Below are 72089 nucleotides of genomic sequence, written 5' to 3'. Positions count from 1 at the left end.
ACAAGTGCAGAGGTCTACGCACACGCCTTCGAGACGCAGCCGCCATTGCCCGCCTGCAGCCAGACTTCACCGCCGTCGGTAGAGCCGAGACGCCGACGCCGCCCTTCCGCCCGCAGAGCGCGGGGCCTCGATGAGGGCGACCTGGGTCCAGCGGTGAGCAGTGACGAAAGAGTGTTAGACATTGCCAGAACCGCACTGCGCAAAGTACTTACAGACCTTTTAAAGAAAATATAATTTATTTCAATGTAATATCATTTATGCGTAATACCATTTATACGTTATATTGATTTCAATGTAACTTTTAATTTATACGTAAATATTACTTTCAATGTAATATCTTTATACGTAAATTGTTTTCAATGTAACTTTTATTTTATACGTCAACATTGTCTTCAGTGTAATAACTTGTATATATAAAAATTGTTTGTACATAAAAATTGTTTATACGTAAATTGTCTTCGGTGTAATATCTTTATACGTAAAATTGTTTATATATAAAAATTGTTTATATGTATTATTGTCTTCAGTGTAACTTTTATTAATTTCAATGTAACTTTTATACGTAACAAGTTTGTAACTCTATTCCAACGGGTGTGGGCTATTAAAAAAATTAAAAAAATGTCTCGATGTATTTTTCTTTCTACTTGACCCTGACAACAACACTTGACCTTGCAAACACACTAATGTGTTCACACTTAACCTTGCAAACCACATAAATATTTTTTGAAAATGTCTTCACACTTGACCTTGCAAACCACACTAATGTGTTCACTCGTGACCTTGCAAACCACATAAATATTTTTTGAAAATGTGTTTACTCGTGACCTTGCAAACCACATAAATAACTAATGTGTTCACACTAAAGTTTGTCTTAAGACGGAAAACGTCCGTGTGACGTACATGTTTACGGACGTGTGGTGAAAGTGTGTCCGACCCGGACTGACCTAGCTGGGCATGTATAAATACCGCCGGCAGGAGGTGATTGCTTGCATTTGATGTCGGCGCATGATACGTGAGGTAAGTCTCATCCGCTAGTGTTAATTGTATTACACATTTTCTGTTAATCACGTCTCTACGTCTCTACGCATGGCGTAACCCCTCCCGCTGGCTGGACGGACTCCCTCCCCGACTGCCAGCTGGGCGGACTCCCCTCCCCAACTGCGGGGCGGGGAAAGGCTCGTTGCCATGACAACACGGAGCAGAGGGGTGTGCGCTCAGTCGCGTTTACGGCGCGCGCAGAGTAACAAGTTCACAGTCGCTCTGTCATGTTTACAGCGACACATAGTTTGCGCTCACGTAGCTTGGGCTTCACTCAAGACACTTTCCTTTAATATTAACAAATGTTGTTTATGTTTCCAGAACATTATTTGTACCGCTGAACGTAACTTCCCGTCTATCCTCTCCTCGCCATGTCTACTCCCCCCGAGGCGAAGCGACCCCGTCCCAGTGAGGCTTCCACGTCGGGCACTCGCGACAGCGCGCGGGCGTCCGGGGTGGAGCCGCCTGAAGCTGGCGACTTGCCTCCCCTGGAGAGTGTTATCTTGGACTCTGCTTTTGCTAACCGGATAGTGGACTTTCGGATCGGAAATGATGTTGAGCCTATTGATCCCGATTTGGACCGGTTTCTACAGAGATGTAGGGTTCCCTTTCTGGCCTTAACTTCCGTCTTGGTACGCCCTTTTAAAGTCTACATTTCACTCTCGGCTTCATTTGTTAAGGAATCTGTGGAGGGAGGCGAGAGTGAGACATTTCATTTTACAACCCACTCAGCCACGGTAATGCTCTCTGATGAGGTAGGGGAAATCTACGATTCAGTATTCATTCCGGAAGTCAATAGGAACGTTAGCGAATTCGCTGCTCGTGGCAGTGGGTGGGCTCTACAGCGATTGATTAACATGGATGTACATGTTTCAAGCTATAGGGCTTTCACCGTTGGCGCGCCGCACACGAAATTACCAACGTTTTTATCCAATAGGAAAGCTTGTGTCAATATTGAATGTCCCGAGCAGCATTGCTTTCTGTATGCCGTTATGGCAGGTGTGATGACTGCGGAAGGCAATGTTAGCCGAGCCAGTTCGTATCCGGATCCACTTGTGGCTTTCAATACGTCTGGTTTGAGTTTCCCGTCTACTCTCCATCAGATTAAGACATTCGAGAGGAACAATAATATTTCCGTTAACGTTTATGCTTGCGTAGACAGTAAGGGGAATATTGTTGATGAATGTTTTAGTGGCAAGTCTGTATCCTCTATCCAGCCTCTTCGCGTATCCTCTGAGCGAAGAGCGAGACATGTAAATATTTTAGCGATTCGTTCTAGTGGCGCGGCAGAGCACCTACACTTTGTAACAATTAAGAGTCTGTCCAGATTATTGCATTCACAAATATCCCGAGGTAATGGTAAGAAATGGATTTGCGAGCGCTGTCTTCAATACTTCCCAAGTGAAGACAGGTTAACTTCACACACTATTCTCTGCAGCCAGCATCAAGCAGTGCGTTCCTGTTTCCCTACAGAGGAGAACAAATATTTACAGTTTACAAATATTGCAAAACAGGATCGCCTCGGCTTTATTGCGTACTGTGACACCGAGTCATACCTTAAGCCGATATCCACCTGTTTACCCGGTGATGAGACATCTAATACCACACGGGTAAACGAACATGTACCATACGCATGCAGCATTTTGTTAGTGTGTGGATACGATAGCTCTTTGACCAGGTATGTGCAATTCGAGGGTGATAATTGTATTGCTGAAATGATCGCCGAATTAATTTCAATGACAAAGTGGGTATGTGATATTTATTCAAAGACCGTTCATATTAAGATGCCGACTCCAGCCGTCTCTGCAAGGCTTGCGAGTCAAACACATTGCCATATCTGTAAGAAGGTATTGGCTGGGCAGAAGGTGCTCGATCACTGCCATTTGACTGGTGAAATACGTGGTTATGCCCATTCGAAATGCAACCTGGCTTTCAGGATGCAAAAGAAACAGCTTGTCGCGGTATTCCATAATTTGCAAAATTATGATGCCCACTTTTTAATGAAGCATTTAGTTTCGCGGCGGATTGCACAGCCGGACGGCTCCTTTGTTGTGGAGAATCCCGGCGAGGTCAAAGTATTAGGCGTAACTCTAGAGAGTTACAAATGTATTACTAAATACATACCTGTTAAGATAATGCGCAAGGAGGCGTGCGCGCTGTGCGTCTTCGATTTATTGATTCACTTAACTTTTTAAATTCATCTCTGGAAACTCTCGCTGGCAATCTCACGCCGGATCAGTTGAAACTCACCCGTTCAATGTTTCCGGATGACACACAGTTTCAGTTAGCTACGCGTAAAGGTGTGTTTCCCTATGACTTTGTTACGTCTAGTGAACGTTTGCAGACTGCCTCGCTACCACCAAAGGATGCGTTCCATAACGTATTGAGTGGCACGGACGTTAGTGATCTGGACTATACTCACGCTCAAAAGGCTTGGGACGTCTTCCATTGTGCCACATTGAAAGAGTACGCACTTAGTTACCTTAGGGTGGATACTTGTTTGCTGGCCGATATATTCGAATCTTTTTGTTTCGTTTGCCTACAGCATTATTCGCTTGATCCCGCTCATTACATCACCGCTCCCTCGCTCGCATGGGATGCACTTTTAATTAAAACCGGTGTGCGTCTTGAACTTGTGACCGACCCGGACATATACCTCTTCCTAGAGTCTGCCGTTCGTGGAGGTATTACAAACGTAAGTCGACGTCACGCGAAAGCTAACAATGTGTACATGTCCAGTCACGACCCGAGCCTTCTGTCTTCATACATTTGTTATTTCGATGTTAACGCACTGTATGCTCACACAATGTTGGATAAGCTTCCTGTGGGTAATTTCCAATGGGTTCCCAGGGATGAGTATACCAGTTGGGATTTCAACACCGTTGACATCGATGGTGATACATCATTTTTCGCGGAAGTAGATTTGACCTTTCCCGATGATTGTCACGATCGCCTATCAGATCTGCCTCTGGCCCCTGTGAATGGCGTACCGCCAAACGGGCGTATGAGTAAATTACTTTTAACTCTCGCGCCGCGTACTAAATATATTGTCCATGCTACATCACTGCGGCACTACGTTCGGTATGGGGCGGTCATCGGCCAGGTTCACCGCGTGCTGCGGTTTGCGCAGGCGGCCTGGATGAGGGACTATATAGCCTTTAATGCTGAGCGTCGTGCCCAGGCTGCGAACCCCTTTGAGAAATCGTTTTTAAAATTACTGTCGAACTCGGTTTACGGAAAAAGTTTGGAAAATACGCGAAAGCATAAGGATATATGCATCGCTTCCCGATACGATTCCATTTATGGGGCGGCTGAGCTGATTGGTCGTCCGACATTCAAGGCTCGGCGAATCATCGATGAGAGTTTAGTCCTCATAGAGATGCTTAAAGGGACGATTACCTTTGATAGACCATTGTACACAGGTGTCGCCATTTTAGATTTATCAAAATTAGTCCTCTACGATTTCCATTATAATTACATGCAAAAGAAATTCCCTCCACAGTCTCTGCATCTCCTGTACACGGATACGGATTCTTTAATTTACCATGTTGTGTGTGACAACATTTACGATTCGATTCGCCCCGATTGAGCTTCCCGTTTCGATACTTCAAATTATGCTCCAGGTAATGAGCAACGCTTCCCCTTGGTTAATAAGGGTGTAACGGGGGTGATGAAGGATGAGACCGCTGGCAATGTCATCACGGAGTTTGTTGGTCTTCGCCCGAAGCTTTACGCGTTTAAGATGGAGGACGGTTCTTCTACGCGTAAGGCGAAGGGAATCAAGGCCAGCGCACTGCGTTCACTCCTGTTTCCTCAATACCTGGAATGCTTGCTTCAAAATTCACGGGTTCTCGCGACCCAACACCATTTCCGATCGCGAGGCCACACTGTGTTTACGGAGCGTGTGACCAAGGTAGCATTGTCTTCAGGAGATGATAAGTGTTGGCTTTCTGAAGACGGTGTCAGCACTCTGCCTTGGGGACATAAGGACCTACGCCTTTCCCCGGACCATGATTAGCCCTTTCCCACGGTTACGTTCAGCTATGCTGTCGTCTCCGAGTGATGGGGTGGCCTAGCGCTTCGATCCTCCCACCATTGCACGTGGAGAATAACCTATTGGTATGTCACAGTACACAAGTAATTTAATTTCCTCTTTAAAAAAAGTTATCTCTTTTACACAAGTAATTTATTTAACAAAAAGAAATGTTAACATATTTTATATAATTATATTTAAAAGCTAGAATGATTTTAACGTAATTTTTTATCTGTTTATATATTTTAATTTACACAAGTAATTATTTTATATACACGTTTAAAGTTAGAGTGATTTTAACGTAATTTATATAATGTTTTTTTAAAGTTAGAATGGTCTTAACGTAATCTCTTTTACACAAGTAATTTATTTAACAAAAATAAATGTTAATATAATTTATATAATTATTTTTTACAAAGGCTAATGTAATTTAATTTTTTCTTTACAAGTCTTAACATAGTTTATTCTACACATGTTTATATATTTTAATTTACACAAGTAATTATTTTTTCTTTACAACTCTTAACGTAAATGTTTTACACGCTTGGGGTATGCTGTAGGTACTGCGTATGTATTGTTCTGCAGATCTCCCCAACACGAGATGGCTGTAACAACTTGCGCTGATATGTCGGCCCTTATACCCAAAGAAATCGCCGAGATGTTTTTTACGGAGGAAGTGTTGGAGGGTGAGCCACAGCCACCATCCTCTGCGGGATTACCCGCGGGTGCTGTGTTGTTGGCGGGGCCTTCGGGGACGTGTCCCTGGAGTCGTCTGCCAACCGTGGATGAGCGACGTGGCTATTATATACATACCAAAAGTTAAATAAAACCAACATTCTTTTTTACCCGTGTGTTGTCTACATTATTCCTTTTTTCCGCCTCTGTATATTCCTTGTGCTTGCTCCTTTCCAGTACGCAGCGATGGCCTGACCTTGCTCCTCTGTGGTAAACACTTTCACTGTCACCCAGCAGGTAAACACATTCCTGGTCGCCGGCGCACGAGCGGGGCTTCCAGCACGGCGTTTGAACACATTGGCCGAGAGCCAGTTACTACACAGAGTTTTTAAATATGCTTAATATTATTTATTTTAAATATGATTACACAATATTTTGAATTTTAAAAATGCTTAACACATTGGCCTGTAAAAATATTATAGATTTTAACTTTGCTTAACACATTACTATGCTTATTACTTAAAGCATTTTTTTAAACATATTATTATTATGCTTATAATATGATGTGGGGATTATAATTGCGCAGTTTACGAGTGTCGCTCCAGCAGGCAACATCTCGCTCTCTCTGCGCAGGATTTTGAGGTTATGTTTCTTTAGTCATAGCTAATATGGCGGGTGGGGCTTTTAAGCATACTGCAACATGGCGGGTTGTAAATTTAATTATGACTGTTGGAAATTTAATTATAGCATATTTTTTTAATTTAAATATAGCGTTATTTTATTTCTTTTCGTAATTTAAATATGGCGATTAAGCATACTTGTAGTGGAGGGGTTTAGTCATATAGCTAATATGGCGGGGCCTTTAAGCATGTATTTGTTAAAGACATATTGGTTAAGCATAATTGCGGTTGGCATACTTGGGGTGGGGGTTTATAGACATATTTTTTTTTTCGAAATTTAAATATGGCGGCAGTTGTGGAGTGGTGGGGGTCTATAGGCATAGCTATTATTTTATTTATTTTCTAATTTAAGCATAGCTATTATTTCTTTTTCGAAATTTAAACATGGCGGCGATTGTGGAGTGGTGGGGTCTATAGGCATACTTTTTTAAAGACATGGCGGTTAAGCATAATGGCGGTTGTGGGGTGGGGGGTTTGCTTTTCGAAATTTTAAAGACATAGCTTCTTTTAGGCATAGCTTCTTTAAAGCATATGTTCGTTATTTTATTCCCCATACTTCATCAGGTCCCGTGGTCTAGTGGTCAAGGCGCACGCCTCGTAACCACGACGTTGGTGTGTCCCCGGGATCGAATCCACCCAGTGCCCAGGTTTTTTTGTATACAATTCCCGCCTTCGGAGCGACGGTGGCGCGCTCCGGTAACTAAAGGCTGAACTAAGATGGCGGCCTACCGGCGCGCCCTGGTAACCAATGTCAACAACAATGGCGGCCCCCACGTGACAAGATGGCGGCGCCCATGGGGGTACTGGCGCTGTGTTTACATTTCCATGTTTACATCGTCCCAGTACTCCTTACCTCCCCCTACTTATATAAAGTGGTTTTCCTTTTAAAAAAAAGACAGGAAAGATTATTAAATGTTGAATATTATGGAATTGCGATTTTGCTATGCAAGTTGTGATAGGCTAAATCATGAAAGTTGAGTAAGTCAAAATATCCATATTTTCTCACTGTGTCTATAAATGATTAAATGAACACATGGGCATACAACACTGCATTTACATTTTGTGTGATAGATATTTTTCAACATATAATTTGTAATAACGTCAAATTATGACGTAAAAATAAATAAACAATTGACATTTGTCGTTTTTTACAAATTGAAAAACGATATTTTTTTTTTTAGTGAAAGTAGACTTTGTCATTTAAGATAATTATTTGTGCTGCAAAATAAAATCACTAGTTAATCAAGTCATCTGTAACTAAGTAGTCTCTGATTTTTAAGATGATATGCTACACAATTTAACTTAACCGGACTCACATAATTTTTAAAAAATTCTTGTTAAAACTAATGAGGACTAAGAAATGTTTTTGAATAATAGGTATTGAAATGCATGTTGGCAACACTTAATCAGTGTGATCTACACAAACATGAATTATTATTCAGGTGTATTGTTTGTACATTTTGGATGTTCTAATGAATATTTATCCTTTTGTAGAGTAAATAATTACAATTTATGTGGAAAGACATTGGCCTGGCTTATATTGGTGTTTATAAAATTTTAAAATATTTGTTTGGTCTTTTGTTTGATGTGTCAAAGTGATTGCTAAAATATTTAAAATTAATTTTGCTTCAGTTTCCATTGACAAGAATAAGATCTGTGGTGTTTCTGTAAGTTTAGTTAAACATACAGAAATAAATAAATAAATAAATATATATATATAATAATTGTAATCACATCTAAATAGTTCAGGCTAGGGGGAAATATGTCACACTAACTTATGGGTGTCAGTTAACTTCACATTGCCCTCAGCTGGGTCAAGCCCCCCCCCCCAAACTAAAATCCTGGATCCGCCACTGTATACAACAAAAACTGAAACAATATAGCAAAAAACGGAAACTATACAACACAAATGGAAACTATAAAACAAAAAACGGAAACTATACAACAAAAACGGAAACTATACAGCAAAAAATGGAAACTATAAAACAAAAAACGGAAAATATACAACAAAAACTGAAACCTATACAATAGAAAATGGAAACTATACAATGAACACTGCAAGTATGCAACAAAAAACTGAAACTATACAACAAATGAAAACAACAACCAAACTGCCAAACTATATACAGAAAAAAAATTTATTCGTCTTCTCCGATATAGCCGTGGGGGCTCGTGCGGATGCCGTCTTCGCAGATTAACCGTTTGTCGTCCTCCCACGTTATGGCCAGCTTATTGCTGTATTCACTGTACAGCACATGCTTCCTCGACTGTATGGCTCTAACACCTGCCCTCCTTGTGCGGTGGTCCTGCAGAGCATCCAGGTAGTCACCGAATGTTATACAATTTTTGACCACATTGTGCTGGATGCCCTTGGCCTTCTTCTCAACTTTGTCACCACACTTGTTGGCATAGAGTTTGGCCCGCAGACTGACAAACTCCTGCATTACTTCCCCCCGCACTCATCCTTAAACTTTCCAACAACCTTTTTGTTGATGGGGGAGAAGCAAGGGTGGTGTCGAATTCAGACATGAACTTAGTGTCGGCTTTGAGATCATGGTAGAAGTCCTGTGTCTGGATCTCGTAGACGAAACTGTCTGTATCCATGTATGCCAGATGAATATTGTCATGGTATCTTGGTTTCATGGTATTGTAGTGGAAGTCCTACATGAGAGTCTTTGAAATACCTAGTACGGCCAGACGGCATAGATTGGCTTATCGAAGATTATGGTCTCATGGTTCAGGTGGACTAGAGACAATTTCGGTTCGTACATTGTGCGGTCCTTGAAGGATGGACGACACACCAGTTTCTTGAACCGCTTTTCGGAACACACCAACTCCATTTTGAGCCTCCGCCTTATGTTCTCCATCAATTTACCGAAGGTAGAGTTCACAGACAACTTAAAGAACTCCTTCTCAAATTCGTTGGCTACTGCTTTGCGCTTATTCGTGTTGAGCTGAATATATGGCTCTAACCATGCCGACTGCTCAAACTGGAGGACTCTATGTATTATTGTGACTTTAAGTCCATGCCATACTGCTTGCTAGAGGTTTTTGTAATGTACAATGTAGTGCTCTTTATTTTCCAGCATTGTCATGAGTTTTTATTGCTTTGAGCCGGGCGGACACTGATTGACAGGGAGAAATGACAGGTCGTTCTGACTTTCATGGAGCTCGTGAGGATACTCCACATCACACTCGATAATGTAGCCTGTAGGAGAATCTTCTGGAATAGATATAACATCAATACATGTGTCTGACCATTTGAAATGACGAATATGAAGTGGTAGAGACATTGTCCACCCATACATGTTATTCGCATCAATATACTCCAAGAATGTAGATGACTTGGATGCATCGTATGTCTCGGGAACATAGGTGTTGTTGGCAGCACAATGACGCTTGATACTTTGCGCTACGCCCCCTCGAATACCTGCTTCCACAAACATATACATATCGTAATCAGTTAGGAGCTCTAGCTGTACTCCTGTGGTACGAAGCATCGCATCAAAAGCGAACCCAGGACAAGAAATATAGTGTGAGGGGTCTAGACTGTATGTATCCAAGCAAAGACTACGAAAATTCTCGAATACATCCTCCAGGATCAGGACACCTGTCTTTAGGTACAAGTCAGCGAAGTCAGCGTACTCCCCCAAAGTACTACACTGAAACGTGTCCCAGACTTTATGTGCATTTGTGTAATCAGCCTCGGAAATCCCAGAATCAGTAAGAATATTGTAGAAATCTTCGATGGGTGGAAGACTAGTATCATCTCGCCGAGCAAAATAATCCACAAAATCGTAGGGGAAGACTCCCTTGGGAGTAACCAACTCTAGCTCATCAGGTGCGAAAAATTCAGCAGTACTTATAAATTTGTCAGCAGGCAAAAACTCGGCGAGCGAAGCGAGACCACGACTCATGAAACGAAATGTATCAACAAACTGGATACTGAACTTATCATGTAACTTTTTGGAAAATGTTATCAGCTTCTCTTCTGAATTCGGAATGATGAAGATGTCTTTACAATAATATCCCAACTTCCTGATAATGAAGTTCTGACCGTACACCAGGTTGTGGAAGAACACAATCAACTTTTTTGGTCTGCACCTGATAAGGTTGCAGTCATTACATGCAGGTCAAATAAATTGGCCGGTGAAGTGATTGTGGTCACGAACTTTCTTTACAGCCCCTCCGAACTTTCCACCGCAGTAGCAACAACACCTTGCTTGCAGAAAAGCTGTGTCTGAGCATGTGTGAGCGGAGTCATAGGAACGAAGTAGAAAATATTTTCTGTATGTCATGTCCAATCTCTACAATGCGGGAATGAATTTGTCCTCTGCATCACATCCCCTGTATACTTCAGGCTCTGATGGAAGTGAAGAAGTGAGGTGTGCAGGAATGATGGTATTATCTACATTCACATAAATGCAGTAGCTTTATGCTTCGTGCTTTTTGGTACTGCAGTGTGTATGCTTCATTGGGGTTTGGGTGGCATGTATGGATTTTCTCGAGAATTGCTTCAAAATCACAATATACTACGATAGGCATCTTATCTGAATGGTAAAAGTTTTTAAACTGAAGTACAGGAGGCTGACCATTTTCATCGGGTGATGGAATTTCCATCCGAACAGCAGCATGCTGCTTACAGAGCTCATGGTGGTTTTCCAAACACTGAAGACCAGTGAGCCCGCCAACCCTTTTCCGATCATCGTAATGCTTGAAGCATCTTTAACAGACATGAATAGCCTCAGTGTGTGCAGTGAGTTGGGACCGAATAAATGCTGAAAAATGATAAATGTAGGTGAAATGGGAAGAATTGTCATTGACTAGAAGCAGAAGATCGAAATGATGTTCTTTCTCTTCTGTAGCAACTCGTGCAGGTACAGTCCTCTGGTTCTCATCTATACCTTAGATGTTTATGGAGTCACCAGGATTCTGTTTTTCGAACAGTGGTATTTGGCGGATTGGAGTAGGAAACTCGATGTTCGTGAAGTTAAAATTCCCTTCCAGATCATGGTAGTGCTGGTTGATACATTCAGGATGCTCGCCTTCCACGTACTTGATAAGAATAGACTACTTTGTTATGTACTCAAATAAGTATATTTCTTCATATATAAACCACTTTAATCACATGTTTATAACCCTAACGATACATGCTGCTTCATTACTCAACATAACAACATCCGTCCATAGATATCATAGATCTTTACAGACATCACACTCTACATTAATACACTACAGATATCTCCCCCCTTAAGCGGGGGAATAAGCCAACATCCCGACACACAACTCACAATTTATAACCTTACACTTGCCCATTTACAAATGTTCACACCATAGAGACAAGAGCTGTCCTTACAAATTCAGCTTTGAGGGTGGCTTCCTTACTCTACTAGAGGGGGGGTCTTGCCCGCTGTGTATCTCCACTCCCCCCCGGAAGCGGAATGCGTGGTGTAGGGCTCTCGTCTGACCTTTTACCAGCCCGAACGGTTTGGTTATAATGTCTTTTCCACACCATTGCAGATTCAAGCATTTCAACATACAAAATTCTGTTACCCTGAATCCGCTGCACTCGACCCCTTTTCCACACTCTACCCTGTGTTCGGTAGTCCCGCACCCATACCTCCTCTCCTACCAGAAACTGTACCTTTCTGCTGGTCGCTCGTATTTCCGACCTGTCCCTTCGCACGAACGGCTGGGGTTTAATGAGATCCAGTCTTGACCTCATCTGTCTACCAAACACCATTTGCGCCGGGCTACTTTGAGTGGTGCAATGAGGTGCACATCTATAGGACATGAGGCAATGGCTCACAAGCATCTCGATTGGGATCTGGTTACTGACCCCATCGTTTAAAGCTTTCAGTAGCCCAGCCTTGAAGGTTTTCACTGAATTTTCAGCCGCCCCGTTACTAGCAGGGTGGTATGGCAGGGATGTCAAATGTTCAATCCCGTTCAAGGCACACAATTCCTCAAACTCTTCTGACACAAAATTGGATATGTTATCAGTTACTATAGTTCTAGGCAACCCAAACCTAGCGAACGTCTCCCTTAATTTCTGCAGACATGATGTAGTTGCCAAATATTTCATTGGGTAAACCTCCACCCATTTAGAAAACACATCAATGATAACCAAATAGCAAGTTCCCCTAACAGGGCCACAAAAATCTATGTGGACTCGCTCGAAAACTTCCTTACACTCGGGCCACTTTACATCTGCCACCTTCGGTGGCTCAGCCCTAGCTGACGTACACACTTCACAAGCCCGCACATAATCTTCGAGGTCTGCATTTAAACCAGGCCACCAAAAATATGACCTAAACCAGTTCTTAAGTTTAACCATCCCTAGATGGGTTGAGTGCACCTCCTTCAGAAGTCTCTTGCGGCAGGTCTGGGGAACAACAACCCTGTAACCCCACATTACCAAACCTTGCTCCACTGACAACTCATCCTTCTTGCGGAAATACGGCTTTAAGGCATCCGGCACCAAGCGCGGCCATCCCGTCTGAATATACCTGCATACTGCACTCAAAACCTTATCGCTTTTTGTTTCACCCCTTAATGTCTCAGCATCAAGAGCAAATGCCTGCTCCACAAAATGTAAGTACTAACCCTCTACTGTCACTACCTGTTCAGCCTTACCTGCCACAGGAAAAGGCAGCCTAGAGAGCCCATCTGCAACATTACATGTCCCCTTCACATGCCTCAATGTGTAATCTAACCCCGACAAAAACAGGGCCCAGCACTGCAGTCTTCCCGCTGCCATAGCTGGAACGCCTTTCTGCTCGCTATATTGTTCACACTTGTCATAATAGGTATTTTCAATGCCTTCATCAAATCCCTACCTAATAACGGTTTGCTGCTAGTTTTTATCACTACCAATCTACCAACCGTACTAGTTTTCCCATAGGTCACAGTGACATGCATTTCCCCTTCCGGGTACAAAAGTTCGTCACTATACAGTTTTAATTTAACAGAGGTAGGCCGCAAGGGGCACTCGCTCAATTAGTCATTATACATAGACAAGGGTATTACAGAGACTACTGCACCTGTATCTAGCTCCATTTCAATAGTTGCTGTATTGACCCTCACCACTACCATAATGGGGCTTGTTGCATCAGCCACCACATGGCCGAAAATTTCCTTTACATCCACGTCCACCAAATTAACAGCTTTAGTGGTACATACCTTGGCTGAGTGCCCTACCTTTAGGCACTTTTTACACTGCATTTGCTTATACTTGCACTTCCAAAACCAAAATTATGATTGGTTTCACCACATGCGTAGCACCGTCGTTCCTCTGTGCTGCGCCTCATGCTCCCGGACTCGGTATGTTGATAAACTGCTCCCCGCTGGTTCCGCTCGTTTCCCCGCTGCAAGGTCCTCGCCGTCTCGACGTGGTGCACTGAACTCTGCAACTGCAGTGCTGCCCCCTCCTTCTTAACCGCAACTGCCAGTAGCTCTGCAAGTGTCCTGCTGGGCTCCTCTTCGCATAACCGATCCACTACCGATCCCGGCAACATACCAACTACAAAACGATCTTTCACAAAGTCCTCCAACAACTTGCGAAAACCACATGACATTGCCGCGTTTTTCAATCTAGCATACCATTCCGTCACCTTCTCCCCGTGACATTGATTCAAGTTGTGAAATTCTATGCGTTTATGGAAAATGGAAACTGCCGGTGAGAACTGACGCTTCAAAATTGCCACTAGCTCATCATAGTTCTTTTCCTTAGGCAACAAAGGGTCACACAGATCCTGTAATAACTTATAAGCAGTAGTACCAATAACCGTCAACAGCACCGGCACTTTATCAACATCATGTATATGAATCGCAATAAAGTATTGCTCTAACCTCTCGCAATAAATGTCCCAATCTTGTGATAACTCATACGTCTCGGTAAATATGTAGTGTACGGATTAGCGTCAAAATTTTTTTTAAAAATCTGAAATAACTTTCATTATATGCTCTTTTACGTCCTCTTTTCATTACAGCCTGCGGAGATAAGAAATTCCAAATACTTTAGGAGATATCGAATTTTTTAATTTCCATTATTGGGCAATATTTGTTAAAAAAAAAAAATTAAAATTCCGAAAATACTTTTATTCTGTGCTCTTTAACTTCCTCTTTTCATTAAACCCGGCGGAGATAAGAAATTCCAAATACTTTAGGACATATGGAATTTTTTAATTTTCATCCTGTGCACTCATGCGGCATTAAACGGGAAGCCTACGATTCACTCATCCTTCTGGGTTCTGGACATACCCGAATACTCACGTTGGCTAGTCACAGACGAGAGAGCCAAACCCGACCCCAAATTCATGCTGGTTTTTATTTTCCGTACCACAACAGATGTATTTATTTGGGGGGGGGGGAATTCGTGGGCATTTATTCTCCAAATGCGCGGGTTTAACTTATAAGATGTCATTCTTAAAATTAGCAATAAATAATTATAAATACTTTAAAACATTGTGGATAGTTGGTTATATTAGGTAAGTATAGCTACATTAAAAAAACTGTAAAATCATTTTTATGGTTGCTTAGCAAATAACTTTTTAATATGTAGCTATCCAGCACTAGGAAACCGTTTACATGATTTCAAAGTATTTTTAATGTAGCTATCCTAACCAAATCAACCGTCCACAATGTTTTAAAGTATTTATAATGTAGCTAACATAACCTAATTGACCATTAGTTATCATGAGTTGTATATTTATTTACAATAAACAAAAAAAAACCCAAGATGCACGATCGGGCGTTTGCCTCTCTCGTCTGTTGAAAGAAGGCTTGCCAACGTGAGTATTCGGGTATGTCCAGAAGGATGAGTGAATCGTAGGCTTCCCGCGTTCACCAATGTTGCTTGTTTACAAGTATGATTTTTTTTTCGCGACGTAATTGAACGACTACATCATGTAAAAAGAAAATTACGTGAGTTCCTACTGTTCATCCTTTGTCCCTGTTTGTTAGGTCAGGTCAGCTACATTATAAATACTTTAAAACTAAACAACCATTAAAATTAATTTTATTATTTTTAATGTCCGTTCAGTTTCAAAGTATTTATAATGTAGCTGAGCTGACCTAATCTACCTTTGTCCCATTTTGTTAGGTCAGGTCAGTTACATTATAAATACTTAAAACTATACAAGTAAAATTAATTGATATTATTTTTAATTTCCGTTTATTTTGAAGTATTTATAATGTAACTGACATTACATAATGAAAAATTTCTGTTATTTAGGCATTCACGCAAACACGGCAAAATATAAAATGGCGACGGTCGAATGATTGATCTTGAATGATCTTGTATTGCAAAATAAGAACGGCGATATCTCCAAAAGTAATTGGAATTTCTTATCTCCGCAGAATGAAAAGGGCGTAAAAGACCATATAATGAAAGTTATTTCAGATTTTTAAAAAAAAATTTGACGCTAATCCGTACACTACATATTTACCTACGTCTCAATTGCTCCAAGATGACCAAAAACGCGAACAGCTTCTTCTTTAGCCGATAATGGCGATCCCGCCGAAGAAACTCCATCTTCGTTAACAGACATTCCATCGCGGCCGGTAGGATATCCAGGCACATAAAATTTATCTAAACATTCTTCCAACAATTATTTTCTTCGTTGCCATTTCTTATGTACTCAAATAAGTATATTTCTTCATATATAAACCACTTTAATCACACGTTTATAACCCTAACGATACATGCTGCTTCATTACTCAACATAACAACATCCGTCCATAGATATCGTAGATCTTTAGACATCACACTCTACATTAATACACTTAAAACACATGTGGTCATCTAGGTTTTGTGGATTTACCACTGCATGTTTTGAATCGATGCAGGTAAGTAGTTCGATGTATGAGCTGGCCGGAGTGGATCGAGCTTGTTAATTCACAGTTGTAGTCGCTTAACGGTCGACAAAGTCCATCCAGACCCCTTCACCATGTAGTCTTTCTCATCCTTGCAGATATTGGAGACGGATTCAGTAACTGCCTCCTCCACCTCGTGAACTGCGAAGAGGGGAACATTCATGGTTTTGAAGGCTCTCTTGTCTTCACTGGCATCAACTGGCTTTTCATAGTCGCACTCGAGCATGATATTGAACTACAGTGGCCCGTTCTCTTCTATCTCCTCTACAAGTTGGCTTATTATTTTGGCCTTGACAGAGTCCAAGTATGTGCAAATTTCCTTAGCAGAACTGGTGTTTTCTGCCACATATGTCTTCAAGTTACCCTTAAACCCGACTTCGGCAATGATGAAGCCGTGTGTATTAGCCAAACCTGCGCCGGTAACCACCTTTGCTCGACTGGTGCTTGGTTTTGACATTACTGCGGGCTTAAGTGCTGCCATCCTCTGCTTCTTTGTCCCTTCTTTGTCCCTTTGTCTCTGCTTCAGGTCCCTTGCACACTTTGGTATGTGCTTTGCGGTTAGGGTTTAGTCCGCAAGCCGTCTTCTCATGTCGTCTGGCATGGCTAGAGTTCTCAAAGGTCTTGTAGCAGAAACTGCACCTGGTGCCTGAAGCTGTAGGTACAACACTGGTACATGTAGCTAGATGCTGCTGCATATTGTCGGTGCATGCAACCATCTTTCCACACAGATGACACTGCTGGAGGTCACGCTGGTGGTTCTCGGCACACTGTTCATGACGGTAGCGGTTGTGGTCCAGCGAAAACACTGCTGAGCAGAAATGGCATTTCTGCATGGTAGAAGCCATCACAATATTCGATAGACTGGTCTCGACGTACGGAACACGCGAAGGAGGAATCTCGACGTATGGAGAACTATAACAAAAGAATTAAGAAAACAATGTAGCTAGCTGTTATACGAAAACGAAGATAACCTCAAACCTATACATCTGCACAAAAATATCTCATAGTCAATAAACTAATCCTCAAGCTAGCACAACACACCTGAAACTAGCCTATAGCAATGTAAAAATATTCAAAGTCCACATAAAAAATTTAATCTATCCAATAAGAATAATGTTAGGTAAAGATGTGAGAAAATTTGATTACTTAGGTAACCCCCAAACCTAAAACTTCTTAAAAATAATCCACAAGTTAGTAGCCCCTCATTGAAATAACCCTAAAAATCACTAAAGTGTTAGAATAGGTATTTAAATTATAAATAACTAAAAATTTTTATTAATGTAAAACATATTAAAAAAGACCACACAAAAATTTAACCTAGTCGAAAAAATAATGTTAACTAAAAATGTGGGAACAGTCGATTACATAGCCCCAATCCTACAATTTCATTAAAATAATCAAGGTAGTAGCCACATGTTTCAAACTAACCTAAAAAAATTACTAAAATGTTAAAAAAAACTGGTAACCTACACACAATTTAAAGCTAGATGAGAAACAACAAATCTACACAAAGTTTAAGTAGTCCTGATAACCTACACAAAAGTTTAAGCACAGAGCTAGCTAGCTGGGAAACCATAAACTATTAACGAAACATATCGCATACCTCAGAAAACAACGAAGTGGAGCTGTGGAAGGTGATGTAGCATTGGCGGTAGAAATCGTGGTAACAGCAAAACTCATGAACCAGCTCACTCAAACTCTAAGATCACACTGAAGCTCAGACAGCTAATCCTGGCCTTTTATAGCCTCGGAACTTCTTTTTTTCTTTTTTTTTAGAACAGTCAATAGGAACAGAATATTTCTAATGAATCCACCAATAGGAATGGAGTATGTGGTGTGGGTAGGTATAGTTGCACCATCATCTTCGGAAAAACCCACCATGACTCATGTGCAGGTCGTGTCATGTCTGTGAGGGGTGGGGGTCGGAATGTATTAACCTAACCACTCGCGAGTCGGGGGTCCGAGTGCAACCACTAATGACCTGGACGATTAGAGAGATAAGGTCGCGAGGCACTGCCTGCATCGTTACTCATCACTCAAGAATGCCTGAGAGTGTGAGCCTGTCACAGCAGGCTCGATAATTTCCGAGAATATGGCACCAAGAGGCGCTCAGGTAACAGACAGCTATGCTGCGTGAAAATAATTAACATGGTAAAGGTTATGTGAGAAAATGAATAAAATAGATCGGGTAAGTTTAATACATGTATTTAAAAGTCAGACTATATTACAGAACTAATATAACATTTTACAAACAAACAAAAATTATTCTCCATTAATTATGTCCAACATACTTTTTAAAATTTTTTGCAATTCATTGCGTACAATAGGGCGAACATCCACAGTATGCAGAGTCGTTGGTTCAAGACCGAATAAAGTACTTGTAGTTTTCAAATTGTTATTAGCAGGCTTGCATGATTTCTTTTCTTTCTGGTACATCTTTCGCCTGTTGGAAATTTGTTCTTTCGTGGTTTGAATACCCACTTCAGTCGTAGTTATGGAGTTTGTTGCAGGATTGTAGAACTGAATTGTAGCACATTCAGGCGAATGAAGAGGTAGTCTTTCTTGATTCCTGGCGAACTCAACTACTTGATCGATAGAACTCGGTAGCACTGTTTTTCCCTCATATATTAAACAGGGCACTGTCTGTAAACTTGACAGCTAACAATATTTTGACAATGTACGAATGAAGTTAGGTCATCACAACTCAAAGAATGAAATAGTCCGTCACACGTTTCCGTATAGCTTTTTAAATCACCGCCCCACTCCAATAAGAGTAGCATACCTGAGATGAAGCCTGTTTCACACTGACATACGGATTAGCTGGATGAAACGACTGCATGCTGAGGCTTCCAAACCCGTACTGACCAGCTTTTTACATATAACGGTGACTTTGACATATAACCGGTTAAAACCTGTCTGTATGACTCACTGCTTGAAAAAAAAATAGTCAAGCAGTCGCCGAATACATTCGCAGAATCCACAGAACATACACATACATGTGTGAAAGTGAGCATGGGACTTGAGCAAAAACATTAGCTGTTCACGAAACATTCGGAGTAAATAACATCATACCTACAAACCCACATTAAATCCACAAATCCTAGTGACAAATTATCAAACGAACCCACATCACCATCAAATTAATCCGCACATTAACATAGTGCAGCCACCCCCAAACCCCTTCGAAATCAATCTAACATAAAAATCACTCAAATACCACCAATGTAAGAATAAAAGTAGGAAAATATGCACGAGTTCAAGTATGGAGGTTATCTCATCCATACTAGTATACGTTCCTACACAAAAAGAAACAATTATATGTATCATCCTGGCCATCAAATCTTTTAGACCACCCCAAGACACATATAATACTTATCTCTTATGCTGCCATTATTCTGAAAATCACAATAATCTTTGTTTAACACCAGCCTTATAGTCATTATCCCCATCATATTCTCAGCTATCATCAGCACAGTTATCATCATGATCAACATACTCATCCAGATTACTTTAATAATTCGTAATATTAGGCATCGAAGCTTCTTCTTTGTCATGAAGCATTCTTTATAAGTGTTCATCAGTTTTCAAAGTTCGAAGGCTCTGGTAGAAATTGGCTGTAATATATTCTCATTTTTCACATTTATGATACTTCCATCGTCTTCAGTCTTCCTTAAATCTTCAACATCCTTAATTTCAAGTTCTTTGCCGAGATCAGAAGAGCTACGAACATTCATGGCAAGGAATAACATTCATCAGTGAGCATAACTTTACAAGTCTTGCAATGTCTTTTTAAGCTCTCTCTTAGAGCAAAATACCTGTCACACCGATCACAACTTAACATTTTATATAGTTTGCTTTTGACATGATCATTCTTTCACAAAGTAAAACCACTACCACAATAACTACACCAGTGACCTTTTCATGACGTTAATCGCATCGGTACGAAACCCATAGGTATTAGTTTCTACGACAAGTGTCAGAAACAACCTGAAAGTTTAAACGCAAATACTAAACTTAAATAGAACATTAAAATAAACCATCAGCGAAGTTTTATTTCCGAATTTTAAATAGTACATTGTTAAGAAGTTCCGCTTCTCACCAACATATTTTGCAACATGCTATTTAAAGTACTTAATTATTTATTTCTAATGAAGTAAACTTTATACAAAGTACATAATATAAGTCAAATATAATCAAATGTTACCCCCGTATGACTACAAATTAATGTAGTCAATTCGACAACAAATGTAGCCAATTTTCTCCATCTGGTTACAAATGTAATCCTGTAGCCTATGTATTCCGATCCTCAACCCACCTCGTTTCAGAGTATGATGGTTGTATTCATACTGTTTATGAAGCTATGTTATTATGTAGCATGCAGGATGTATACTTGGTGTTCGCAAGGGAAGTAAGGATTAGCTACGAAGAGAAATCATCCGAGCTACTTGGAAGAATAGGTCCTGAGATGTTTTACGTCGAAAGAAGTAACTGTTGTTTGACTCAGCGATGCACGTCATTGTTACAATCCTTGAGATTAAGGCTGATACAGTATTACACTATCCGCAGTTGACTCATGATAGCACATATGCTCTAACATCTGTTGTCCTTCAACGTCGCCATCCCTATATACTTACTTCGATTTTATTTTCTTGGCACATAAAGTTCTAACATATAGGTATAATTCTAAGTCTATCTGTATTCGCACCAATCCCTTGACATACACATTTATCAGAAGTTGTCTGAAATATATTACCTTACTTCATTAACACACATTGCTAGCACACATAATGCTGTTTAACAATTTTTCATTAATGGTGCACACTTGATTCAATGTTAGGTTGTATCCACTTGTGATTAGGTATATTAGGGATACAGATTAGCCAGTAACCTAAGCCAGTACATTGAATAAGAGAAACTGAATGACACTTTAAGTGGTGAAGTGATTCTTCGAGTAACTGTACAGCGATGAGTGACATTAGACACCCGAACAACGAAGATTCGAAAGTGAAACGACACTGCATCGAAGATTCATATATTGCTGTATAAACTCGAACACGAGAAGATAATTTTTTTTGAAGCCCTAACGACTTCGTTCAACACGAATATGTTTCTTCATACTTGTTCAAGTTAATGTATATGTATACTCACTATTGTAACTCAAGATCTCAATCAGTCCAAAAAGACATTGAACGTTTCGAATAAGAGAATCGACTGATCATTGTAATTGAGTGTATGAAATGTTTGTTAGTTCTATTCTTTCTTCTATTGTACATAATATGTCAAATCTTAACATCATGCATAATTTTCAGGCATAAGTCAGTGTTTTATGTACGTATGTGATTTGTGTTATGTTTTGTTGGAGTGATATTAATTTATAGTATTTCTATCACATGCACTATGAGTATCACATGGACTTGGAAAGACTTTGTTACACGACAACACTGTGATTGCATGAGAGGGATACCATTTTGTTAGTGTTATTTGTTATTAAGTTAAAAAGCTCATTATGATAATTAAGGATTAATTAGTCATAACAATCTTTTGGGGGGCTCTGTAAACTGTCAACCGTTTACAGGTTGATTTCATTATCTCATGTTTATTGTAAATTAATTATTATATTTAAATATGTAGGGGAGAAGGTGGGAATATGGACCGGGGTTGTAAAGTGGACCAGTATTGTTATTCTGTTGTATGTGCTGCGATTTGCCGGATTTTGGAATAAACACATCGGAGAGTGTCCTGAGAAGTCAACAGGTGGCGCTAGTGTGGATTTCACGTTTAGTTTAGCTAGCAAGTTGATGTGTTTGTTCTTGTCCATCTAAAACTTTTTGAAAGGTGAGATTAACTAATATTTTTCTTACCTTTTAAGACAATTGTAAAATATTATACATATATACATAATTAGTAGTAATGTTAAGCTTCAAACTGCACCTAATAGTATTTTCGCTATACCATTCATAGACCGACATTTTTAGGTTATTCTGTACAACATGGTATGGTGGTAATATGGACCTTCTTGGTCCAAGCTGGTCCATATTACCACCCCTTTTACAAAACACATGTAGGCCGAGCCAACTAGTAAATTTTGCTTAAAAATACTGTTGCTAGTCAGTTAATTCCACCAATCTAATGCACAACTATGTAACATTGCTGTAATAATTGTGGTCATTTAATGTATCACTCATTTACTTGGAATATTTTTAGTATAAAATCATTTTTTAAAGTTTTTTTAAATAAAAAATATTTAATAGTATCCATTAACCTTGATAGGCCTAATGTAAGCCAAATTAAATATTTCCTTATTTAATTGTAGCAAAAGCCATTTTATTAACATATTAATAGGCACTTGTAGGTACTAGACCTACATATTCTTTTTTTTAATTTTCGAACCTATCTTTTTCCAGGTGAGCCATTTAGGCTACTATGCCAAGGAAGAAGCTGGGAAGAGAAAATAGAGGATTAAGGCAGAAATGGCGCCCGGAAGATATGGTGAATGCCATAACAGCTTTTCGTTCAAAAAAGAAAAGTCTTAATGAAGCAGCTAGATATTTTAATGTCCATAAATCAATATTATTGAGGAAAGTAAAATCCTATTTTGATGCAGAGACTGTAGCAAATCAGAGGATGGGTAGGCATACTATTTTCCCTCCAGAAATTGAGCAAAAACTGGTTCAGTATTGTCTGCTAATGGAAAATACCTTCCATGGGCTTACTTGAAACGATATTAGGAAACTCGCCTATCAGCTTGCAGCCAAAAACAACATTTTGCACAAATTTAGACAAGATATGGCCGGTCGAGCATGGTTTGACCATTTCATACACCGTCACAGGGTCAAGCTCTCTGTTAGAAAACCTGAAGGAACATCATTCACTCGTGCAGTAGGTTTCAATAAAGAAAGTGTAATGAAGTTTTTTGATCTTTTGGAACAGGAATATTCCAGACATCAGTATTCTGCTAGTCGCGTTTACAATGTCGATGAAAGTGGTCTTAGTGTTGCGCAGTCTAAACAAGCTCACATTGTTGGTCTGAAAGGAAAGAAGCAGATAGGTTCTCTTACAGCTGCGGAGAGGGGAAGACTTGTCACCATTGTTGCCTGCATGAGTGCTGGAGGGGATTTCGTCCCTCCGATGATGATATTTCCCCTGAAAAACTGGACCCAGAGACTAATGAAAGGTGCTCCTCCAGCAACAATAGGAAAGTGCCACCCATTAGGCTGGTGATCTTTTCACTGAATGGTTAGAATATTTTATTAAACATGTGAAACCGTCGGCCGAGGATCCTGTTCTGCTCATACTGGACGGTCATAATTCTCATACCCGGAATTTGGACGTAATCCTGAAAGCAAGAGAGCATCACTTCACCCTTTTGTGCTTACCTTCTCACACAACCCACAGGCTCCAGCCTTTGGACCGAACCTTCATGGGTCCATTGAAAACTTTTTACAGTTACGAAATAAGACAAGCCCTCCGTTCAGGTGGTTTGGATGTATATGACATTGGGGAAATGTTTGGAAAAGCCTATCTGAAGGTTCAGAAAGGTGCTATTGCTGTGAGGGATTTTAAATGTACGGGAATATATCCCTTTGACAGACAAGTTTTTGACGATGCTGTCTTCGTTGCCTCTGCACTAGTAGCAGAAAATCCTGCGGACGAAAACAATGAACAATGTAGACCAGCTCAAGACACTGATAACAGAAACGTAGATGAAGTCAATCCTCCTCAGATCGAAGAAGCAGAAGCACATGGATGATGAAGTAGGTCGCGAGTGTGTCTCACCAAAGCCAGGTCCTTCGAAAGCTATGGATCCATCAACGCCTGGTCCATCAACACTTCGAGCCTTCATCACCCCAGAAGACATCTCCTGTTCCAGTTTTGAGCAAGAAGACGTCAAAGAGAGGCCGTAAATCACTTTCAGCAACTGTTCTTATAGCTTCTCCATATAAAGACGGGTTTCAGCTTTCAATGGATAGGATAAGGGCTACTAAGAAGGCGACTGCTGCAAAAGAACTTTGTAAACAAAAAACAAAACAAGAACACACAGAGAGCTAAGTCTTCAGTCAAGTTCAACTACGCATGAAACAGGCAAAGTAGCTTCACGTGTGAATCACAAACAGAAGAGAAGGAGAAGCGAATCTTCAGAAAGTTCTTGCCTAGATGTTCTCAAGTTATTGGTGAAGATGCTCCTGAAAAAGAAGATGCCGAGTGTATATTTTGTTCTGAGACCTTTACGATGTCTAAACCAGGAGAACTCTGGGTTCAGTGTGTAACATGTCACGAATGGGCCCACAACTTATGCAGTGGATGTGATAGTGAATTGTACATTTGTGATTTTTGTTCAAATACCCAAAACGCTTGAAGATCCAGTAAAATTAATTTTAGGTTTCATTAGAATTAAGCTGAGAGCTAATTATTTAACATCTAGGCACCTTTTTCTTAATTTTTAGTGCACATTTATTATAAGGCCTTCCAGAAATTTAAATGCCTGTGGCTTCTATATGATTAAAAATAATGTGAAAATTTTTGAGTGAATTGGCATTGCTTCATGATGTGTATGGGGTCAATCTGTAGGATAAAAACTACAATTTTGTGATGAGTTTTTCACATTTTCAGTTATGGTCCATATTACCACCCCACTTCTGCAGACTCAGTATTTGCAAACAATCGTTAAATGATGTATAGCTTCTCTATGATTGTAGATATAAAATTCAATCTTCTTCCTATGTTATCTTAGATCAATACATGACAATTTGCAACTTTCGCCAAACTTTTACTTTTAAACATACTTGTTCCTGAAAACCAAAAAAAAAAGTGGTCCATATTCCCACCTTCTCCCCTATTTGTATTATAAGTTGTACCAGCAATCACACTAATATGGATAGCTAAGGCCAGCCAGTATGTTTAGTCTTTGGAAATTGCAGCAGTTTAATAATTTATTGTCTTCATTTAATTATTCTTTGGACGCCTATTCCTTTTTCTGCAAGCTTTACATGAGTTAAACGCAGGTTTAATTACCGTACATTGGATTTTACTACAACTGCTGAGTATTTCTTCCTGCTAGTTGCGAGCTCGCTGGTTGCTACAACAATTCCTGGGAAGTTGAGGTAAAAAAAGGAAGGAATAGAGAGGATTCTAAGACGCCATGTTCGAGAGAAGACGTTTCCATTGCGATGTGTCGCCATAAACCTGGTGTCCGCAAAGGAAACAAGAAGATCGTGTCCGCTACGATAGTTAGATACTATAGTGTAAACGGAGTATTCAGATAGGAGAATTCTGAGTTCATCTACCTCAGAATACAGGGTATACGCCTTAAAACGACATACGAGGCGTTTCGCGAGTGCTTCCAGCATCGCGACTTCTACATCTGATTCCTGCCATCTCGGGGTGAGAACTTTCCTTGTACCACGTTTTTCAGGACCATTTTGGTGTCGTCGATCCAGTCAATGAGTCGTAGCCTTCGACAGTCGTAGTGGATTAGAACTCTATTGCAGCGTCCCTTTCTACAAGTTCCTGCGACCATCCACCGATCTACCCAGCAGTCCTGAATGGCCGAAGAACCTGCCCTACCACAAATTGAGCTAGTACCGGTAGTTGCAAACCTTGATAATTCAGAAATGACGGTGTAGTATCGAAACTGGACCCGAATCCATTCATGTCTGGCTATCTGTATTTGGTAGGTTATTTAAAAGCTGGTACAATGTTAGGATAATCTGTACCTAATCTTTCTAGTCAAACTTATTCAGATCAATAATTTTCAGTTCAAGTGTTGTACATATCTATGTGTTGCAATTATATCAATTATATACATTTAATAATTTATATTGCTTTAATTATTAAATGTTATCAGTTTTGGTATTAATCGTACACGAGTACAGCCAACCACCATACTTTGCCAGCCATTTAACATACATTACCCTTAACATACACTACACCGTAATATCATCTGTAATTACTCAAATATAAGTAACTGTGACGTGTTAGCTGTGTCAAACGCAGTTGTAATAGTCATAGACAGGCACACACGTTCGCGCCACAGTTAGGTCTGGCAAATTAATATTTTTCTTCAGGGTGAGACCAGTCCACTTACTGGAGCTCACAGTGGCTAGAAAAATAAAGGCGCTAATAACAGTTTTGTTCTTAACTTCGTCAATAGATAGAGTTGCCTTGAATTTTAAACGCACCATCGTTTGATGCGTTTGTCATGTCTTTAATTTTCGTTTGTTTGTGCCGTATGCGTTCCTATACCATTCATCAGATTACGATGAAATTTTGGTGATTTGTTATGCGCATGCCCATGAAGGTTACTGAGACGGTATTACTAATTTTCAATAGTTGGAGCACGAATCGTGTCAATAAATGTGTTTATTTCATTTTATATAGCGGCACTTCGTCTGTTTTTGTTGTATAAGTGCGCACGCATGACACAATTGATTTAAATACTAGCTGCAATACCCGGCGTGGCCCGGGCTGAACACAAGGTGAAGACCTTTTTCGAAATCAGATGTAGTTAGTAATGTCTTCTTAATTTGAATGTCAAGCGTGAAAATTAATTTATATCACTTTCAGATCCCGACAGACGTTGTTTTGCCAGTTTATAGTTATTTACCTGGTCTGTATGTAATTTAGACTTTATAAAGCAATATAGAAAAAAGCTGAAAAATAAGAGATTACTAATATTGAAAAAATTCCATTATCTAGCTAATGCTCGGCCTGCATTGCAATGCCTCATTTAGTTTTGTTTTATAATATGTTTGAAGTAGTTTCACATATAGAAATCATCTATCCATCTCTCTATATATATTTATCTCTATCTACATATATATACATCTATGTATCTCTCTATCTCTATTTATCTCTTTATATCTACATATATACTTCCCACTATCTCTATATCTTCTATATATAAGTCTCTATATAGCTTAATACAGCTATAGGTATATCTCTTTATCTAACCCATTTCATTCTCTATACCTAGCTCTATCTCAACTTATCTTTCCGTCTCTATCTCACTCTATATATATATATATCACTTTATCTCTGTCTCTTTTATATTTAAATAAATTTTGTAATGCGTGCGCACTTATAGGCTACAACAAAAACAGACGAAGTGCCGCTATATAATGAAATAAACACATTTTTTGACACTATTCGTGCCCCAACTATTGAAAAATAGTAATACCATCTCAGTAACCTTCATGGGCATGCGCATAGCAAATCACCAAAATTTCATCGTAATCGGATGAATGGTATAGAAACGCATACGGCACAAACAAACGAAAATTAAAGACATGACAAACGCATCAAACGATGGTGCGTTTAAAATTCAAGGCAACTCTATCTATTGACGAAGTTAAGAACAAAACTGTTATTAGCGCCTTTATTTTGCTAGCCACTGCGAGCTCCACTAAGTGGACTGGTCTCACCCAGGAGAAAAATATTAATTTGTCGGACCTTACTATGTGTATGCTCGTGTGTCAGACATAGAGAAAATACACTAACTCACTATTTGTATGTCTATGTCCTATGATTTTTTTTGTTATAAAATGAAATTATCACTTTTTCACTCCCTTAGGGATGGAATTTCATATTAATATGGGGTCTATGTGTTAATCCAGGTTATAAGCTAGCTGTAGGCCAAATTTCATTCAAATCCATTCAGTTGTTTTTACGTGAAAGAGTAACAAACATCCATCCATCCATACTGACAAACTTTCGCGTTTATATTATTAGTAGGATAAAATAGAGACAGAGATAGAGTAATAAGTATATATATATTTAGTGAGATAGCGACAGAGAGATAAGTTGAGATAGAGCTAGGTATAGAGAATGAAATGGGTTAGATAATGAGATATACCTATATATGTATAGAGCTATATAGAAACTTATGTATAGAAGATATAGAAATAGTGGGAAGCATATATGTAGATATAAAGAGATAAATAGAGATAGAGAGATACATAGGTGTATATTGATGTAGATAGAGATAAATATATATAGAGAGATGGATAGATGATTTCTATTTGTGAAACTACTTCAAACATATTATAAAACAAAACTAAATGAGGCATTGCAATGCAGGCCGAGCATTAGCTAGATAATGGAATTTTTTCAATATTAGTAATCTCTTATTTTTCAGCTTTTTTCTATATTGCTTTATAAAGTCTAAATTACATACAGACCAGGTAAATAACTATAAACTGGCAAAACAACGTCTGTCGGAATCTGAAAGTGATATAAATTAATTTTCACACTTGACATTCAAATTAAGAAGACAATTAATAACTACATCTGATTTCGAAAAAGGTCCCCTTCACCTTGTGTTCAGCCTGGGCAACGCCGGGTATTGCAGCTAGTTAATCATAAATTATTAATTTCATAAATCAGATCCAGCTGCGATTTTGGGCCTCGGGCCTTCCATCCGAAAGAGCTCTTGGCTTCACCGCCTAACCCTGGTGTGAACGGCCATGCAGAACTTCGATCTAAAACACGTGCATTGTCACAAGCGCATACACACTTCCGCGTATAGCATCTGCATCTATATCGACAACTTTCACTTTACCATGTCCATCTATTAAGCAGATTTTATGGGTTCGTTTAATTTTTACGGTTTTAAAAACTTTCTCTATCTTTGCAACTATATCACTTTCTATCCATCATACAATATTTCAGCAAACAGCAGAGCACGTATGGTTTTAAATACTAACTGATCTACTTAGCGTAAAAAAGACACTTTTATTTTATTTTTCTACTCGCATGATGTTTAAACAGAGAAAGAGCGATATTTTGAGGTAATTCACCTGCCCACCGCACAAAGGCGCTAACAGCTTGACGAGGCGATTACAATGCCATCTCTTGTCGGGCAGTCCAACTGTCTTCAAAAGCGCACAAAATATTTTTTTTTTATGGCTTGGCTACTTCTAAGTTATATTTATATTTAACAGCGGACCCAAGAGACGTTGTCCTGCCTGGACGTACTTTAAGCGAGATTGGTGGTAAGTATTTCTACGCTGTGGATCCACTGAACCATATGTACAACAAAAATTGACTGCGAGTAGCAGATGAATGTAACGCCTTACCAATAACATATGATGCAAACTTAGAAGATTTTCATTTTGATTGAATAATAGCAAACAAAGAAAAAACTCAATTAATTTCCTTGATAATCAAGTTTATATTAATGTAAAAAAAAGTTTTAAAATAAATGTTTTTTCTTAGTACTAAAAGAAATAATGATGTCTATCTTAATGTGAGTTGATGAACAAGGTTTTTCGTCAATCCCTCAGGTGTATAAATGAACAAACGTGATGGTTTGCCAACGCGAGAACATGCAACATATAATTTGCCATGTGAGAAGCACGGATTTTCTAGATCAAATCCACAAATGGACCTTATTTTGCCTTGTGACTTATTAATGGTCATTGCGAATTGTAAATTGCAGGTGTCTGAAGGGATCATTGAGATCCGTGGCAGGAGAACTAATTCACCTTGAAACTTGCCGTTATAAATGGTAGCTTCAAAAAATTGCCCATGATTTTTTAAGACCAATCGCGTGCCATTGCATAGCTTAGGCGCATTTAAATCCCAAAGCAAAATTATTGGTGAACCAATTTTTAATCGCAAGTTATGTGGTGGCATTTCCAGTAAATCCAGTAAATTAAATCATTCAACAGGATAGTTGACTGCTTCGTCAGGATCGACAACAGTGTCGATCGATTTTAACGACATCTTATTGCCAGGTAATGATTGTTGTATTTTGAAATCGATAACATCGGACATTTTTGCGGCCAACATAGCTAGTTCACGTAGACACACATGATTAACTTAATTAGCGCGCAAATATGGCAAAATGCTTTCAATCAAAGCATTTTTCATGGCTAGTACCATGTTGCAAAACTTGTCTGGCAATTTGATGCATTGTGTATTTCCATGCATCATTTTTCCATTGCCAATGTTGAGCGATTTTTCGGAGATTGACAGCGCCAATGGATCGTTCTGCAGTTCTGCGTTTATGTTAAGGCGTAATGTATTGACATTTCGCCATAGGTAAGATTGTTTCGAACATGTGTGAACTTCGTCCGTATATGTAGCGAGTGGAATGACCGCCAATGTCGTTCTAAAATCACCGGACAGTATCGGTAGAGCGTATCGTTGAGATCATTCATCGTTCTATCGAGAGCTTCAAGTGGATACTTGTGGGCCATACCACATTCAAACCAGATAATAATTTTGCAGTTTTTCAAAACTTGAGCCATGCCAGAATGCTTCTTTATGTTGCACATTGCATCTGGATTTGTGTGAACGTTTAATGGCAACTTGAGTGCTGAATGTGCAGTCCGTCCACCATCAAGCGAAGTCGCTGCAATGCCTGATGAAGCAATTGCCAACGCAACATGATTTTGTGATCGAACGCGCGCAAGTATCGGTGAGATGAGGAATGTTTTGCCAGTGCCGCATGTTGCATAAAAAAAAATCCACTTTATTGTGCTGCAATTGAACAATTAATTCGATCGCACATATGTTTTTTTGTTCAGCAGTGGGCAGTTACTCATTATTTACAACAGAAGTAGTCAACGATATCGTATCGAACTGGTGTTCGCGCTGAAAATCGCTATTACTGATTTATGTTGCTGGGCAGTTAGGCGATGGCCAGGGGCGCAACAACTAAATTTCCAAAAGGGGGGGAGCAATATACCTTTTTATAAAGAATCATCGATCCCCTCGATTGAAGCGGGGGGCCGGGGGTCCTCCCCCGGAAAAATTTGTATTTCAAGGTGGAAAATGGTGCTATTTAAGCAGTTTTATTATATAAAAATTGATTACACAGCACTTTCTTTGCCCCCGTTTGCCCCCACTTCAATTTTTCAGAAGGGGGGCAATATACCCTTGACCCCCCCCCCCTGTTGCTGCGCCCCTGTCGATGGCATACCGAAATTAATGAGTGGCATATTCGAAATAAAAATGCAAATATCCTCAAACTTTATTAACGCCTCGTTATATATTTCTGCAGAAAAATCCATATGGGGATGCAGGATGTCATTCATGGAATTGTTATAGTTTTCCCAGAGTACAAAAGCTTGAGATGGAAATCAAGTCAACAATATGGCAAATAATGGGCGAATTTGATGTGGAGAGGAACTCAGTGGTAGATACCATTGGTTGTCAATTTCCAGCAATTGCAATTCGCGACACACATCGTGGTACATGTCGTGCAAAATACCATTGACTTTTCGCAAGTATTGGAAGGACGTCGGCCCAGGAACATTGACCAACAACAAACGCAAGAAGAAGCATTCCCGTTACTTTGTATGGACTGTGTATAGTCGGCATAATGTATTTCCCATAAATATGCCGTCCTCTCCTTGGATTGGAACGCCTCGCTTTCAATGTGTCCCAATTTTTTGATTGCTTGTTCCACGTAAAAAAAATCGTGGCTCACCAGTATACATTAATGTCTTTGCGAATTGACCTAAAATACCTTTTCGGTTGCATAGTTCGAAAAACTCAGTTAGTGTGGTTTTTGGGACAGTTAATGCTTCTTGTAGAGCAGTCTCGTCTGTCAAATAAACATGCTGTCCATTTTCAGGGTTGGTGAACGACCAAATGTATTACAGCAGGGTCACTTTCATGTATGGGAAAACTCAAAATGTGCCTAATTTCTTCACTGCTGCTAATGCATTGGTCCATTTGATAACAGGTTATTTCGTCATTATCATTGACATTTTGAACATCAAATACAGCCATATCGCTGCCCTTATGAACATACAAATGTATTTGATGGAATTTACCGAACAGCAGAACTCAACATTTATGTGTACTTTGTAGGTTTTGCACATCAATGGCTAATACGGAACCTCCCAGCGATTATCAATGTCAACCATTCCACCGTTTGACATGCGCAATTGATATAACTGGTCACCATTGTCTGTGTCTCTACGACGACACATGTATAACCATCGATATTAGTGATAGTGTCGTTTATACACTCTTTTGGAAAATGTGTCGTACATTTTCCATTGTTCCTGTTCGATGCCATCATGTTTATAGCAGCGCAAGGACCATGGATCGTGTAAGTGGTAACAATGTGAAACAACACTTGATCGATATTCCGATCCAGAATAGTTTCGGAAATAATTTTATAGATTTATTCTGGCAGTAATTTGTCGACAAGCCAAAATAAAATACGTGCTTGTGGCAAACCAGGTTTTTTCCATTCAACAAAATACAGCCAGCAACAAGTTTTTCCAAACACAGAGTGATGTGTTATCAATTTAATCAACGATTTAATTTTTTTTAGAGGAGAACAACATTTATCTACGTCGTCCTCCATGTCGTCGTCGTGGGGCTATGGTAGTTCCATGTTGACGTCCTCGGTCGCAGCACCGAAGAGGTTCTCCGGTGGGTCGCTGTCGTCCTGCTCCTCCGCGGCCTGGTTCAGGGGCTGAGGCAGCTCGGGGAAGCTATGGATGCTCGGTGCCTCGTTCTCTGGTGGCTCCACATGGGGGTTTGGTTGGACCTGGATGGCGTGTACAGGTACGAACCGGTGTACAAAGACCTCTACCGACTCGTCTTCGTCATAGAGTAGACGTGGTCCTCCACGTGGTTCAAGTCCGGTTCAAAACCACGGCGCAGGACGAATCTTAGCAGCTGCAACCCGACGTCTCCGATGGGCTTGGGTGGTTCCACAATCTTCACCACATCTGGGTCGACATCGTCCGGTCCGACCTCGATGGGCTGGACAGGTACGCCCTCTACTTCACCAGCGTTCACCGGACCGGTGGTGTTCTCCTGCTCCACCTCGACGTCTTCTCCGGGCTGGGAAGCGTCGTTGGGCTGAGGCACGTCATCGTCGTCAGTCGGCTGAGAGGCGTCGATGGGCTGAGGCACGTCATCGTCATCATCTGGCTGGGAAACGTAGACGGGCTAAAGCACGTCTACGTAGTCAACTGGCTGGGGGGCGTCCATGGGCTGAGGCATGTCATCGTCGTCATCTGTCTGGGGGGCGTCGACGCTGTCCACTGCTACCCCGGTCTGAGGTACGCAAGTACCATCCTCAAGATCTTCTTCGGCGCTCACCGGGTCCCCCAGTAGCACGGTGAAGACGTAGAATTCACGTGGGACGTCGGAAAATACCTGCTGGATAGACGTCGGCGGGCTGTCGGCGGATTCCTCCCACTGCCTCTCCACCTGGAGCTTGGTGCTGCGTCTGCATGGGACACTTGCGCGCCGAGCTGGCCGCAGCCGCCGGCCGAGACACACCGTAGCAGCCCTGAGGACCGCCAGGCAGCCCTGCAACACGAGCAACACACATGGCACTGAAGCGACCTCAAGCTTCTGTACTGCCTCGTGCAGTGGTGTTTGTTTAGGTGCAAGTGAAACAGATTTTTTTTTACCAACGGTGGGTATTACTGAGAGTAATGCACAACTAAATTACGACCTATAAATCAGAATAATTAGGTACTCTATATAATGTACTTTTAATTTTTAATAGCCCAAATTTATATGTAATCTGTATTCTATTATTTTTTGGTAACGAAAAAACAACATATTCTACTGTTTTGTTATTCCTCCTTTATATGCAATACTTGAAATAATAATAATTTTTTTGGGGGAAATATTTTGTAGTTTAGAAAGATTGAAATCTATGTGAAATTATTCGAAGAGTACAGTTGTAGCACATGTTAGCAAAGGCAAAGCCAAACAAATCGAGCTATTGCTATAAAAAGTAGCGATCTTAGAATTCAATGATAACGTTTTATGTACGAAAACAGAACTGCAACAACTGTGTCTCACTTCTCCCTCGGCTACCCCTATCCCCCCTCCGCTAGGCAACACCCTTCTCTCTGTCAAGTCACACACTTCCCAAGCCACCCTCGTGCATCAACAATCCGGCTTTTTAAAATGAACTGGTTTAATATGGGCGAGTTTCATAAATGTGCATTAGTTTATATGCCTGGTTGGCAATGCTAGTGGTTGAATGTAAGACGTGGTCATGTAACAGAGAGTTCTTTGCTTTCATAACTGAAGAAAGAAACAGTATTTTCTTTGCGAATAGTTATTATCATACAAAAACTTGGGAAAAATCAATGATATACTGTTATCTAGTTCACAGGCAGATAAAAATTTTTTAAGGGAACATACCAGTTACAGCAAAATAAAAGGCTATACTAACTAATTTATTTTGAACACCACTAATGTTTTTATTTATGATTTTTTAAGACTGGAACCCTCAGCACGTGTGGATCCTGAGTCCGAGGCAGTGTGTGTGTTGGTGTTTCCCGCGGTGCTCCTGGCTGTTCGTACAACAACCTGTTCCGAGGTGTAAGTAGCTTGTTCAGTAGCCTGTCTGGTTGGCAAGGGAAGCATACAGCTCACAGGCGAGATAGCCACGCCCCAACAGTTCCGAAGTTCTCTGAAGTTGGCCGAGCACTCGTGAAAAGCTCAATATTGCAAGGATTTATACATATATATATTTACGGTCATGGAGTATTTTAAAATGAAACTTTGAATGATTTATGTCATGAAAAAAAGTAGGCAATGGCTACTATTTTGATATTAGAAGGATTTACATCAGATTCTTTCAAAGAACATCTTCTACACTGTTTTTAATGCAATTTTACAACCATACCTAGTTTAGAATGGCTTAAGTGAATTTGAATAGGTATATATAGTTCATCCTGGCACACCGGTGGGTGGTGGGGGATCCAGGGATCCGCGGCGGCAATCTTGGATTACGTCATTCCCGGCGGCCATCTTGGATTATGTCATTTACGGCGGCCATCTTGAATTATGTCACTTCCGGCGGCCATCTTGGATTACGTCACTTCCGGCGGCCATCTTGGATTTGCCCTTGACCTTTGACCCCGACGACCATTTTGTTTTTATCAGCCATTTTGTTTTCTAGATCGTTATGACATTTCGTGTTTCATCCACCATCTTGAAAATCTTTATTTATTATCCGATTTTAATGGAAAAAAATTAAAATTTATAAAAAATTAAATTATTAAAAGTTTATAATAAAATTGAAAAATATATTATTTAATAAAAATTTTAATTAAAAAACCTGTGCATCGAACACCCCACTCCTCTGCATTACGAATACACCATCTAGCACCCCACTCCTCTGTTACAATGACATCATCATCGAACACCCCACTCATCCCTGTTACAACTTTTCGTTACACCACATTCTTTAAAATAATTTATTATAAAAATAAAATATATATACCATCGGTGTCTGCCGGAGGCAGCCATCCGGGTGTAGGTTTCTAAAGTACGTTAGTGTATGTAAGGCCGAGTTCCTATCCCGTACCAGCATTATTATGACCCTTATAGACAAAAATCCACAAAATCCAGTCATTTTGCTGTTGTAACCACCATTTTATTTAAAAGTCTTATCATTTATAGGTTTTAACTAAAATATATGTTATCAACACTATCGTTGTGGATGCGATTGTTAAAGTAATGATAATTAAAAAAAAAAAAAAACATTTATTAACCTGAAGAATGGCCACATTGTTCTAGTCCGTTCTCATTCCTCCTCCCTATCTTCCCCTCCCTTCACTCGCCCTCCCCTCCTTTCCTTCCTCTCCCCTTCCCCTCCCTCCTTCCTCCTCCTCCTCCGACCTTCCAGATTCTTCCGGCCTTCTAAACCTTCCTTGCCTCCCCTTCTCCCCTCCTCTCTTCCCATCGTCCCGCCCACTTGTTTACCGTGAGTAAGCAGGCCGCTTCACTCGTTCGTCGGCCGGCAGCGGTCCTGGTTCTCGTCGCCCCTGTGTCTGGTAAGGCGTATTTGCTCGTCATGCCCATTTGTTTTGCGCCTTTCGCCCTGCGGCCGAATGTGCGTTGATTAATTTTGATTCTTGGCCACTTGTTTGGCAGCATGATTCAGGCCTTCTGCCCTTTTTGATTCATCATCTCGTGTTTTTATTGGATTGTTACCACGCCTTACCAGGTACACAGGGGCGACTCGTATTTATAATTTGTCTTTTATTTTTTTTTAATGTTAAATTATTATTGACTTACAATCTGTTATACTTGCTTGTTTTAATGTTATTTAAAGCACTCTTTTCTTATGGGAATGTGCCATTTCAGTATTAATAATGTATTCAGTATTTTTCAGTATTAACGAATGTACTAATTAATGATGTTCAGATTAAACAAAGAGATTTCTGCTATATTTATTTATTTATTAATCTCCTTTGTCTTGTGACGTCTGAGGCAGTCAGGTGGGTGACTCTTGCCCCACCTGGTTCAAACCCATCTTAGCGGACCAGAAATTTTTCAGAGTCCTAACTCACAAGTAATATTCTCTTCTCATGTTTGCGTACTCGTGTTTTAAAAGCTGCATGGAAGCAGATATTTTTAATGTTTGCATTTAATATCATTTCACCATTCTGTAAGACACTTATAAGTATCAGTACCTCGTGGGATGTAGGTTCTATATTAAAAATAATTAACAATATGTAGGTAAAATTGTATTTATTAAATTAAGAACATATTTTGCACAGCAAAAATGGAGCAAAAACAGAAACTATAACATAAAAAAACTGAAAATTTACAACAAAAATTGAAACTGTACAGCAAAAACATAAACTATAAAACAAAAAACGGAAACTATACAACAAAAACGGAAACTGTACAGAAAAAACATAAATAATACAACAAAATGAAAACAATACAACAAAAACAGAAAATAAATACAGCAGAAAAACTATGTACAGAAAAAAAATGATTCGTCGCCTCCAACATATCCATGGGGGACCGTGCGGATACCATCTTCGCATATCAGCCGTTTGTCATCCTCCCACGTGATGGCCAGCTTATTGCTATATTCGCTGTATAGAATGTGCTGCCGGGAGCGAATAGCTCTTACACCAGCCCTCCTTGAGCGGTGTTCTTGCAGGGCGTCCAGGTAGTCGCTGAATGTGATGCGGTTTTTGACCACACATCGCTGGATACCCTTAGCCTTCTTCTCGACCTTACCACCGCACCTGTAGGCGTAGAGTTTGGCTCGTAAGCTTACAAACTCCTCCATCACTTCTCCCCCACATTCATCTTTGAATTTGCCAACAACTTTCTTGTTTGTGAGGGAGAAGCAAGGGTGGTCAGAAGAGTAGCAGCTGGTGTCGAACTTCTCCATCAGTATAGGGTCGGCTTTGAGGTCATGGTAAAAGTTAGATGTCTGGATCTCATATACCCCACATAACACATCAACGTTGCAGAAACGTTTCCACAATGTTGCCTTAAAATTTGTCAACGTTGCTACAATGTTGAAGTAATGTTTATGCAACGTTGCATCAACGTTGATGCAACGGCCAGATGTCCGCCCTGTGAAACGTTGTTCATGCAACGTTGTAACAACGTTGAATTGTAAACCACCAAACAACGTCAACATTGCTTAGCAACCCAAGAAAAGTGTTGCAGCAACGTTGTGCAGCCAACTTTGCAGCAACGTTGCCCCAGACAACTTTGCAGCAACGTTGCCCCAGACAACTTTGCAGCAACGATGCCCCGACAACTTTGCAGCAACGTTGCCACAGACAACTTTGCAGCAGTGCTACTCTGACAACTTTGCAGCAAAATTGTCCCAGACAACTTTGAAGCAACGTTTCTCTGCCAACTAATCAGCAGCATTGCCAAGTTAGGTAGTCTATCACATAATAAGTTCACTTTTCTGACAGCTCTGAAAACAGTGTCAAACATGTTTTATGTTTGGAATTTAAAACCCTGGTTGTTGCCCATATCACATTAATACTGTATTTACTCGCATAATGTCTGCAATAATTTGGCAACATTTTTTATGAAGAAAAATGGGTGCGGACGTTATGAGGTAAAGTCCGAAAATTATTTTTTCTCAAAATTTTACATCATGTTTTTATGTAGAATAAAAAATTTTCTTTTATCATAATTAGTTTATTTGGATTAACCTTGCTGTGATGAGAAAACATTGCGTAAAAATGTTACAATATTATTTTTGATCACCCACACTGGTAACCAACCGGAGTTGGACCATGCTTACACTGCAGTCGTTGACACCAATGACTGTCTCGTCCGTCAGATATCACACACTCTACTGTCTGGACAGAAAGAAGTGTAATTGGTGCAATGATTGTGACGGCCAAGGCGGCCACTGACGACACGCGGCAGATGTCTAATGTCTGCATTAGCCGGCGCTGGCGAGCCTCCCTCCCTATGTTTATGGCGACACAATGTTTGGTAGAGCCAGCGGTAAATAAGATGATGGCAAAGATGGCGGAATACAAGCATTGCTATACCTTACAGATATATTTAATGTACAAAGTAGCAAGAACTCTGGTACAAGCAACAAAAATCTTGTGTCTTCTTAACGTAATTAACAAATGCGTGAATCTCGCTTAATACTATTGCGTTGTACGATAACTCGCCATAGATTTGGCAACAGTGATCAATAAACAAAAAAACCAGGATGGTGACGTTCTCAGAACGGAACTAATATCTTGTTACTTTAATCTGGTGTGGACTTTATGTAAATTAAAAAAAAAAAAAATCCATTTCAAGTATTTAAAAATAAATGTGTGGACATTATGCAATTAAATACAGTAACTTCACTTTTCTGACAGATCTGAAAGTAGGGTGATATAAGTTTTACATTCGCAATTTAAAAACTTGGTATAGAAAAACATGAATCATGTCGTACCAAAGGACATTTGGAGGTCAATGGTGAAGTTGGATTTAATGAAACACTGATTTAGCGGAAAGATTTTAGAAAACCATGGCATCTCATCAAATCGGGATGCTACTGTACGATGAATTAATTCTCTTTATCTAAGTAAGTAATAGATAATGTAGATAATACACACAAGTTATTAAAAAATAAACTCTGTTGGTAGAAATAAAATATATACTGAAAAATTAAATAGTAGTACATGACAGAATTATCTTTTAATAGCTTCACTATTATTACAGTAAAAATATTTTACATGAGTCACACAGAAAACATTAAAATAAACAAACTTTTTTTTACTTCCACAAAATTAAGTTTTTTTATTTGTAGTAAGAGGTCAACGTTTGACCCTCGATATATTGAGGCATAATCGACAGACAAGGTTTGCACCATGTTCGCAAAATTATCCTTGAAGTTAACAATGTGTCTGTGTTGACTCCGGAGGACCTTCAAGTCGAGATCACAAAAGCCAGAGTCGGTCACGCTGAAGATTGGACCGAGTTTTGAGGAGACTCGTTCGCAGCTGGAGACTGGTCTGGTAAGTATTTTGGTTAGGCTTAGTAGCTTTGAATCAAGACATTAGTGTTGCATGAAGGCAGTTAAAAAACAAAACCTTTTAATAAGTGGAAGTAAAAGTTTAATTCTGCAATATTTCTACAAAGTATTTTATAGTTTTCAAAGTAGAGTATCAAAATATTATATGCAAGGTATTTTTAAACATTCATTTGGCACAATAATTCATGTCCTGGTAAAATTCATTACAAAGTAGTTCACTTAAGTTTTATGCTTCTTTTTTCAACACTGGTCAGAAACTGGCAACTTCCTGAAAAAGAAAATACCATTCTTAGTAATGCAAAGGCTATATATATAAAAATGTAGTGTTTAGACAACACCCATGTTATGCCTACATAAATAAACAAATTAAAGGGAAATCCATCACGGTTTGTGTTGGATCAACATTTGTAGTGAACATTTCAAAACCTGAATGAGTGCATTTCATAACACCAAAATGCGTATATGAAATGCTGGAAGATTGGAAATAAAAACATGTTTAGTCTCTGAATTACCATAATTCCATCTGTTAATTACCAAACATTGTAAATAATTATTTTATGACATTTAAAATAAATAAGACAGTGGTAGGAAAAGCCAACCACTCTTTTGTAGTGAGCAAATGATACACACTTATTCACAGTTAAAAAGTTATTTATTCCTTATTGTTGCAAAACACTGCAGTGTTAAACATAATATGTACTTGCTTACAGTGGATTTTTTGCTTTATTAAAAGTATAGTCCGTTCACCACTGGAAAGACTTTTTGAAATCCAACTTTTGAACAGAAAACCCTAGCTGTTAGCAGCTTGCATTGTTATGATCATTACTAGAGACAGAGCGGCCCATCACATTTCCTTCAGTACACAAAGTGAAACAGTTCCAAAAACTTTTCAAAAAATATGCTCTCTTATTTGATATGCTGGATGTACCTATCCCTGTGGCTAGCCAGAACAATTGATAAAGTACAATAGAACCTCATTTGTACGAACCCGGGATCAACGAATTCCCGTGATTAACGTATTTTTTCTCTTGCACCGTCATTTTCCCTACAGTATTAATGCATTATTTTCCCGTGTTAAACGAAAGTGTTTCCTTCAATTTACGTTGTAACAGTGCTGTATTTAATAGAAAATCGTTAGAAAAGTTGTGATGGAACAATAAAAGTTGAAAGCTAATAGAGTAAACTTTACTTATTATACGTGATTGCATGTTTTGAGGTCATGGCAGGTTCTTTACCCATTGTAAACAAATCTTTGGTGACGTGAACGTGAAAATTAAGTTGATATTTTATCTCTCCCTTTTGAACTTTAATGAATAATGCTTAAAAATTAAGTTTTGTATAGTGGAGTTTTTAATTAAATAAATATTGTACTACGGTGGTACCACTAACATAACTTTAAAAGCAACATATAAAATTCTTGTAAATATGGCGAATTCATGCATGTTCGGCAATTTTCGGTTTACCACATAAGAAATATTGCAGAAACACGATTGGCAGCACTGAATTTCCAAACATCACATCTGAAAAGTTTTTTTTAACCTTTTATGTTCTGTAGCCGTGTTATTTTAGAACAAATGTTTACTATAAAATTTCTGAAATTAAATCAATATTAACAAGCGATTATACACAAAGTCAGAAATAAGAATTGTGTGATAAAATCTCACCATTAATAGTGGACGTTTTAAAATGCTTAACATTCACATCCTTTCTTCAATAACCAAAATTTTAATCTTCAACTTTAAATAAACGTTAATTGTGAATTACTGCAAGTTTGGGTGGATTTATTGTTTTCACCATGTGAGATAATTGTTATAGTAAAAACGTAATCTTCTCTTTTTTATTTGGTGTTGTGTGTATTTGCTTGTTTCCACCATAGTAAGAATAAAAAAAATTTCAAACACTTCCCTCCTTTTACATTTCTCCCGATTTTTACTTATTTTTTTCTTGGTCCCTTGAAATAAGTAAAAACGAGGTTCTACTGTAACAAAACAGTAGGGCTGGACTGATACAACTTTTTATCAATTCCATTACTACAGATTCTTATGGGCCAATTCTGGCGATACTATGTGCCGATACCATGAAGGATTATACACAAGATAATATTTTACTTTAAATTAGGGATCTGCAAGTAAAGGTTTTTGAACTGAAGCTGAGTTCGAGCAAGTTTTCCAGAAAGCTCACGAGTTTTGAATGGAGCTTATTTTTATACAAAATTTACAATAAATAAAATGCAGCATTACTAAACAGTTGTGCTTATTATGGTACAAATAAAAATTCATAAGTTCAGTTTTTTTTTTAGCCTTGGATATTTCAATCTGCAGTTTTTAATTCAAGTGTGACTCGGCTCAAAAATTTGAGTTCTCGCAGATGCCTACTTTAAATTATTTTTTCGGTCATCTATGTCAATGTTATTTCTCCTCAGTATAAAACAGTTCCATGCTTCCTACAGTAACAACGCCAGTCCTATTTTGAGTATAACTCTAATCTAGATACTTCCTTTCAGTCATTCACTGGATCTTACAGACGGACAGAAACGTTTCACAAAAGCTTTATTTTGTACACTACGCAAGGGATTCTGATTGTCCCCTGGATTGCAATTATTTTGTATTTCAAAATGGCCACCAAAATAACTAACTGTAAAGTTTTAATTATCTACGGAATTCATCGTGGAGCACTTGGTGGCCCTGGAACTCCCTACTGTGACAAGAATATTTTGTGATAGCTTGTGCTGTTGCAGAGTAAAATGGCCATTTCTAGTACAAGTGCAGCTGAAAAGTAAGTTATTCATTCCATATGCTTTGTAAGCTACATTCAGGGTGTCCAGCAAAGGTGTCCTTTTAATTTCCTGTACATTTCCCACATTCCCTGCGTAATCCCAGTGCACTGCTTTAACGTGGAACCAATGTTATACTATCCAAGCAGAAGCACTATAATCATAAAATGTCAATTTATTGTCGTGGTAAGTAAAAAATAGAACTTGGAAACACATACAGTAAAAGTCTGTCGTAGCGAGTACGGTCTAACATGAAATCCGCTATAACGATAATTATCATCGGCTTATTTTCACACCCACATTGGCAAGTTTTACCATTTTCAGGTGGCGCTGATGATGATGATGATAATATATGGGATATAAATATAATAGTACTGTGATGTTCTGACAAGTCTTGTTTTGGTATGCTTCAACCAAGCTTGTATCTGCTCTGACACTTCAGTTTCAGTAGCCCCTGGTACTCGTAACCGTACAACATCTGGAAAAAAATAAGAAAACCACAATTATTGTTGCATTCAGTAAATTTTGCATAGCAAAAGAAGTGGTACCATCAAATGTCATTGGAACAGACACAGATACATACGATGCCACCACCTCCACACACAAAAAAAAAAAAAAAAAGGAAAATATTTTTCATTGCAGTGTTGCAAAAAATGTAATAATTGTTATTATACCATTTTTAAATTATAGTGCTGCAATTTTCTTTTTCACGTTGGCAAACGTTTTTATGCGTATCAACTTCTTGTTGCCATCTACCCACTATACTGCATAAATGTTTAAATACCGTATTTACTCCAACATAAGGCCTTGGCTCACAGTCAACAATATTGTAAAACATACAAAACATGGGAAAAATTATTTTATAACAATTTTATAAGAAGCTGTTACTGATAACTTTCAAAAATTAATAATTTAGTTTAAGTACAATATTTTTAAGAATACCTTGTAAAATAAACTATTGAATTGTTGCACACAAAGATGGTGCAATACTTTTTCAAAAAACATTAATGTAAATAGTCTTATCTTTAACAAAAAACTTACGTAGCACAACTTGCGACAGTCTTAAATTTATAAATGTTTTCTTTCCTTTGAACCCAATCCAGCTGTATTGGGATGCGGCAGAATTTGTCATCAATCTCCTGAGCACTGCGTTGACACATGAAAAAATGCCCTGTCCACCAATACCACCAAGAAACTGTACCTGAAAAAGTTGACAAAGGCATTTAACTCCAAGAATGCTAGTTATTGTGGATACATGCCATTGCAACAAAATGTCTTCCACAGAAAAACAAAAGAAAACACACATCATTGCAACAAAATGTCTTCCACAGAAAAACAAAAGAAAACACACATCATTCTGCAAAAAAAAATTATTTAGAAAGTTACAATAAATCATGACTGACATAAAATTAATTTACACGCAAACCCAAGCACACAGAACCCAAACAAGAGACGTTGTTGTCCTAGAAAAAAAAAACATTTCATGGAAACCACCCAGGATCCGGACGTACCCAAGGATTTGGACATTCAACTGAAATTCCGCAACATCATTTTCGCGAAAATCGTCACTATCATTGATGGATTACTACACACAAGTACCTAAGTTCAGTACATAGCATCTGTGTAGCGCAGTATCTCTTTATAATGAGTCGGAAATTGAAAAAATAAATAAATAAAAAATTATGGTAGTACAATATTATATGTTTTATGTAAAAAGTGTTTTTCATAATCATATTGGTGAGATTACCCACATTTGCAGAAGGTTTGAATCGACAGATACCAATGTCTGAACCAAAAATTTTCAGATGAGACGTCTCAATCTCGAGCTATCTGCATGGCATATTTAAAATTTATATAAATATATATATATATATATGCTATATATTTCTAATACACATTTGTGCTATTTAATTTGAACATGTTTATGCACAACAAAGCTTTCGCAGGTGCATCACATATAAGTGCATGCAAAGTAACACTAACATGCTTATTAAAATCAATACCATTCTTGAATACAGAAATAGCTTCATTGACAAACTGCTGCAGAAAAACAGTAGATGATGGTTTTTCATACCCATGTATACACCGACAATAAATACATAGCTGATTGCAGACAATGAACACAGAATAGGCCATAAGCAACTGGTAGAAGATTTTGCTAATGGCAATCCATCAGTATTTACCAATAACTCTAAACTGTCCTTTAAAACATCTAGCCGCACATCATGTTCTTGTAGAATTCTTTTGCAAGCTTTTTCTAAGCCAAAATGAAGATATTCACCTGGAAGCATTTGATTTCTGATAATGATATAGTTCTAGGAGTAAGCAACAGTGTACGAGCATCTTTAGGAATTTCACAACCTGATGTGTGTTTGTTAATTATTTTTAATAAAGAAGACAATGCTTTGTGTAGTATGTTGTGATCAACAGCCCAAAAAGGTAAATCCTTCCTTAAATCTGAACCAGAAGACTGTTCCTTTGAATCAAGAGGAGCAAGAGTCTGTAATCAATGGAACTTTCAGAATCCAAACAAAATTTAAACTACTCAAATGTAAATTTTATTATGTACAGCTACACATAACCTCCAACTGACTCCAAAAAGGTTTTTATTATATTAAAGTATATTTATATGGTTAAAATTATATTTGGTGGAATTACTCTGTACAGAACTAGCAAAGCAGCCAGTATCATGTGCCGCGAAATCTTGTAACATTCCCAGTAGCCAGTAGGTACCTATATCGGCTAGTAACCTAACCAAACCAATTAAAATCTAATAAACCTATAGATTGTTTATTAGATTTTAACTGGTTTGGTTAGGTTACGAGCCGATATAGGTACCTAAAGTACACAAACATGTACAAAATATTGTTCCGTGTGCACCGGGTTTTAGTTTACGTTAGGTTAAATAGGGCTTGGTTCCTAGATTGGGTTAGCTTAGGTTATCTCAAAAATGCTCGTCCCGACTACCGTAATTCATTAATTAGTTTAACAGTAAGCCAAGCTTTAATTCTATATTACATGCGGGAGAATCGGCGGGCGGAGAGAACGAAAGCATAAACATTCACATTACGAGATAATATCCTCAAAATATTCTTACCTCCATATTTTCAAGAAAATCCGACGATAAAACCAAGTGAAATTCCAAAATGTTGAACGAGCATAAAACGACCACAAAAGAAATAAACAATCAAACACGGAATTTTGAAGTCAGTTTGCAACTAAAATTACATTTTAGTGTATAGTTTAATAGTATCAAACTAACATAAAACTTAAATTAAATATTAAAAGTAATTTAAATGATTGAAAAATACTCTTTAAAGAATTAATATATTTATTTCAAACTTTGAAAGACAAACAATGTTATGACCTTTTAGCAGATACGCAAAGATGACCACTATCAACGTTGTGACAACGTTATAAATTTGTGTATGTAAATTCGTTACGCGTGGAAACGTTGCAACAACGTTGTCGATACTTATGTTGCCAACTTCAACAATTCAACGTTGGATCAACGTTTCTGCAACCAAGTGTGTTATGTGGGACAAAACTGTCTGTATCCATGTACGCCAGATGAATGTTTTCAGAATATTAAGGCTTCATGGTATTGTAGTGGAAGTCGTACATGAGAGTCTTTGATAGATCAAGTACTGCTAGTCCGGCATAGATCGGCTTGTCAAATATTATTGTTTCATGATTAAGGTGGACAAGCATCAAATTCGGTTCGTACATTGTCCGATCCTTGAAGGACGGATGACACACCAACTTCTTGAACCTCTTCTCAGAGCACACCAACTCCATTTTGAGCCTCCGCCTCTTGTTTTCCATCAGTTTACCAAATGTCGAGTTCACAGCGAGCTTGAAGAACTCCTTCTCGAACTCGTTGGCTGCTGCTTTGCGCTTGTTGGTGTTCAGCCGAATATAGGGCTCCAACCATGCCGACTGCTCAAACTGAAGAACTTTATGTATTCTTATGATTTTTAGTCCATGAGATACCGCTTGCTGTAGGTTTTTGTAGTGAACGATGTAGTGCTCTTTATTTTCCAGCGTTGTCATCAGCTTTGATTGCTTTGCGCCGGGCGGACACTGATTTACGGGAAGAAATGGCAGGTCTTTGTGACTTTCATGGAGCTCGGGAGGGTACTCCATGTCACACTCAATTATGTAGCCAGTAGGTGAATTTTCCGTAATAGACATAACATCAACGGATATATTCAACCATTTGAAATGGCGAATTGGAAGTGGCAGAGACATCGCCCACCCGTACAAATTATTTGCATCAATATACTCTAGGAATATGGATGGTTTGGAAGCATCATATGTCTCAGGCACATAGGCGTTATTGGCTACACAATGACGTTTGATGTTTTGCGCTACTCCTCCGCGAATACCTGCTTCCACATGTTGATAACTATGAATGATACATCCTAAGACTGCAATTGTTCAACTGTCCCCACCCCTCTACCCTTTCTATTGCAGTCCTGTTCGTGCGTGCCAAGCACACACGTCACTGACGCACGGCCTTTGACGTCAGCAGACCTACCCCCTCCCCCCTCACCATGAACCATCCACACCCCATATAGCTGCGTCATTTAGACCTGTCGCCACACGTCCCCAGCCTCTTAATACCATTTTAAGCACCTTCGACGAACATCCCGACCTCTGGTAACTAGTGAAAAGTTTCAAACAGCTCATGAATAAATACATTTTTTATTTATTTTAGACTTGCATTTATTAATAAAAAATTTACAACATTTCAAAACATTAAAATTTATATGGCATCAGTAGATTTTATCCAACTGATTTTCACATTTATCGAATCCTAGCCACTTCACAAACAAGGGATCATCTTTCTAATATATCAATTTTTCTACTTAATAATCGCTTGGGTACTTGGTAGGCTGAATTTCTTCCCCATAGAATCTGCCACGTATCGCCGAACTTCGTAAATCTTCCAAGTAGTAACATCTCGGATGGTAATTACGTATTTTAACAACACGGACTATTTATGTCAACCATTTATAAATACATACAAAATATTCAATTTTAGCTCCAAGTTTTATTACGCCTAGTTTATTTGCATCAAAATAAACAGTTTCCAGGAGTGAGTTATCTTTTACATTAACAGGCACCATGCCAGTTTTTCTGTATTTTCTGTAAAATATAAATCCAAATATAACTCCCTTTTGCTGCGAACTCCCTTCACATGACTTCCTTTAGAGCAGGAATGAATCATTCATCCACCCATCCTTTATCTCGGTGAACATAGTTTAATTATTTATTTTGAACATGGCTACAAGACTTCTTGGCTACAAAGCTACAAGCTACAAGGTTCCAATCGGCTACGTGTCTACAATACTACCAGGCTACAAGACCACGAGGCTACAAGAATACATCAAACACATAGAAAAAAATCTGGGTATAAAAATACCAACCCAGCAAATTTAAAGCTTACTGTAGAGCCGAAACATCCCCGAAATACGTATTTTATGCTTCCTACAAGACCAAGGGGTTTTGAACCATTAAATATTCAGCCCTGGCTACAGACTTGACAACAAACATTCAATGAAACGGACACACATTTGGATAAAACATTCAACTCAGTAGGATACGATATCTAGGATACATTAGCTAAAATACTAAAGGAAACGATAGAATCCAGCTCAAGCCGGCTACAATGCCTCCATCCAAATTTGGCTCCAAATGATTTTAGTTACAATGTAGCACGTACCCGCCACAATTGCCGGAAAGACGTTATTATGACTCTCCATTTTGTTAGTTATTTATTACGAATTTTACATCTTTAAGTTAGAAGTTGTACTACAAGAACCCAACCTCAGCTAGAAATTAGATTACAATAAATAAAACAAACTTTTTTATCCAAAGTATAATTTGGTTTTTCACATTTATACACATGCAGACAAAACAAGTTATTATTGTATGTAGCATACATTTCTTATTTCACGAAGTATAGACCATATTTGTTTGGTATTGGGTACATTTTCTTCATTTTTGCGAGGCAAGTAGAAGTCTTAACCTATCTACCAATAGGTTAGAATATTTCCATGTGGCATAATAAATATGATCGGCTTCTAACATCTTACGAAAATTTTCATTACTAATACTTTTAAGACCTCTAAAGTTCCGTTTTTAATACCAGCCTCAAAATCATTAAAATTGTAATCGCCACACTGACCATCATAAGCCTAATCTGAATAATTTAGTTTAATAAGTCGTTTCCATCATTTTGGTCTCAACACTTTATCACAGTATTCGATCTTGTGAGCTTCAAGTTCTTAATCATAGTCTTAGTTCTTGTAAGCTTCAGGTGAATCATAGCAGTCTTCGACCTTTCCAGCTTTAGGCTGTTCTAAAGTGCTCTCAATTTCATGGAGGCGACTAGAACTTGGTGTAATTTTTTTTTAATCCCCAATGAAAATGCTACTTTCTTCGTTAACTTTTAGTTCCAAATAATTAACAAGACCTGGGATAGTACTATTAGAATCATCATCTTCACATTTCTCGTGATCATTATAGTCGTCTAATATTTTGCTACCATTTCACTTCCTTGCTTTTATAGACACACAATTCTTAACCAGCCTTGTTTAACCATACCTCAAGGGGGGAGAGAATCAGGTTACAAACAAGTGTTTCGCGGCTGTACTTAGCCTATTTAACGAATGAGTAATGGATATTTTTATTCAAGTACCACCTGATTAAAATGCGAAAATTTCTTATTTGGTGTCAGGAATTCGCAATACAAATGGATATACCTCAATACATTCCAAGACCAATAAAAAAATAAAACTCAATAAAAGATATATGACTCAAGAAAATCTGGAAGCACATTTCACTAAATTAATTTATTAACTCAGAATCATTCCTCTAAAAGAATACAGACTTTTTTTTACTAATGTGAACACACATTTAAAACACTAATACTCATATTTCAAACACAATTCATCATATTTCAAACACATCTCAGCATATTTAAAAAAAATATCTACACAATTCACAAAAAACCACATATTTCAAGACCAAGAACAGAAGTTTAAAGTGATGTTCTTTTTTCTTCTAGAGCGACTCGTGATGTTACAATCATCTGATTTTCGTCGATGCTATTGATGTTTATGCAGGCACGAGGATTCTGTTTCTCGAACAGAGGGATCTGGCGAAGTGGATTGAGAAACTCGTTGTTAGTGAAGTTCAACTCCCCCTCCAAGTCATTGTAACACATTAACATGCTCAGATGCGCACCCGCATCTAACTTGACCAGAATTGCACACTTAAAACGCATGTGCTCATCTAAGTATTTACAGATTGACCACCGCATATTTTTCTTTGATGCAGGTAGGTATTTCGATGTAGGAGCTAGCTCGAAGTGGATCAAGCTTGTTAATGTGTAGTTGTAGTCGCTTAACACCAAACAAATACCATCCGGAGCCCTTTCATAATTAGTACTATTCCTCTTTACATATATTAAAGATGTATTCAGTAATGACATCCTCCTCTTCACGAACTGCAAAGAGTGGAACATTCGTGGTTTTGAAGGCCCTCTTGTCTTCACACGTACCCATTGGCTTTTCACAATTGCACTCAAGCACGATGTAATACTTGAGTGGACCATCATCTTCAATTTCCTCTAGAAGTTAGCTTATTAGTTTAACCTTGATGGCGTCCAAGTATGTACATGTGTCCTTGACAGAACTGGTATTATTTTCTACCACACAAGTCTTCAAGTTACGCCAGATTCCCACTTCTGCAATGATGAAGTCGTGGATGTTGGCCAAAACCCGCCTCGTGTCACCAGCTATGTTCGGCTGGTGCTTGGCTTAGGTATGACTACAGGCTTAAGCGCGGCCATTCTGTGCTTTTTAGTTGATAGTGGATCAGGACCCTTGCACACTTTGGTATGTGCTTTCAACTTACCAGCCCTGGCGAACACTTTAGCATAGTTCCCATACGAATACATTTTATGGCAAGGGTTGGGACCGCAAGCCGTCTTCTCATGATGTGTGACATGGCTGGAGTTTTCGAAGGTTTTGGAGCAGAAGCTACACCAGGTGACTGAAGTCGTGAGGGCAGCACCAGTACATGTTGTAAGATATTACCGCAATTTATCACTGCGAGCAACCATCTTTCCACACAGATAACACTGCTTGAGGTCATGCTGCTGGTTGTCAGCACACTGACGTTCATAACGGTAGCAGTTATTAGCTGCCATATAGGTAGCAGGACAGAAACGAAATTTCTGTATGGTTGATGTAATCACAACAATCTGTAGTCTGTGCTCAATGCACGGAACACACGAAGGAAGCCCGATGTACGGAGAACTATAACAGAAGTCTTAAGAAAACAATGTAGCTACCCATTACATGAAAATGTTTGCATACATAACTTCAAACCTAAAAACTACAGCTTCAACAAACCAATCCTTAAGTTAGCACTACCTTGCTCGAAAATAATCTAAAAAATCACTAAAATGTTAAAGTACTGTAACTGACAAGTTACACAGAAGTAGTCTAAAAATATTCAAAGTCCTGGTAACTGGTAACTTTTACAAAATTTTAATTACAGAGAAGCATTTAGATGAAAAATATTCAAAGTCCACACAACCCCCTCTCCACGCAAATGTTTAAGTACAGAGAAGCATTAAGCTGAAAATATTCAAAGCCCTACATAGTTACATTTTCACACAAAAGATTAAGTACACAGAAGCATTTAGCTCAAAAATATTCAAAGTCCACACAACCGCCTCTCCACACAAATGTTTAAATACAGAGAAGCATTAAACTGAAAAATATCAAAAGCCCGCACAGCTACATTTTCACACAAAAGTTTAAGTACACAGAAGAAGCTAGCAGAAAAAAATGTTCAAAGTTCTGATAGCTGACAAAATTATTTAAAAGATCATATAGATAGCTATCTGCAAAAGAAAAAATAATACATAGCATCAAATCCACACATTTACACGAAATCCAAAAATTTAACCAACAAACTACAACTAATCATACTACCCCTCAATATAACAAAGAAGCCCCTTGTTTGAAACCAACCAAACCTAAAAATTGTTACAATTTTAGCACAAAACGTAGCTCATGTGCAGGTTTTCATAACAACTCCTGAGTTTCGGTAGGTCTGTGATGTGTGAAGGGGTATCGGGTTAAAACATGTATCAACCATACAACAAGTATGATTAACCTTTATAGCATGGACCAAGTACAACCACTATTGGCTTTGACAAACAGAGATGGGGTCGCGAGGTACTTTCATAATCATGACTCATCTCTCAATAATGTCTGAGAGCCTGAGCTATCCACAACAGTCTCAAGCAATTCACAACATCGTGGACCCAAGAGTCGCTTAGCACACAGCCATTATCTACACACACAGTTAAACTTCTACATGACAATACTTGACATGGTAAATGTTATAGTTATGAAAGGAAATAGAAAAATTAAAATCTAATATTTTTTTCGGATTCAGAACATACACATACATGTGTAAAACTAAGCATGGGACTGGTTGCACACGAAACATTTTGTGTAAATAACTTCATACCTACAAATCTACATTAAATCCATAATTCTTAGTGATAAATTATCAAACCAACCCACAACACCATCAAATTAATCCGCACATTAGCATATTGCAGCTACCCCCACCACCCTTTGAATTCAATCCAACATAAAAATCACTCAAATACCACCAAAGTAATAATTACAAGTCGAAAAATTATGCATGAGTTCAAGTATGGAGGTGATACCATCCATATCAGTATAGGATCCTACACAAAAAGAAACAATTAAATGTATCACCCCGGCCAACAAATCATTTAGACCATCCCAAGACACATATAATATCTCTTATGCTGTCAGTATTCTTAAAATCAAAAGATTCTTTGTTTTTAACACCAGCTACATAGTCATTATCCTCATCATCTTCTCAGATATCATCGACACAGCCATCATCATGATCAACATACGCATCCAGATTACTGTCATATTTCATAATCTTAGGCATCGAAGCTTCTTCTTTGTTTGACACATCTATATGATCTTTTAAATAATTTTGTCAGCTATCAGAACTTTGAACATTTTTTTCTGTTAGCTTCTTCTGTGTACTTAAACTTTTGTGTGAAAATGTAGCTGTGCGGGCTTTTGAATATTTTTCAGTTTAATGCTTCTCTGTATTTAAACATTTGTGTGGAGAGGCGGTTGAGTGGACTTTGAATATTTTTGAGCTAAATGCTTCTGTGTACTTAATATTTTGTGTGAAAATGTAACTATGTAGGGCTTTGAATATTTTCAGCTTAATGCTTCTCTGTACTTAAAACATTTGTGTGGAGAGGGGGTTGTGTGGACTTTGAATATTTTTCATCTAAATGCTTCTCTGTAATTAAAATATTGTAAAAGTTACCAGTTACCAGGACTTTGAATATTTTTAGACTACTTCTGTGTAACTTGTCAGTTACAGTACTTTAACATTTTAGTGATTTTTTAGATTATTTTCGAGCAAGGTAGTGCTAACTTAAGGATTGGTTTGTTGAAGCTGTAGTTAGTAGGTTTGAAGTTATATATCAAAAGAGCTAAAATTGAATATTTTGTGTGTATTTATAAATGGTCGACATAAATATTCCGTGTTGTTAAAATAAGTAATTACCATCTGAGATGTTACTACTTGGAAGATTTACGAGGTTCGGCGATACGTGGTGGTTTCTATGGGTAAGAAATTCAACCTACCAAGTACCCAAGCGATTATTAAGTAGAAAAATTGATATATTAGAAAGATGTTCCCTTGTTTGTGAAGTGGCTAGGATTCGATAAATGTGAAAATCAGTTGGATAAAATCTACTGAAGCCATATAAATTTTAATGTTTTGTAATGTAAATTTATATATTAATAAATGCAAGTCTAAAATATATAAAAAAATGTATTTATTTATGTACTGTTTGAAACTTTTCACAAGTTACCAGAGTTTGGGATGATCGTCGAAGGTGATTAAAATGGTATTATGAGGCTGGGGACGCGTGGCGACAGGTCTAAATGACGCAGCTATTTGGGGTGTGGATGGTTCAGGGTGAGGGGGGAGGGGGTATGTCTGCTGACGTCAAAGGCCGTGCGTCAGTGACGTGTGTGCTTGGCAAGCATGAACAGTACTGTGATAGAAAGGTTAGAGGGGTGGGGATAGTTGAACAATTGCAGCCTTAGGATGTATCATTCGTAGTTATCAACAGAGCTAGTAAGATGTGTCGAACCAGCTATGAGAAGATTGCTGAGGATGAGTTCTATGCGTGCTGTCAGGAGCCTAGTGGTCAAGAAGAAGCTCTTGCGATGGATGAAGACGAAGAGTCGGAAGACATCGCAGATGTACCTGTGACCTCCACTATTACTGTGGAGGATATTGCTGCAAAAGGGGGGGGGGGGGGGGTATTAGATACTTATTCCTCAATTATCGACTTTGGATCTGTGTGATGCTTGTATAGTTGTGTGGACAGAGTAATTGATGGCTAGTATGGAAAGTACTGCGGTGCGGGGTGTTGTGAAGGGGGTCGGTAACGCCTTCTGAATGGTATTGTGTTAACAAGGGGGAGAAGATGGTGTGAAGGAGTGTGTGTTTTTTTTTATTAAATAGTGTTAAATATTTTTTTGATATTTTATTTACTTCGACTTCTTGCCACGACTTAAAAAAATACTATTTTCATTTGATATGAAGTGCATCTCGTAGTGGCAATAGGTCATGGCTTTGCTCGTAGCGACAGTAGGTAATGGCTGAGGTGAGTGTTGTAACTGCATCATATACACTATAGCGATCAGACATTAAGTTGAAACGTAAATGGTTGTGTATTGGATGTGGTCTCTCTCGTGAAGATAGGGGAACATCTAATACTGTACAAATGTGAATCGGTATTTTTGTTTGTAACATAATATTCACGTGAACGATTAAAGCTCGGTGAGTTTTTTCTTTCATTAAAAATTTTAGGGGAGGGGGGTGGATATATGGGTCATTCTATTAAAAAAAGCAATATTCAGATGGAAAGAATCTTTGGAATAAAAGTCATATTTATTTTGTTTTTATGGATTGATATTTTTTTACTTAGCCTTCATAACAAAATAAGCTTATGAGCAATAAATAATTTCACTATTTACATACAAAAAAATTATATTTTAAAAATTGTGTACCAGGACAATGACACTGCTGCCAGGACAATGATAACAACATACAAAAAACTCTGATAGTCCTAGCACATCCATGAAATAAAATGTAAATAAGTTATGTAGGTACCTACTAAAAACAAGAATTAGTTCATCTCATATTGGACTAAAGATATATGCTTGAGTATAACAGTAAATACATTGAAAAGCAATAAAATAAAGAGTAATACAATTTCTGCATTTCAAAACGGAAAGTCCCTGAATGTGAATTGAAAAGCACGATTGCCACACGGTACTGGATGTCCAGTCTTCTTTTTAACATTGTGAAAGGCGTAACTCAATATGTCTTTTTCTGGGGGGCCATTTAAATGTTGAATTGAGTTTGTTTTGCAGAATCACCACATTTACTTTCATCTGTAGTAAACTGGCCATTCATTTTTTGTGAGCCAAGATAATATCCATGATTGCATCCTTCATATGTGGGACATAGACAGCTTAGTGATCTAAAGTGTAATGTTTTTGGTTCATTGGAACTGTGTGTCACTTGATGAACCTTCATGGTGCCTTTGAAAGGGATCAATGTCTTCTTAGACAGGAATTTTGAGTGAATGGAATCAATAAATTCTGATGTGATCTTAAATAGAAGGATGCCAGGACATTCTTTGGTTGAACTATCCAAAATGGTCCATATTTACAAAATGTTGCATAGCATACTTTGTAGGGCCCTTCAGTCCCTATCTTTCATGCAAAATCTTCATTGATTCGCTCAACAGTCGTTTTTGTTTTTTCACTCCCAATCTTGTTATACAATCTTTTTTACCTGGGCAAAGGCTACTATTTTAATCTTTCTCAAGAAACTTAATAATACTCTCCTGAATTTTAATGGCCTCACCCTTCACTTTTCTTTAATAAATCAAATCTCTCCGATTATGATTGGCAACAAAACATTTGTATTTCAAAAAAGTTTTGCTTTTATTCAAACACATGTATTTTTTTATTACTTTTCCAGAGAGTAGTTTGATGAAAAGTTGTTTCAATTTCACACTCTTAATTAGATCATAACTGTCTTTAAGCTGTTTTTCTAAGACATTACCAAAAATAAGCCTTTTTCTGACTTCATTTGGAACCTTCTTACCTCTCAAGAGCTTGCTTGCTTGCTTTACTACGTTTTGCCCGATCTCGACTAACCTTTCTTCTACCAGCACTTATTTTCTTATTTGTATTAAGTGTTGTGGTACTGTTTGATGGACCAGGAGCAGGTTCAGGCGGGTCATCTGCTTCATCTGGTGGAATGTCTGGACATGACTGGCCACTGGAATTATATTTGTTTTTTCTGTAATGTTTAGAATTTTCTTTCCATTTTTTGTGTGTGAATCTCTGTTCTCTCATTGTCATTTTGCTTACAGGCTTGACAATTCCAGTTTTCTTTTGTCTCTCCTATTTAGCATGTCTTTTTAACTTTTCTTGTAACAATCGTCCTGGGTCATTTTTTATTCTCTCTTGGCGCTTCTTCTCTGCAAGTCTTTTCTTCAATAACCTTTCATCATTTGATTGTTTAATTTTACCCATTATGTTTGCTGCTCTTCAAACCTGAAAATATTTAAATATTTTATAATGCATTTACATAGTATGTAAAGAACAGATGAGTATTTCAAATGTGATTGTGACCTGTTCAACAACAATATTAATTAACATATCCTAATTGGTTTTAAATGGAACAGAATTAAAAATGACACAAGACAATAAATCGTTCAAAGTACTGTCGCAACGACAGCGCTGTGAATAATTAGCTATGATAGTGCTTGTCACATGAAGTAGTAGTACTATTTTTTTTCACTATGACCTAACCTCTATTAATTTCCATTTCATTACATAGTTAAGCTTAGTAAATATATTGTTGAGTTAAGGCAAGATAAAAATAGTATTTACGTGTCTTTAAATAGGCATAAAATATTTTGCATTTTGAAAGCCATAATTATTTTAGTCTTCTTAATATCTGGGAAATAATGACAATTTCATTTATAACTGTATGAATATTGACATCTGTGATAAAATGTGGTGGTGAACAAAAATCACGAGATAAATACTACCTAGTATGCAAATAACATCATTGTCCTGCCATGTTGTCATTGTCTTGCCTCATTATAGCCAGGACAATGATGACCAAGACAATGATGAAACAGACTTTAAAAAAGTATATATTGTTCCCTCCAAAATTTTTGAGGTTAAATATTATATGGCCTGTTTATGACTGATATTACACACTTAAAAATAAAACAAAAATTATTTTATTACATTACCTGTGGTAAGACTCATTGCCCAGGAAAATGACTGTTAAAAAGCATAAACACTCACACACTTATTCTTCTTTGTCAATATAAGAATAATTTATTCCAAACAATCTTCAATGGACACATATCCTTTTAGTTGATACTTACACCAATATATGGCTAAATCCTCTCAAATTGTGCTAATACCTATCTTTGCTAAAACGAATGAATCAAATGATACCAGGACAATGATGATATTCTTGGAGACAACTATTAAATTACAATTACAGTAGTCTTCTGATGTGGCAACACTTACTCAATTATTACTAAGTGATAGTTCTAAATCTATAATATATTAATAAAATTACATACATTAAAAAAATTATTTTCTTTTAAGGTTAAATAAAAAAAATTCAATAAAATATGACCAGTGACAGCCAGGACAATGACTTTTTTTAAACATAAAAACTATAAACAAATTTAATGTGAATATATTTTTTACATGTTAATGTTATTTTATATAGTGAATAGGATGTTCATGATTGTAAATTTTTTGTAATGGTTTTATTTAATCTGAAGAACCACATAGGCCCAAGAGACAACAATATTGCTTGTTTTAATAGAATGACCCATATACCCCAACATTTAAAATATCTGCTTCCGTGCAGCTCTTGTAAACACATGTACGCAAACATGTTCCTACTTAGAAGAGATACTTATCTACTTGTGGGTTAGGACTCTGAAAAATTTCTGGTCCGCTAAGATGTTAATAAATGTTTTTTTTAATTATCATTACTTTAACTATCGCATCCACAACGATAGTATTCATAACATATATTTTAGTTAAAACCTATAAATTATAAGACTTTAAGAAAAAATGGTGGTTACAACAACAAAATGACTGGATTTTGTGGATTTTTGCCTATAAGGTTCATAATAATGTTGGTACGGGATAGGAACTCGACCTTACATACACTAACGTACTTTAGAAACCTACACCCATTCATGACATCCATCAGATGAAATAAAGATGGTGGTCTCTACTAAATAAGATGGCTGCCTCCGCAGACGACAATGGTACCTATATATTTATTATTTTAATAATAAATTATTTTAAAGAATGCGGTGTAACGAAAAATTGTAACAGGTATGAGTGGGGTGTTCGATGACGATGTCATTGTAACAGAGGAGTGGGGTACTATATGGTGTATTCATAATGAAGAGTGGGGTGTTCGATGCGCAGGTTTTTTAAATAAAAGTTTATTAAATAATATATTTTTTAAATTTTATTTAAAATGTTTGATAATTTAATTTTTTATAAATTTTAATTTTTTTTCACTAACATCGAATAATAAATAAAAATTTATCACTATGGCAGACGAAACTCAAAATGGCGGAATGATCTAGAAAACAAAATGGCGGATAAAAACAAAATGCCCGCCGGGGTCAAAGGTCAAGGTCAAATCCAATATGGCCGCTGGAAGTGACGTAATCCAAGATGGTCGCCGGAAGTGACGTCATCCAAGATGGCCGCTGCGGATTCCCGGATCCCCCACCACCCACCGGTGTGCCAGGATGAACTATATATACCTACTAATTTGCAGCAATCAAACATCGTTAGTTGTTTACTTAATTATTTTTAAGGTATTATTTTTGTAAAAGAAACCAATAAATAACTTTAAAAAGTTAATACACATACCGGTGTACACAATGCAGGCATAATGCAGTTTCCTCTATGGAAATTAAAAAAAAACCTCAAAGAAAAGAAGTTAAAGTTAAGCTTACCTATTTATATAACATGTTAACAAAACAATTCAAGTACTTGAAACGGTATGAAATACCTTTAAATTAACATTTTCAGTTTTCATTGAAACTAAACTTTAAGGTGCATTCGCGTTTCCCAAATTCAATACTCTAAATCCCATATATTAGTTTATTGTGGGGATGGGGATATAGCCTACCTTTAGAACCATAACACCAGAGAAATCTTAAAAATGCCAAGACATTTACATTCAATATATAAAAAAAAATTATTTTCACAACTGTTTAGTGTACACTTCTGTCATTTCTAGGTTTTATATTCCAACTGTAGTTTGTGGGTGGATATGTGCTGTGTATGTGCAAATTCAATTTTGGATTATTCTTTAATTTTTTTCTGCATTCCATTACAAATTTTTATAATAAGTACGTAAGAATCAGGGGGGAAATTGTTCCATTTGCACGCAAAAGAAAAAACTGAGAAAAAATGAACCTAAATAGAGAGTAAATTTTTTCATGGAAAAAACACCCACACTTTTGATTTATGGCAATCACGTAAGCAAACTTGTTTACATGAAAGTCTAGCTGGGGTAGCTAGGTGTTGCCTTGTGAATCAAGAATATCACTTATGTGGACAACGCAGGCCTACACAAATAAGTAAGTAAGAGGTATGTAGAATGAATGGCCTTTGTGCAAAATTGTTAAAACAAGCAGACCCTAACTTACATTTCTAATTAATCAATAGAAACAATAAATGGGTAAGTTTTCAATATGCACATGTACAGTATAAAAGTACTTGTAGGCCTCTAACTATGTAATAAACCAATAATAGGACTCCATGCTTGATAAAATATATATGAGATTTTAAATCAACATAACTTATAAATTCGAAGTCTTATGATTTAATTGTAAAGAAATTGTTGTACATTTTATTACTGTAAAACAAAAACTAATGTGAAATATTCACGGAAACAGCTAAAATTTAGGCTTGGTGACTTGGTAGCAAACTGCTTGTTTACTGTAGTTCAATCTAGATAGCACAAACTTGCTAAGTAGTTTTATGTTTTTGGTTATCAAATTGAAGCATTTTTTGTGAATAAAGTGTAGGTTCCTTATTTTATTACTTTTACAAGAACAAGAGCAATTTTGCAAAGACTGAAATTATTAACGAAAATTATAAAAGCAGATATATCCAACATAGTAAACAACAGCCTAAACACAAAGATTGTGAATTACACCTACTATAGTCACAAACTTATTATTAGGAAAAGATTTTAACATTTTAAACACAACAATGATCCTTGAATCATACAAAAATTTGAGATAATAGGCTATACATTGAAATACCTTTCCATTAAGTTCAGAACTTGTATTTACAAGTACTATATGGCTAAAACATTATTATAGTTTAATATTCACAAACAACTTTTACTGCTTATTACTGTGAGCAAACTCTCTCATGGCTTACGCTGAAACAACTATATTCTAACTAGACAGAAGTTATTTTAAATGTCAAAGAAAATTTTTGTGAAAGTGGTTTATTGAAAAGAGGAATTTAAAGAGCATATTATAAAAGTATTTTTGGAATTTTAATTTTTTTTCGCAAATACCGCTACACTACATATTTACCAAAATAATTGTTGAGTATGCAAGTAAACATTGTATTTTGACAATTGTGGATAAAAATACTTCCGCAATATGAACATATAAAATAGTCAAACATAAAACAATGTAACAAATGTAGGGAGTGTGCAAGTGTATTTATTGCAATAATATTGTTATAGCGGTAGGCCTATAACTTACGTACTTCTTTGTATTTTGTCCATATGCTGCAATTAGATAGTTGTTTATATTTATTACCATTATTTAAAAAAATTATAATGGACCACATTACAATAATCAACACTTGTATAGTGAAATTTAAGTCTTGAACTACATTTTTATATTTCCTACACAGTAAACTGAAACCAAAATAGAACTGCAAAGGGTTAAGTTCCATTAAGTTTTAATTCTTCAGCTTAAATGTGGGTAAACATATATGAAATTTTTTCGTAAGCCCAAATTAACGAATTACTTGTAAGTAATATATAAGTATTATAAATATAGCACATTATTTGGTCACAAATGTACGAATTAATGCTTTTAACCTATAAACCCTAATAGACCGCAGTAAAATTTAGAAGTAAGTAGTGATTAATCTGAAACTTAGAACAAAGCAAAAAAAAAATATCATAATTTAATAGTTCATTAAAAGTAACTTACCGAGTTAAAGTTATTATGATTTCAAAAGTAATATAAGAAATGTGAATAAAAGCAATTCTAAATTAATATTGATAAAATAAACCAACCTGAACTGATTTGAAGATAATTTCACTACAAGATTGAACAAAGAAAAAGCACTACCAACATTGTAAAACAAAGTGACGAAAATGATAAAAATATATAGAAACAGTTCCACCTAAACTACAAAAATAATTATAAATTAGTGAGAATTAAACATTTTTAAACCACTGACACTGATTAGGGGTGGGTAAACTAAATTCCTTTTAAAAAATATGTTATTGCAAATAAACTAAATTTCTCGTTTGTAAATATTTATTTTTTGTTCTATTGCTAGCAAATTTTATCATTGAAATGTTTGGTAATTTAAATTTATTTTATAATTTTAATAACACTATTTTAATAATTTGAAATAATCTAATATGATTTAAGGAATTTTTGTAAATTTTTATTTTATTCATACTTATTATAATACCCAGTAAATTTCACTCCTGGAATATGAGCAACTGGGGAAGCCTTCTTTTCACAGACGAGAGAGCCAAAACCCGAAGTTCCCCGAAGTTCATGTTATTTTCCGTATCTTTAATGTAGCTATGTATCCTAACCAAATCAACCGTCCACAATGTTTTAAAGTATTTATAATGTAGCTAACCTAACCTAATTGACAATTAGTATCCTTTTATCAACACCGCCATATTTATTTACAATGAACAAAAAAAAACCGAAGATGCACGATCGGGTGTTTGGCTCTCTCGTCTGTGAAAAGGCTTTCTGAGCAACTGTACATTTAAATCTTATTATCCAGGGGTGCCCACAAGGGGGGGGTAACGACGCAGACAGCGTCATTAAAATTTCAGGGGGGGGGGGTGGTTAAAAGACGAGAAAATGTATATATTATTTACATAATTATAGCTTCTAATGTGAAAATACGATTCTGGTGCTTTGATAATTGAAAGGGATCTTGTAAATCAAATTGGCAACCCTGCACTTTCCTCAACAAAAGCAGTTTGTCATCTGTCAGTTCAGGATGGAAATATTACCTGATATGACCAAAATTATTATTAGAAAATCAGTTTTAATTAATGCAAAGTGTGATAAAATATAATACTAAAAAGGTATAATATTATAATATAATTGAGTAAATAATTTAGAAAATGGCATAAAAAATTCGGGGGGGGGGGGCATCATTAGTTTAGGGGGGGGTGAGTCATAGTGTTTGGGGGGGGGGGGGGGCACCAAGGGGTGGGCACCTCTGTATTATCTGAGGTTGGTATATGAGATATTCGGCCAATGTTCGAGTGCAGACTAATGCAAATAATAAATTTGATTTCTCACTTCCTCTTCATAATATAACCTTTAAAATCTTAAAGCCCTCTTTCATATTTTATGTGATGAAAACAGTAGGACTGCCGGTAGTTTTACTAATCAAGCGAAATTACTCTTAAGTCAACCAGTTCATGTTTTTGATGCTACAACTCTAGAGAAAAATTTCCAAAGGGAAATTATCTGTATTGTTTTTTTTTTTGCATAATTATATACCTCTGTGATCCAATAAATTTTGAGTGTATTGTGATATTAAGAACATAAATTACTTAAAAACATATTTAAAAATGATTGTCATATAATTTGGTAACTATTTTTTGAATAAATTATTTTTGTATACTTTCTGGCGTGGCCAATCTACGACAGAGTGCAAAGCATGGTGGACTTCATTAGGTTGCTTTGCTGATGATAATCTTGTCGCGTTTTCATGGCAAAATCTCTGTGGAAGAGCAACCTTACATTCTAAGTGGGAGTGGACTGTCCGGCCCAGAGTGGCTAATCGAGGACACACCTGCACTGGAGAAATTTTCTGCGAAAACTTACCAGACTACTGGTTGCCCACATGTTGAGGGCCAGTGGACATGCCCTTATGGCGACTAAATTCGTCACTCTGATACACAGGATGGATATATGACTGGGTTGTATGGTATTACTCAAAGTTCTGTAGCCGAATGTCAAGATAAAAGTTGTTAGAGTCTTTGGGTCCATAAGAATGAAAAACAAAGTTTAGGATATTAAATTGTTAGGATCTATGAGAATGAATGTCAGGCCTTGCCAGTGGCCTGTGCTGAACTAGAGATTTTTTAAATTTTTTAAATTATTTAAATTAAAAATATTGTTACCAGTCTTTATATAAATAAAAAAAAGGAAAACAAAATTTGTACCAGTAATTTATGAATTAAGTCCAAATTGGTGAAAAAGAGTCTTTAAAACACGTGTAAAGAAACACAGCACAGGATGACCTTTGGTTATGGCATTGTTGCTTCAAGGCATGATCTGGCAGCTGTGGCATGTCATGGAGAGTACTGGGACCTGGAGTTCAAATAATGCTTAAAGTAAGTACACCTCAGAAACCCCACTCCCCCTCCTGGACAAGAAAGTGTTTTGGGCATCCATGCACTAACTCTGGCAGCAGGATCAGTACACATTCTCCCAAAGTGGCTGCATGGCACAGCGGTTTAATGGTCTTGAAGCAGCACAAGAATGGCAAATACACTGTGTGTCGTGAGGTCGGTCATCTGGGCGCTATGCGCACATACAGATTAGGTAGGTCCCAATTCCCGTGGTGCTGCAGTCCTCTAGGCTGTGCATATTTTCAGGATATCGACAAATATCATCTTTAGCAAATTGCATGCGATGCTCGACTACAACATTGAAACACTTGGAGTATTCTAGGTAACTTCTCCTGTCAGTGCTCCGTAATGAAGCGCAGCAGATCGGCATCCCACATGTTGGTGGCCCGGGCTGCTGGAATGCAATCATTTTTTATGCATGGAACACCTGGCTTTCAGAGAATGTGAGCAAAAACTTCCGATATTCCCACCCATACACACTGTCTGCTAGCATAGTATCGTCCCTTTCTCGATGTGTCTGGGGATCCAAAATACAGTCCCAAACTCCTGTCCGCACCTCGCTAGCAGGGTTGGTAGTCGCTTGTTACTCTCATCTACACAATTGGGTGTGAGGCAAAGGATACCTCCTCAGATAACCCTGGCTGGTTTCTAGGGGCGGGCACCGGCATCACAGCTCTGCCTTGCAAGATGTGCAGGGCTGTGTACTATATGCGCAGGTAAGGTTTGGCCATGGATGCTGTTCTAAGCTTAGCATCACTACCCGCGGCTACTCTGTCCTTAGCCAAATTGCACAGTCAATTGGCACTGCTTATTTTTACACTCCACAATACTGACCTGTTTGTCAGATGGTTTCCCTGGCAGCTGATATTGCAGTGTCTTGGCAGTTGTGGGGAGCGATGAACAGGTGGCCAGCCACCTGCTGACTGTTTGCGATGTTTTTGCGCATGCGATGGTGGAAGTGCAAGGCCGCAGCGAGCAGGCATCGCGGCACCAGTGATAGCATATATGACTTATCTTGCATCTATTGTTTCTGGTGAGACATCTGGATGAGGTAACTTCCGACTAGCTCAGTGCATAGGTGTGAACAGCACAGACAATAAAGTGGCGTCGGGCATTGCTTTGCCCAGTGGGGCAGCATCCTTCATCGCAGCAGACACAAGATCAGGGTGAATTGGGATGCAGCTTGGTTATCCTGTGTGATCTTTCATTTGTGGCTTTAGTTTGTTTTACCCATGTGAAGATCACTGACATCCATAGCAAATGCCAGGTTAAAACTGGTTTGGAGATCGTTTCGATCATGATGGTTTTTTTAATCACACACACCCAGGTCCTGATTTCAGGTAGCTAGCGTTCTGGACAGGTAATATTTAATTGCCCCCTTCCCTTACTAGTTCCCCCAAAACATCATAAAATTTTACAGACTCAAGCTTATTATCAGATTTTAAACAGAACATGATGCAACTAAATACTAAGGGTTTTCAAAGATATAGTCTGTTGTTTTTTATTCGAATTTAATAAATTGTTGATACAATTTAATATGGCTGTTATAACATTCGGAAATATTTAACATGATTTTAAGTATACTGTATATTTTAAACAAGTTTTAAATATTTTTATTAACTTTTTGTTTTAAAGGCTAACTTAATTTTACCTGAAAGACAATTAAAAAATATGTTTTAACTGTCAGCAAACTGATTAGTCTTTTTAATTGTCTGCGAAACAGTACACATTGCTCTGCCTACCCGATTGTTAGTCAGTGGTTAATTTCATTCCAAATGTGGACTGAAAAACTTGTATGGATTGCAGAAAACATCTAGTTATAAACGTAAGGAATGACTCATTTATTATGGAAATTGCAAATTTTTTTTAAGTAGCAGTTTAACACAATGACCATCCGGATACGTAACGGCCCCCTCCCCTTTTAGCATTTGAACAGATGTTGGCATAACTTATCTTGGCAGCTCAGGCATTTATGTTTTCTACATGGATTGGCAAAAAAAAAGTTGCTTCACATTGCAAAAAATACAGGTCCCCCCTATAACCCAAGAACAACACTCATCCTTCTCTTCATAACATTCCATGCCTCGTCTGCAAGCACGAGTGATAGCACAGAGATATCACGGCGCCTAACCTTCTCAACCTCTCTGGAATGGTACCTATATAGTTACTGCCATGTTTAATACATTAAAATAATAATGAAAATTCATTTCATATTCCTAATGCAATAAATGTCAAATGGACTTAGCACTCATTAAAGATACAGTTGCACTGTGTTTATGCTCGTTTTAGGAACAGTAGGTGGTACAATATGTTTTTCTTGTTGTATTTTCTTTTTGGAAGATGTCTGAACACAGGCTTGTTGCGAAAAATGGCAATTTTCGACGTTTAGGAGTTGGGTAGGTCATTCGGTCCCAAATGTCTATTAGGTACGACTGTCCCTCGATTACAACTTTATTCTCGGGAAACATGAAGAGTTGTAACATAGGGTTTTACTGTACTTAAGAAATTTTAATTACGTTTTATCAAGGAAGAGTGAAACTAAAATAGCACTATCATGATGCTGGGTGTTTGGAACTCTCCTAGTCTGCTATGCCAGCCATACATTTCTCCTTATAGACAACTGGTGTGTATCCCTGTGCAAATAATCGTAGTGTTTTTTTCCCTTTAATTATCACATCAAAAAAGTTATCATCATTCCTGAAATAGTTATTGTGATAGAATAAAAAATGAGATTATGTATGTGGCACATAGCAGTAGTAGAATATATTATGTAATTATTACCTGTGTTTTTGATAATGTATTATTAATATTATATCTATAGGTAGATCTGTAACATAGTTTACTGATTAATTTTTTGCAAGTTAGATGTGCTTTTAAAATTTATGATGATGTATCCTTAAAATAGTATTTCTCTCAAATGAATAAAATACACTCCTTTAATTTATCCTCATGTAATATGAATTTAAATGCAATTATGTAATTCAGAAATTTCTGAAGATATTTTCTTTGATTTGATTTAAAACTACCAGTATTATCGTTTATCAATTTAACAGCAATGGTGAATATTATTAATTAAAAATAATAAATAACTAATACTAATCGCCTAAGTTGCACACTTGACAAAAAAAGTATGACAATTGGCTAACATTTTTGAAAAAATAAACAATCAGTTACAAACAAAAATTGTATAGAAAAGGGCATCCGGCGTCAGGCTCCAGGCGCGAGGTTCGAGGTGCCGAGCAACATCTCTGACGTCACGTCCATTTCTGACGTCACGACGGCCATCTTGGATTAGCGCAACGGGACACGTCGTAACGGGACAAGTAGTACCGTGACAAGTATATCATGGCCGCCATCTTGGATCCGCCATTTTGGATGACGTCATTTTGTTTTCTAGAACATTCCGACGTTGTGTTTTCCGCCATTTTGAATTATGACGTAACCGTTGCAATTTCCGTTACGGTCGCCATCTTTAACTCTTTTATTTATTATTATTCGATTTTAATGAAAAAATTTAAAATTTATAAAATAATTTCAATAATAAAATTTTAATAAAAATAATTTTAAAAATTTACTTTTACCACACGGAGCTCGGAGTCCTCGGTTCGAACCCGACGAGTGCAAAAAAATATAAATGGCGGCTGTTCCTTCCCTCACAGTGGATGCAGGCAGACTGACCCCCACCACTTATGTCAAAGTATATATAACGTCATCTAGTATGACGTCATGTCCGCCATCTTGTCTTCGTTTGCTGGAAGCGATCATCATTGTATCGTCGGCTAGAGTGCGCTGACGCCATGTTAGTTTAATTATTACCCGCTAGAGTGCAGTAATAATTTATTATTACTTAGGTGCCCGCCATCTTGAAATTGGGCGCCATCTTGGAAATCTGTAATTTTAATGCTAGAGATGCGGGAAAAATTTCAAAATTCATTAAATAAATTTGTAGTCTATATACTGATTGATTCGATCGATTCCTGTCCTTGGTTCGATCCCTGGCCAATACAAAACAACTTTAATTTAAAAAAATACTAAAAAAGTATTAGGTTTGAGAAAATAAAAACACCACAAGTTCTATTAAAAAAACTTTTATTACATAAATTTTACACTACTACAAGTACAAAAAAAATACACAGACAAATTACTAAAGTCTTGTGGAATTCTCGATTTCTGCATCTGCCACCCATGAATTAAAGCGAGGTGGAAAGCCCCACCACTTGACGTAGGACCGTCAATTTCTTCGTTTTATAATATTCTCCACCAAGTACGTATCGGGATACAACGTAGGCTGAATCTCTTCGGCATAGAAGCCGCCATGGATAGGTTTGTGGTCCAGATCTTCGAGGTAGTAGGTCCTAGGCTCTGATTCACGAACATGTGTCACACGGAAAAGTTCAGGACTCCAGTTCGCAGTGAAACATTTCTCGAAGATACCTTTTTGCTTGGAGATTCGCACAATGTCACCTACGTTAGCTTTAAGCTTTCGTGGATCTTTCTTCTTCGTGTTGGAAAACACTGTTTGAAGCAGACGATTGTCCTTTACGTCCTTTGGCTTCATTTTCGTGGTAGAATGCACCGTGGAATTATACTTGGCTTATTAGTTTCGGCAAGATGTCAAGCCACTTGTAATTTCCGTTGGCCGTGAACTGCCGCCACATCTTGGAACGTAAAGTTCTGTTAAACCTTTCGAAAACGGAGGCTTTGACGTTACTAAATGTAGAGTAGTGTCTGATGCCATAAATCTTCATCAAAGCCTTGAATGTTGCATTGTAGAATTCTTTCCCGAGGTCCGTTTGCAGTTGCGACGGTACACGTCCATCACTCAAAATATTGTTCATGGCCTTGGCTACTTCAGTTGCAGTCTTTGATTTTACAGGTCTAGCCCAACCGAACTTGCTATAAACATCGATGACTGTCAACATGTAACCTTGAAACCTTTATTCAATCGGGAATACGGTATCATCTCAACAAGGTCCACCTGGAATAAATCATCAATTCCGCGAACAATGACTTTGCGACGAAGGTATTTCCATCTAGCGGGAGCATGAAGTTCACGAGCGATTCCGGTTCGACTCATTGTATGTAGCCGGCTTCCCTCAGTTCTTCAAGTATGGAGACTATTTCGTTGATGTGTGAATAGTTTCCTACACTAAGCGAAGCATGTAGAATTCTAAGACGATCAACTAATTCATTGGGGCCGTCCCAATATACATAGTCAAATATCTGACCACTTTCTACCTTTTTTAAACCTTCTACATGTATTGTTAGTTCACTGAAGAGATTAGCGAGAATGTCGATTTTTTCATGATCTTCGTCTTTATATACACCACTATCTGGATCGTTATCGCGAAAATGTGCATTGGTTAGCTCTAGCAGTTTTTTGTACTCTTGTAAGTCATTGTGAGAATATCCTTTAGGCTCCCTGCGAATCAGCAATTCGTACAGGCCCGGAGTCCCGCGCGTTTTGAACTCTTCTACGCGCACGATATTTCCTGGTAGAAAGTCTATTTCTTTAGCACCAAGGAACCACTTATTATGTTTTCTTTACACTCCGTAGGTCGTGTCATTATTCCGGCTCGTAAACGATATCAGGTATGGTCGGACCATTGCATTAACTTGGTGCCCCTTTTTCGGTATTTTCTTCTTGTGCATGGACTCTGTACTCGTTAAGTCCTCTTCTTCTCGATCCGGCTCATACTTTCTCTTCTTTACAGTAGGCATTTCATCTTCACAATGATGGCTGGTTCTTCCTTGTTTTTAAGATCGTCGAGGCAACTAGTGATTGGTTTAAATATATCCTCATTTTCCATCTCACGTGCAAGTCTGGTTCGTCTAGCAAGTAAATATTTTTCACGAACAGACTGTATAGCTCGATGAAGGTCACTGGCCAGGTCCGACATTGTACTGGCTGGAAACATATTGCAAGACCTCCTTTTATACTTTTTTATTCGTTCACAGAAACTTCTTTCTTGTGTTTGGCTAAATCTGAATTTGTTGACAAGTGAGATAGTGATGCTTTCAGACTACTTTGAAAAGTTCTCAAATCGTCACGTCTTTGTGCATTCGATACTTCGATCATGTCGCGAATGCGAGAATCCGAGGCTTCCACACACTGGTCGATGGCAACGAGATAATCTAGTAATTCGTTTTTCACACTTTCTACTTTTTGAGCCAGTAGCGAAATGTATTTGCGGATAACGTCGTCATCAGACTTGAGAGCAGTACGTAAGTCTCGACTGCTGCGTCCAAATTTGGAAATGCTTTGACTCATGTTTGGCGATAAACTGATCGAAACCTCGTCTGTACCTGCCCTTATATAGCGGCCAGTCTTTGACTATAACTAGGAATCCGTGTTCTTCTTTCCAACACAAGGAGCACATGTCTTTGAATTCCTGAAATGTCATGTCAGTGTTTACGTGATCATCATAAGCGTGACGTAAATTAAGTTCGTCCATGCGAAAAAGTACTATGACATTTGCGTTGTCTCGTAGGATATGTTTTGGAATACGACTGTACGTCTGACACAGGTAAACGCAGTCTACCTTGGAGTGTCTGCCCATGGAAAAGTACTCTTGTATTATGCCTTGTTTCTCGCACATTACATCGTCGAAAACAAACACGGTAAGTCATGTCGTGATTCACGTGCACTAAATACATCGTCTTGCGTAATGCGCACGGGCAAACACACTTCTTGCTTGACGACCTGCATTGTACTAAAGAAATTGTATAAAATCAAACACATTTATACTTTCTGGTCAGTGCAGGACTCGTGAACTCGCTGATAAACAATCTACCATTCGAGCTACACATTCCCGGCTACAGATTCTGCGGCCCCGGCACTAAACTAGCGAAAAGGTTAGCTCGCGGTGACGTGGGCATTAATTCTCTCGACGAAAAGTGCAAGCAGCACGATATCGCATATTCATTAAGCAAGATCTGGAATCCAGACACCGGGCCGACGAGATATTGGCACAGGAAGCCGAAGATATAAGTAAATCATCGAACGTGGGACTAGGAGAGAAAATCGCAGCGTATCTAAAATCATGAAGGCAAAGACGAAATTAGGACTGGGTGCTCGTCGAGCCAGCTCCATCAAGTCAAAGACTAACTCACGCAAGACCAAACGCAAGACTGGTGCAGGCGTGCAAAAAGCCAAGCGAAAATTACAGACTCTCGACAAGAAGATTATAAGAGGATTTCTTCCTTTGCTTTTGCCTGCATTGGGTGCTCTCGGCGGCCTCATCGGTGCAACGAGCGGTATAGTGCGGGCAGTCAACACTTCGAAGAATGAGCGCAAGCAGTTAAAAGAAGCACAGCGACACAATGCCAGCATGGAAGCCATTGCCATCGGTAAAAAAAAAACGGCGCAGGACTGTACTTGCAACCTCACAAATTAGGCCGAGGCATGAGAAAGAAACGAATGAAAAAATCCTAAGTTCTTTCCCGAAACGTCCGCTCACCAATATAGATTTAATGAAGTACGCACGCAAACTGAAAATACCAAATTTCCGCGGCGTGTTTATGCGAGACACTTTGTCCAGCAAGCCAAAGAGACGTGAGCACGCCATAATTAATTTAGACACGTCGGCGGGTCGGGGCACGCACAGGGTGGCCTATGTAAAGTCTGGAAAAATGGCCGAGTACTACGATAGTTTTGGAAATTTACGGCCTCCGCCAGAACTGCGACAGTACCTGGGCCGAACCACTACATTGTTCTATAATTACGAAACGGAGCAGTCACCTAATCAAACAAACTGCGGACACTACTTGTGTTTTCGCTTTCTAACTAAAAAAAATTTAACCGCCAAAACAATTGGTACTTAAAAGTTGTGCAATATTGATAATTTATTAGTCATGTCGATAACACTTACCTTGACAGGTCACGCATCTGAGCTGCGGGCGGTTCATTTCCCGCCTCTGGATTTAGACGGAGAATGGTGTATCGGACTCGTAGATTTTCAATCGTATAATACCATACCGAATATCGATGAAGAAAATTGCAAGATCTGCTTCCTGAAAATCGATGGGACCGCTCATGAAATACGGTTACCTGTTGGCTCTTACGAAATTGACGACATTGCAAATTACATCAGGGATATGTTACCACAGGATGTAGACTTTCAACTGCGTGGAAATCCAAACACTCAAAAAAGCATTCTAACATGTAGTGAAAATGTCGACTTTACGAAACCTGGCACCATAGGTACGATGCTCGGATTCGAATCAAAGGTGTATGATACAGGAAGAACGTACGAATCTATGCGCGCAGTAAACATTTTGCCTGTGAATGTCATAAGAATAAACTGTAATTTGGCAAGTGGAACGTATCTCAACGGAAGACTAAGCAACATGCTGCACGAGTTTTCGCCGATGTTCCCGCCAGGATATAAACTGGTCGAAGTACCGCAAAGTATCATTTACGTTCCAGTCATCGTGAAGTGCGCACACGAAGTCGTCGTAAAAATCGTTGACCAGCGAGGACGATTGGTGAATTTTCAAGACGAAGAAATTACATTACGTCTGCACTTGAAGCGATGGGCATAAAGTTCGTAACACCGAACAGTTATAAAAGAAATCGTATTGCAGTGAATAAAAACAGTTCTCTACCAGACATTGGTGCATTAACACCTGACAACATAAAGTATCTTCTTAGTATTGGACAAGTGCCGAATAAATATGGAAGACGAAATCCTCAACGTGGAAGATCCGGTAATTTTTGATGACAGCATTACGAAAATGGAATTGCACGAGTACCAGCCTTTCCTGCTCGGACCGTACGCACTACCGTCGGAAGTACACATTGCTGTACAGCACCAAGATATTTGTACTTTACCTTCGCAGTCATTTCTACGTATAAGAGGCACGCTTACAAAAGCGGATGGTACGCATCCGACAACGACGTCA

At 38.1% G+C, this 72089-nt stretch overlaps 1 protein-coding gene across 1 annotated transcript; it reads right to left on the bottom strand.

Annotated features, from left to right (window-relative positions):
* Positions 1-32485: 32485 nt before the first annotated feature.
* On the bottom strand, positions 32486-62676 carry LOC134540949 (uncharacterized). Its single transcript, XM_063384037.1, has 3 exons — positions 62656-62676; positions 60858-60908; positions 32486-33585 (listed from the first exon to the last, which is right to left on the bottom strand). Exons 1-3 carry the CDS (start codon positions 62674-62676, stop codon positions 33220-33222), a joined length of 438 nt encoding a protein of 145 aa, XP_063240107.1. The 3' UTR covers positions 32486-33219.
* Between the last annotated feature and the right edge of the window lie 9413 nt (positions 62677-72089).

Source organism: Bacillus rossius, chromosome 17, assembly GCF_032445375.1.
Source record: "Bacillus rossius redtenbacheri isolate Brsri chromosome 17, Brsri_v3, whole genome shotgun sequence".
In the NCBI taxonomy this organism is placed as follows: domain Eukaryota; kingdom Metazoa; phylum Arthropoda; class Insecta; order Phasmatodea; family Bacillidae; genus Bacillus; species Bacillus rossius.
This window is presented reverse-complemented; position numbering and strand designations above follow the sequence as displayed.

Excerpts from the sequence above, each read along its gene's own strand:
- LOC134540949 (XM_063384037.1), bottom strand. The coding sequence starts at position 62,676 with ATGTGGGCAACCAGTAGTCTG. Across the intron at positions 60,909-62,655 it reads TGTGGGCAACCAGTAGTCTG|TGCTTTTTCTTTGTTCAATC; the intron begins GTAAGTTTTCGC and ends CAATGTTGGTAG. Across the intron at positions 33,586-60,857 it reads TTATCTTCAAATCAGTTCAG|GGCTGCCTGGCGGTCCTCAG; the intron begins GTTGGTTTATTT and ends CTCGTGTTGCAG.